Genomic DNA, 70,622 nt, shown 5'->3' on the forward strand with positions numbered 1-70,622 from the left:
GGGTCTTCAGTGTGGGTTTTCCACCTGAAGCAAATTGCAAAATCATGCTAGTGATATTGTTGTGTTACTGCTTTCAGCAATGTCATGTTGAGGCTTGTTGGGGAGCTGCAATGCTAGTGTGCAGCAGGTACTGAAAAGATACTGGACAGCTGTATACTCAAAAGCAACAATTGCCTTGCAGTCAAATCTTGCTGAGAGGCTTGCATTGTTATTGGTACAAGATTCTTACGGGGTGGATTCAAAGTCTGAATGGAGGGGGGACTGATGGCATACCCTGTTCTGCACATGATGTTTAGTGTAGCTGCAGGGACATGAAATAAAGCAGGATGGTTGAACTGTATAGTAGTAGTTCAACTAAATATAGTGTGAGTTATCTTTGTACATTTGCAATTGACCTCATTTGATTGAGCTTGTCTGAAACAGTCTTGAGACCTTTCCCAGCTGTTTCCCGTATGTTTTGCAGAGTGTTGTCGGTAATGCGCTACATAGTAAATTTAAAACAATTGTCTAACTATTCCCTCTCTGACTTTAGGCCATCCAGGTCTTAGTGTCCACAACTCAGGTGATTAGACTGCTTTTCAGGTTATGGGGTCACTAGTGAGCCTGTATACATCCTGTGGAAAATAACCAGTTGTGTAGCTGCTGCGGGATCTGAAACTGATAATCTCTTGGTGCGGAGCTGCTCTCAAGGATAATGCTAAGTACACGGATTTATTTGCCAAACATATCGTGCACCTGGTTTGTGTCATCACCTGTTACTGAAGTGGTACTGAATGAGTTCATTATAGGTGAGAAGTCAGTAGAAACCATTTACATGCTGCTGATTTCAGAGCTGAAGAGCTTGATGTGTATTTTTCTTTCTCACATCATCATTTTGTTGTAACGCCTATGTGTCTTCTTCCAGTGAAGAGTTTTGATGCTACTCAAGTATCTTATTATTTGCTCTCTTAATTCCAAATTGTTTTGATCTTGATATCTCCCTTCAAATGTTTGTTTAGCTTTTCCCCTTGAGTCAGTATTGGCTTGTGCACTCTCAGCTTGGATGAACCTCAGCATCTCTAGATGGGAAGGCATGTATTCCAATTCTAGACAATGCATTAGAATAAAATCTCTTTTCAGAAAACTAAGAAAGTTCTTTAAATTCTTGTTGGATAGAAAACTGAACGTGCTGTGAAGATGGCCACTGTATTCTTAGGGCAGAAAGCAAGGTTTGGGCCTTGGTGTTGCAGTCATTTTGCAGTGGTTGCCAGACACCTCCACAAGCACAGATCCAAACAAATGCTTGAAGCAACCTCAGCAGCTCAGACACTCTTGCACATTGCCATTCAGGACTCTTCATTCTGTATCTTCAGTGATACAGGCCTTGATTTGTACACTTTACAGTACTAGTATAAACAGTCAGGGTTTGACCCCAACTGACTCTCCCAATACTGTAAAGAAATCCAGCTCTGGGGTATGTTTCCTGCAATCCCAATGGCTGCACTTAATGACATCAGTGTTTTTTTTCTAAGCGAGATGTGTCCTGGAAGCTATCAGGGGCAGCACTTTCTTTGTCCTAAGGAGTAGTTAACTTTGTATAACCTGAGTCTCTTAGTTCAAGAAATTACCTGAGGTAAACTGTGTAACTTTTTCTCTTTTTTGGTCTCTTTCTTTGGTAGTACTGCAGAAGTTTTTTGATAGTATGGAAAGGCAGGAGAAATTATGACCCGAGGTTACATGCAGGAATGGGATCCACCTGAAAGAAAAGGAAGAGCTGGGAGGTCCTTAACAAACTGTGTTGAAGCTGGACCCTGAAGTGAACCCATTATTCAGGTGGGGCAAACCTAAAGGTAATCTTACTGCAACTTTGCTTTTCAGAATGTTTCTTCAAACATAGTTTTGAAGTTTCTTCAAACATAGCATTGTTGTCCACAGCAGTTCATTTTTATCTTGCATATCTTATGCAACGTATCTTAAGTCTTTCCAGTCTTGATATCCCAATTCCCCTTTATATCAAATGCCAGCCTCCCCTGAAAAAAGTGTTCCTTGTAATATTGGTTTTGCAGAAGCCTTAAGGTAGTTGGTCTCATCAATAGCTTGTCTATCATGAACATGACAACGATGGGGAAAACAGAACTTGGTTCTCAGTATTGTTGTTGTAGTGCTTTGGCTGTAAGATTATCCTTCCCTCCCTGCAGAGAAGCCAAAGATACCTCTTGCAGCTGAGCTTCGTTATGCTTCTGTTGGTAGAATTTCTCTCTTAAGTAAGGGACCACTGGAGACAAGTTTCCCTGTATCACTTCACCCTTAACAGGAGCATGTTTCTGGGTGGACTGTACTCATCCTCTGGACAAAGCTTTACTTGTGTTATTTCCTTAACATGTTGCAACTGGTCAAGATACCTTTGCTGCTCTTAGGAGTAGTACAGCACTGTGTTGCACTTCAAGTCACTGCAGTTGTGCTGGCTGAGACCATGATATGTTCTTTAAGGCTTCATGAAGCATTCTTTGTGCCTCACCCAGTTGATAGTGTTATCCTAGAGGGCTATTAGTGGCAGAGCTGATTTTGTTTCTTTAAATGAATGATGCCAATGGGAATGGCATGTTAGGCAGGGCAGCTGCAAGCTCGTCCTGAAACACAACCACCCTTGGAAACCCTATCCCTACCCCACTGACCCATGCAGGCTGACTTCATACTGTTGACTGACCATGCCGGTTGCGTCAATGCCTGAAATGTTACTGCTTCCTGGCAGCGGGGTGGATCCTGTCGGTGTGACTGATAACGTGTTACTCGAAGCAGGGGAAAAGCTGCATTTACACATCTTATCCGTGGCTGACAACACAGGCCTGTTACTCGTGGGGTGAAAGAATCCTCGATCAGTTAGGATGTCCCTGCAAAGCATGCTTCCAAATGCTATGCTCTGGAACTTTTAGGCAATATAATCTCCTCTTCACAACAGATAAAGCTGAGTCCCAGCCGCTCACTATCTTTAGCTCTGTCCCTTGCACTCACAAATGTGTTCTGGTGCTATACCTCAAGCCTCTAGGTCTGAAATGCTCTGCCCATGGAGAGGCTGTGTTGCAGAGCCCATTGCTGGAAAATAACATTCTATGGAACTGCCTCTCTTCTGCTGAAATTCTGGCACCGCTGCCTGTTGCAGCAGGAGAAGGAGACAACCTTTCTCCTTTTTTGTTCCGTGTGAGAGTCACTCTCTTGTAAGAGCACAGAGCAGTGCTGAGCCCTGCAGATGCCTGGAGTTCTCAGTGATAAAGCCCGTTGCTCTGCCTCTCCTTTCCCCTCACTGCACTGGACTTATCTGGGTGCCTGAGTTATGTTAAGTGGCGGGTGCGTGCCTGTTCTCCATTCCCCTTGCTGCTTTTGCTCCTTGGATTTCAATTCCAAACATGGTTATCCCTCTGGGGTCCCTCTCCTCGCTGCTGCCAAGTGATAGACATACCAAATCCAACCCTGCCCTCCCTGCCGCTCTCTCGCGGGCTCATTTTCACTGCCAGAGGGCTGGCGACAGGAGCATTGCAACCAGATCTCTAACTGGGCTCAGAGTTTTCCAGCTAATGGCCTCTGCTTTCTCTTTGCCTGAGTTTTTTCAGCTTCTGTTTCGCCAGATCTGCTCTTCTTTGGTGCGGCTAGGGAGAGGGCCAGCCTGATTTGTGAGCCACAAAGAGAAAAAGTGAGCTCTTTGGGGATTTTTCGGTAGTGAAAACATCTGGCAGAGCTTTAACATGTTGCTGTGAAGTGCACTGCTGAGGGACCGGCCGGCACTGAGGAGTAGGAGGAGGAACAGCCACCCAGCAGCTCTGCTTTCAGACCTCTGCACTCTTTGCATATGACAATTGCTTTTTAACTCCAGCCAGCCGGGGCAGGATGAGCACCAGCAGCCCCTCCTGGGACCAAGCTGTCCTCCAGCCTCCTGCCTGCCATGCCTGGAAGGAGCACATGGAGGGAGCGGCCTACCATCTGGCCAGCTGTATCGTCCTCCTAGGCTACATGGGTGGCAGCGGCATCTTTGGATCCCTCTACATTTTTGGCCTCCTGGCCCCGGGCTACTTCTGCTATGCTCTGTGGGGCTGGCTGAGCGCCTGTGGCCTTGACATCTTAGTCTGGAATGTGCTGCTCGTCCTCACCTGCGTGCTGCAGCTGGCTCACCTGGCTTACCGACTCCGCAGAGACACCGTCCCCGAAGAGTTTGAGCTTCTCTACAAGGCCATGTACCTGCCCTTGCAGGTGCCCCTGGAAGTCTACAGAGAAATTGTGAAGTGCTGTGAAGAGCAAGTGCAATCATTAGTCCGAGACCAGAATTACGCAGTGGAGGGCAAGACGCCCATCGACCGGCTCTCCTTGCTGCTGTCTGGCAGGTAAAACTCTCCCGGTTCCCAGCAGGCCCACAGCAAAGCACTGAGGCTGCTGTTGGTAGTTTTCTCCCTCCGTACTAACTGGGGTGGTGATTATTTCCTTCCTCTGAAAGGGCTTTGTGATATACATCTGCCTGCTGCTTTTGCTGATATTTTTTTTTCTTTTCAATTTGCCTTTGGGCTTTTTCTATATATAAAAATATTTCAGGTAATGATACACAGCCAGCAAAGCTGTGCTTATGATAACATGGGGGGGATCCTTGGGGGGATCCTTGCCTCTTTCTTTGTCTTTTTAAAGTGATTTTATTTCTAGTGGGAGTAGACCTGGAGCCATGAGAGCTGGAGGTGTGTCTGAACCTGTGTTCTCTGTGGGTTCCAGAAATGGCTCTGTGCTGTTGGTGACTGAGTATGCCAAGCAAGTCTTTGGTTCACCTGCTGCCCTGGCCAGCAGCATTAAGGGAGAGCTCCGTCCCCATTTCCTGAACCTTCAAGGCTCTGTTTTTCCACTTTGAGGGTCATTTTGTCAAATCCATCTCACCTCAGCAGGCCCCTTTCCTTTTTTGTGTTGTCATGCTGTTTCTTTGGACCATCAAGGAGGACCTGTAGATGGTTGTAGCTGTTTGCCTTCAAGCTATGTTAATTTGCTATTTACTTACTGTGGGGGTTGACTGTAGGGCGAACAGTGCTGATGAGGTACTGGCATTTGTTTACCCTAGAGCCTGTGGCACACTCCCATGATCATGTCTCTTTTCCAATTTTCACAATCTAAATACAGAAAATAGTAGTGATATTAACTGCTGCCAGGCACTCAGCATTAATGTCAAGAGAGAGTAAAAAAGGAAAGAGACCTGTAAGTGTCTCACAAGGATTTTCCTTTGGGAAGATGAATTCAGCATCACCTGGAACTTGTGGTCTACTGCAGTGGAGGTGAGACAATGCATGAAGAAGGGTTGTCCTTGCTTTTTCTTGTATGTTTGGACATTTCTGGAGGATGTGTTAAGAGCGGGGACTACCAACCTAGGCAACGTACTGGGAGGAAATTGGATACGTGTATTTCTACTGGATGCCCTTCTTACCAAATTCTAGGCTGCGCATCCTCCTTTGAAGCGTACCAGACCTGCAAATAACATTTCTGGGGAGAGCTGCCTTGCCTTGCACTGGGTCACCTGCTGCTGCTCTGTGAGCACGAAATGCTGCAATGTGCAGTATAGCCAGCACTGGTGGGATTGTTCTGCTCTCTTTTGCTGTGGGAAGTATGCATCTTGCTATGGGATGCTCTGTGGAGATGGGATTGGATTTGCATTTCTTGCTACCCACCCTGTTACCTTATGAGGCTGTGGCTGACCCTGCAGAGCACTGCTGCTCTTCTGATGCCCTCTCTGGAATGGAATAATAACAAGATAAGGTGGGCTAGAATCACAGGAAGTGCCTGGAACAGAAAGTTTTACAGTCCTTGACCTTCCCAGGCAGTGCATGCTTGGAAGGCAAGAGGCTGCAAGATTGAATGTGCAGCAAACTATGAGATTGCAGCACGATGCCAGCGTGATTTTTGGAGAGGACTGTGCAGCATGGAGGTGAGGATTGCCTGCCCTCATGCAACTCAAAGGAAAGTGGGAAGATGCAGGTAGAAAGAGGTATGGTCAGGCTGAGAAGTACTTGAACAGCAGCAGTCCTGTTGACTGAGAAGTCCTGGTTTAGGACTGGCATTGCACCTGTGAGGGCTGGGTATGCAGTAAAAATTAAACAGGTGGAGAGCAGGGCAGAGGCAGTGAATCTCATTTCCCACTGAGAAAAAGAGAGACAACCCCAAAGGCCAGAGCGTTTGCAGCAGTCTTTGGTAGGCTGTGGGACACACATGAGGCAGGGAAAAGGCCTCTCCTTGCAGGTGGGACTGGCTGTGTGGTCAATTTCATGGGATATCTGCTTTGCAATCTAAGCCTGTGCATCTTGCCTGTATCTGCAGGGTCCGTGTGAGCCAGGATGGGCAGTTCCTCCACTACATCTTTCCATACCAGTTCCTGGACTCTCCAGAATGGGAGTCACTACGGCCTTCCGAGGAAGGAACGTTCCAGGTAACCCTGAGTGTCACCCAGGCTCACTCCTGGTTTCCCACAGCCAGCCAGCAGCAATGCCAGGCACCGTTCAGCAGGCGGGGAGGCCTTGGGTTGCTGGATCGCTGCTGTCAGAATGCTCCCTTAAACCAACACTGAAATGTTTGCCCAGTGGGCTGCATTATTCTGTGGCAGGATGGCATCTAATTGGGGTGGAGAAGCAGAAAGGATGATTCACGCCTGAATATGGTCCTTTCTGAGCAGAGGAATCTCTTGCTGAGAGACCAGAGCGATTGTTATTCGCAGCAATTGAGAGGGTTTTGCTCTTGCTGTCAACACCACAGTATTTGTTGTTTGGCTTTCCTTCTGGAGGAGATTATGCAAGCCCGTATCTCTCCGCCTTTAACCTATGGGGTTGGCTGATAGCTATCAGGATGTCAATCCAGTGTGTGCCAGTTGGGGCATATGAGGAGGGGCTTTACTAATCTATGGGGAGGGTGGGACAGTCATGAGGGAATTATGCTCTTATGGGGACAGCCGTGTTCAGACTTGGTTAAGCCAAGGCAGCTCCCCATACCTGCTTTCCTCAGGTCTGAATTTGTCCAGGTTACCGTGAGGGGGAGGTCATGGTGACTGGTTCTGAGACCTCTGCCATCACTGATCATCACAATCGTACCAGAGAAGGAGCAGCAGGGCATGGCTGACCCTGTGAGGGTGGCATAGGATACAGCTTGTTAACAAAAACTGAGATGTCAGGCCAAGGTACTGAGGTGGATGAAGAGTAACGACAGCATGGCTGTGCCAGAGGTGGAGGTATTTTGTGTTCTGCACCAGGCTTCAATCCACTCCTGAGTTCTATTTGAGTAACAGTTGATAAGAGAGAGCAATACTGTTGTTCCCTGAGGGAAGAGGTTCATCTAAGGCAGGAAACATCTGCACAGGCATCTGCAGTGCTTTCTGAGCTAATTTCTGTGAAACCAAATGTTCCTAGAGCTCCTGGTCAGGGAGATCAGTTGCACCAGGGCACTGGGATAGGTAGTGTTGGTCTGGGTGGGGAAAGGCTGCAGCAGCATGCTAGAAATGCTTAAATCCTTGTCTGCTCACTAAGGAGAATGAAGAATTATCAGGCTGCATGAGACCGAAATTCATCAGGTCTGGTTTGATGGTACTGTTCCTGGTAGAACATTGTTCTTCATGCCTGTGGGAACATGCTATCTTGGACAAGTGTTAGACCCACTAGTTCCTCTTATCTGCGTCACTGATAAGACTATCTCATCTCAACCTTTTCCAGCACTACAGTCACTTGGGTAGAAAAATGCATATTTGACTCTAGACCTTTGCTGGAAGAGGACATGGAAGGCTTTTCTTGCCCACGTTTCCCCCTGTAGCTGTCTGGGTTGAGCAGTTCTAGGACCTCTGAGAAGTGGCAAGAGCCTGACTTACTCCACTTTTTCTCATGCCTTATGCTTTGGCCACATCTTCTTCCACACTGCTGCTGAGCTGCTGGCTTCCAGTGCCTGGAGGAGTTGGGTTTTGTGGCTGGCTCATTTTCCCAGAAGCTCTGATGATGCCAGAGGTTCATGAACAAATCCTGTCATGTTGCCCTGGTTAGGAGAAAATCTAACCAGGTTTTGTTGTTGCAGTTCAGCTAATCCCTTGTGAAAAGGAGAGGCAGTGCCAGAAATTGGTTAGGAAAATGAGATTCTTCTCACTGCAGTTTCTGTGTGACCCATACTCTCGCTAACCTTGTCCTGGGGAAGTTCTCAGCTATTAGGTCCTGTATTTCTTTCATAGGGCAGCTGCTTGCATGGCAGCAGTGTTAGGTATCAATCCCAAGGACACACACTTGCAGCCAAGCCATGTTCAGCTTCCCAATGGCCCTCTGCCACAGTGACTGGCCAAGGAGACCCCTGTGTATGGAGTGAAAGGGAGCCCCCAGGATATTTTGGTTCCAACGCTTGTTTGCATGCCTGTGTCTCCATTACATTCGGATGTTCTTCTCTGGCCCAAGGGTATTTCACCCTGCATATGTCTCTTACGTTTTATTATTATATTTATTGCAATATATGGTCATGTGTTGTATATTTTAAAATTATTGTTAGCCTGGTCTTATAGCTAGTGTAAAAAATGGCTATAATGACTCCCTTGTTGCCCCACAGGTCACACTGACAGCTGAAACTGACTGCAGCTACATCACCTGGCCAAGGCGGCGGCTGTACCTCCTCCTGAGGAAGGACCGCTACATTGCCCGCCTCTTCTCCTCCCACTTGGGCTATGACATCTCAGAGAAGCTCTACTCCCTCAATGAGAAGCTCTTCGCCAAGTTTGGTCTCCGCTTTGACATCCGCTTGCCCAGCCTCTACCATGTCCTGGGCCCGGCCTCCTCAGAGGGGGAGCTGGAGGAGGCCGAGGAGCTGCCGCACTCACCACAGCCTGAACATGGGCTGGACGGGGCCTTGGAACCCCCTCCACAGCCTCCACCACCACCACCACCTGCTTCACGCCCTCGGTCCTCCCGGGCTGAGAGCGACCTGCTGGGTGAGGACTCCACCAGTCTTGTCTTGGAAGATTTTGCTGAGTTACCGGGGTCATTTATGGACTATGTGAGCGAAGGGGAGTATATGAAGTGAGGGTGCTCCCTGCACGGGCATGCGTCACCCCACGTGGCACCCCTGCGTAAGTACCCACCAGTGGCAGCAAGTAATTCCCCAGCCTCTTGCCCTTGCTTGCCACAGAGGTAAGGAAAAGTGCAGGTGGCTCCCCTGATGTCCCCAGGGGCAGAGGTACAGCAGCCTAAAAGCAGAGCAGAAGATAGTGGCTGCTTGGCCTTACCAGTTCTCTCCTGGTGGCTTCCCACTACCAGCGCAGGATGCCTTGCTCTCCTGTTACGGAGGTTAGCATACAAGTAGGTATAAACCCACACTACACAGCCCTCTTTTTCCCCAAGGAAATCACCACAAATGTACCTTATGATTGTCAGGTGTACCTGCTTGGTCATTATGGTGCTGGGAAGGACTGTGATACTGCTGTGAGGTCTGCTGCACTTGGCAGCATTTTTTTGCCAGCTGATACAGAGAACTCAAGGAGATGTCCTTGACCTGCATGATTTTAAGCAGGAGGAGGTAAAAACTTAATTACAGGCAACAGGCACACAGTGGGGTGTAAGGACTGGTCACCAGCTCATAGGAAGCTCCTTCCTGCCTTGTCCTCTCCATCCCCCTGTGGAGGCAGAGGCACTATAATGACATCCAGGTTAGTGGGATGTATGGGTATCTGCAAGGACAGCATGGGATTAGCCTGCTTATGTGAGGTAGAGCTGTGACTGGAGATACTCTGGTATGGAACTGAGGAGGGTAAATACAGGTAAGGGAGCTGACAACCTCACTGAGGACAGCACAAGTAAAACCACCTCTAGGTCTTAATGTGGATGGATAGTGGGGAGCACTGTGCATTGTTCAAAGTCTCCAATGACCCTGAACCGCAGAAGGCCAAATGTAAAATGTTGTTTTTACATGCCCCAAGCTCTACTTTCTGGTAAGTGGGAATAAGATGCTCCTCTCCAAAATGCCAGCTCCTTGCTCTTGGGGAAGGAAATTGCTGGGCTTGGGGACATTGGGGCAGTACAGGCGAACAGAAATACCTGGTAGAGTGGCTCATACTTGAAATTCACATACAAGTGACTGAGAGATAAATTCTATGCTGAGCTACATTTAGCCAGCTGCTGCACACCAGCTGCAGTCTCCAAATGTGCATTCCTGCTGTCTTGAAATGCTGCTTTCTGGCAGCCAGTTGCTAGTCTCTAAGCATAGAGCTGGGATTTTTGTCCTAGAAGTGACCACTGCATAAGTCCAAGCTGAGTCTGCAAGAAAGTTAAAAAGAGTTTTGAAAGCAGTGGAGCTGGAAGATCTTCCTGTCCAATACCATTCTGCTTTGAATTAAGCCATGTGCCTGTTCCTGCATTTCCTCATCTACTGACTTGAAATCTGGGATATGATGGAGCTAGCCAGGAGAGGAACAAGTGTGTTTGGTTGTCCTTGAATTGGATTTAAATAAAACAAATCAGCAAGAGTTTTGCTTAGTTTAAAAAAAAAAAATGGTTCGCAGAAAAAAAAAATAATAAAATCCTTATTTATTTTCTAGCTTAGGAGTTCTCCTAATTTGACAGTTAGGCTGTAGGCTGCTGGAGGTACAAACTTGAAGCTTTTTCAGTCCTTACTTGGAGAAGCAGGAACATGAATCAGTTATGAGACAGTCATTCTCTTAACTGTCAGGCATTTCTGTTGCATAGATGCAATCAAAAATAAATGCAGTTAGTGCTGTAAATGGGCACTTTGTCTGTGCTTGTATGTTGTTTTCTCAGCGCTAGGATATCCATTCCCAGGTCACTGGCAGAATTCTTCTGGTAGATGAAGCTCAGTAAAATCAGAATTTCAAATGCAATTAAAAAAAATAAGAAAGGAAGTGATGGAGGCAAGGAATACCACAGCTTTTCTTCAATTGAACCTTTCAGCCAAATGTATTTGGCATAAGATGATACTGTGAACATGCATGCAAAAGGTGCTCGTTTACATCTGCATTAGGGAAAGTTCATGGGATGCAACACAAAGGTCCATATTCTGTCACAAAGTCCTCTTAAAACATTTGGAAGCTCTTGTCTTTCTGGATCTTGGGACAGAGGCAATGTCAGCATGGGTTGATATTTGGAGTAGAGACTTGTGATAGAAGACCGAATGTTCCAGAGGCCTGTATTTGCAGTGGAGGAAGGGGATGGTCTTCCTTTTGTCAATTGTCACACCAGCACATTGTTCCACCATGACCTGAGCACTTAACAGCAAAAGGTAGTGCTAGAGAGGAGCTGCTGTTCTCCCTCCTGACTGGGAACAAGCACTTTTGTAACTTCTGTCTTAGAAATGGTGAAAACAGTAAACAGGGATAGTCCCCACAGCATCCTTGCTTGAGTATGCAATAGCTGTGGTCTCAGAGCTTTCCTGGGGCTTTCCCATGTCCTGAGCTCTCATCTGTCTCCTGAGCAGCTTCCAGCCTGGGTAATTACCTTCTGGTTCTCTAAATTCTTCTTGCTGGAGTGCTTCTGCAAATCACCTTTCTTTTCATTGATATTGCCACCTTGCTATGCCACAATGCAGGACACAATTTCTGAATGACTACAGTGATTTTTGAATGTCCATAGATCTCCGTTGGAAAAGACCTGCAAGGTCATGAAGTCCAACAGTCAGTGTGATCTACTGAATCTCATCACTAAACCACATCTCTTAGTTCCACATCTGCGTATCTCTTAGATACCTTCAGGAGTGGAACTCCACTGCTCTGGACAGCCTCTTCCAATCCCTGGTCACCATCTCTGTGAAGAATTTCTTCCTGATGTCCAACCTAAACCTCCTCCTTGCACCTTGAGGCTGTTTCTGTGAGATGTGTTGTCCTATTGGACTTATCATCTAGTCCTTGAGAGAATTTCTAGTCTGCTTGCAAGCAAACAGACTGTGTTATCCTACTGAAGAACACATGCTTTTTCAGGAGAACAGCTGTTTCAGTAATTCGCCTGTTTAGAAGAGACAGGTTCAAGGGTTCTGTTCAAAATTTGCTTTAGCAGCATACTGCTGTATAGCCCAGTGTTCCCTAGCAAACAAAGCTTTAATCCCTGAATGAAAGTTGATACAACCAGAAGCCACCTGCCTTTTCCCCCTTCCATATTGCATTCGCTCTGGCTTGTTCTATAAATGCTTGCAAGATGCGTAGCTGCTGCTACTTAGTTTTGCATCTGTGAGCTGGCTTTCTCTTGGGTGGCCAAAATGGATGGGTGCTCGATGGGCTGTAGCCTGGTGTCTATGTTAGTAGGAATTTTTACACCTGCTTTGCGAGCAGAACTAAAGGAGCTGTGGGCTTTGTTCCAGTGGTATCACAGAAAGTGCTTGGAAAAGCTTTGGTTTTGCTGCCTCAGTGTGCTTGGATAACATTTTCTGATTTATTGTGTGTGGAAGAATTATATGGTTTTGCATGCTAATTTAACAGGAGAGGGGGAGGAGGAAAAGTAATGGCGAGCTCTGTGAGGTTTGTGTCTTGGAAAGGTTTGCAAAACAAGTAAGAATTATTCCTCTGACACTAACGATGCTTTCTTTCTTTGTCTCTTTCTCTCCCCCTTAATTTTCCTTCCTGCTCCACTGCTTTCTTTCCACAGCCTCTGAGAACCTCCGGAGCCACCTTCCTGCTCCCTGCAAAGGACGAGCTCCCCTGGCTCCCACGCAGACACCCGAGCTCTAGGGAACAGCAGGCTGTTTGGATCCCAAGCCCCACCTGGGGGGCGTGTGTACTCACACACCTTTCTGACCAGATGGACACTCTGTAGAACGCACCAAAATGTCTGCCTGCATGGACACGAACACTCAGGAGCACATTGAAGCACACGCGTGGGACTGCAGTGACCCTCCAGCACCTCCCACTCCACAATGTTTGCTTCAACCTGCTGGCCCCAGGGTGATTCCCTGGTTTGGTTTCTAGTCCTGCCTGTCCAGGGCATGTTGGCAGGCCTGGTACCATGGCACTGCAGTACGGCTGCAAGCAGCATGAGCTGCTCACGGGATCTGTGTTCCCTTTGATTTAACGATTCCAATTAAAGACAGAGGAGAAGTTGGTGGTGTTTGAGGATTTGGAGAGGGTGATAATGCTGCTTGAAGAATGTGAGGTGGTTTGAAAGCCATGGGGAAAAGTACAGTGAGAAATGGGGGTGCCTGGTGGCTTTGGTAATGGGCATGTATCTGAAGGCAGAATATGGAGAGTGGATCTATTACATCACAGTAGGCATCTGCTGTAGTAAGGGTCCTTCTAGGGACTTGGTTTCTCACTGCTGGCAAGCACTGCTTATCAAAGACAATACCAGTTTCTGGCAAAGGGTTTGAGTTGTGTCTTTTGGAATAAGGAAGAGGAGAAACTGGGACTCAGGTGAGAAGGAGAGTCTGAAATGGCATTTCTGTACTCAGTGGGGCTTGGTCTCGGGTTGTGCACACAGTGAAGGATATGAGTGAGAGCAAAAAGCCCCTGGGGAAAGCAGCCACTAGGAAGGAGAAGGTAGTGCAACACCTTAGGAGGAAGTGTGGAAATGGAAAAAACATCTTCCACATTCAACAGCAGCAGTAGTTGGCTGATGGGTTTTCCCCACCAGACAGATCTCCTCCAAGTGATGTCTGAGGCCTTGGGATCTGGCATTTGCTGAGCTGAGAGGACGTAACTCTGCATTGACAATGTGTGGTGGAGTGACAGCTCATGCCAAGTGACATTTCTGCTTTCTCAAGGCTGAAATGCCTTTAGTATGTTCCTATCTCTTGACTCTGGTGTTCCTGTTATGCTTCTGTGTCACCCGATGATGCCAGTTCGGAGAACCAGAGAGGGAGATCTGCAGAATGTGTGGATTTGGGGCAGCAGTAAGGGAAGACTTGTGTCCTCTTTAATTTGCAGATGCATCAAGGTGGTGGAAAATGGGTGGAACGGATGAGGGCTGCTTGTGAGTGTATGTTTTCCTCTTACTGTAGGCTTCTGCCAGTACTTTCCAGACATCTGCTACTTTTCAAGGCCTAAAAGGCTGCACTGAGTTCCTGGGACTAATTTATGTTAGGTAGTCCTGTACCTGCAGTGCTCTGTTCTATTATCTTTTGTTCTGGGTAGTTGTTTTAAAGCAGTACAAAATTGTATGGAAGAACACTGCTATGTTTCTGGTGACCATGAGCTTCAAAGAGAACAAACCAACAGCCAGAAGAGCTACAGTCTTGTCATGGGGTGAGAATCCACTTCGATTACATAGCATGAGCACTTACATGAAATCAAGACTCTCAGGCTGAAGGTGTCCTGTAGTGGTAGAAGTGAGTTCTGAACTGGGGAAAGCTGCCAAAGCAATAGGGATGTGATATAGTGGTGGATTTGGTAGCGTTAGATGATGGTTGAACTTGATGACTTTATAAATCCTTTCTGATCTAAATGATTCTATGATTCTGTAATGCTTTCTTATGCCAAGACTGAACCAAAACTAAACTCCTCATTCTGAAGATAAATAATACTTTGCACCTTTAGTACAAAGATCTCAGGACACTTTAATAAACCACAAATGAATCATCCTAATACTCCCTGTGTAAGGAGACTGAAATTATCTTCTTGTTTCATAGCAATTCAAATCATGAGATTAAATGACTTGTCTATTTCACTTTTCAGATCTGGGAACAGAATCTGTGAGATAAAAGTCCCAATACAGTCTTTTTACTGAGAGGTCTTGTAACTGCTTAGTCTTGTAATCGCTGATGTACTTCTTGCTTCTTTTCTTTGATACCTACTCCTGAATGCAGGAACTAAAATAACACCCATCCAGTTCTGTAATGAAAGTGTCATCCGTGAGAGAGAGCAGGAGCAGGTTAGGACTCCTTCCCAGCTTTGGGTATGCATGTGAGCTCCAAAAGCAGTACTAGGTGCAAGCAGCAGACAGCTGGAGAGAGAGTTCTGTGTTGTCATAAAGAGTGAGGATCCTGGGCAGACAGAACGTGGTCCTGCTGTGGGAAGAGCACAGGGAAGTCAGACTGTGTTTTAGCAGGCAGGGATTGCTGTTCTAACAAAGGGACAAGCAAGCTGCTGATGGATCTTGTGTTGCTTTGCAAAGGTACGGTGACCATGTGCTGAGCTGGGATGAATCGGCTGGACTTTGCTGCTCTGAGCAGTTGCGTGATGAGTGTAGTTGTGAACCTGTGCAACTTCACAGCTTCCCACCTGCATCACATCCAGCACTCAAGTGGTGCAGGTCAGCAAATTTCAAGGCCACGTGCAATGCTATCCCATTCATAAGTGGCAAAAAGCCACATATCTGCATATCCATCACTGCTTCGTAGTTCTTTGCTCTGCTAAGCATGCTAATGAGGAGTAGTCATTACCCTTAAATGCCTGAAATCTACAAAGGAATGACTATTTTCTCTGGGCCTATAATATATTTTGCTGCCTTGTGCTTGACTTCCCTTGTTGCCCTTCAGAACAGAGTCTGAACAGCTGGTTTCCCTGCTTTGGAGTACCCACTGGCTTGCTTCAGCCTGGAGCCAAGGTAAGTGTTGGCTCAGTAACAGTATGGAAAGAGTATAATGCATCTGTATGGACCCAGTTATTTTGTGCTGCCTACAAGAACTTAGGATCTGCAACAGTCCTGACAAGTCTATGGAGTAGATTGGCATCTCTTTCAGAATGAGAAGGTCTTGGTTGCTTTAGCTCTGGAGAAGGTAGTTATGGCTGAAGGTATGTATCCTGCAGTGTCTGGCTCCAAAAAGGGCCAGAATGGTTGTCTTCAGCCTCAGTGCTTTGTTACATTGTGTGAGGTGTGTGTGTACATATAGACACACACATCTGTATCTATGGTCTTCTGTTATCTTATCCTGAAAAATGTGCATTTCCATCATGTTTCAAATGGGGACCCATTGTAGGAATGGGGAAGATGAAGAGAACAAGGAGGACAAAACCAACAATTCCATTTAGTACGAGTTTTTGTCATGGTTTGTGACTTCACTGTCTTCAAGGTGAGGTGAGTGGCATTTTCCCTGTATGGTGCAACACTTTTATCCTGAGTGAAGAACTGAAGAAAACTCATGGAAAACTACCTTGGTTGTAGTCTCATGAATAGGAAATTATTTATATGGGGACACAGAAGGATGAGAAAGACCTCTTTATAAATTTATCAAAACTGAAAGAGAATGCATTGGTGTATACTACCAACTTCATTCCCAGCTCTGTGCATCCCTGGGAGATATTCCTGTGACTTACTTGTTACCAAGAGGCAGTGGAGCTGCACAGAACTTGCCAACAATGTGTGACTCATCCTTCCTCCAAAACCGATTCTTGGGCAGGTATTTGAGTGTCACACTGTTTGTCTGGCAGAGGGGAGCCTTGTGGGCCAACAGCCGTCTGCCCACCTCTTCCTGCTTAGGTCTGCAATGGAAGGAAAGAGACATGAGGGGTGGCATTCAACCACTGTCTAGATGCAGACTGAAACACTGGAGGAGCCTAGAGCACTCATCCAAACCCCTTGGGTAAAAAAAAATGCAGTACAAAGACTCATCTGTCAAAACATGGGGCAATTGAACGTATCTTTCTTAGCCCTCTGTTCACATTTCATCTCTGCAATCAGGAGTACTTCTGACTACATAAAAATTACTGTCATGTGTCAGATGCTTTACGTAACTGTGTAAATCATGGGGGAGTATGGACAGGTTCACAGAAAATAGAAGTGTTGGGAGCTAATAACAGCAACTCACCTTTAGCTCTGAATGTCCCTGAAATGTGTTTGCTAGAAATAGGGACATTACCTTCAGGAATCATTGCTGCATGCCTACACTGCTTATTTATGCTCTACTCAAGGTATTTACTTTAGGCCATGTTGAAGGTGAGATGCTTGGATAGATGAAACTTTGCCTGTCCTTAAGCTCTTCACCACATAATGTGAAAAAAGGAAAGCCAGAGCAGTGATTTCCAGAGCCAGGTGGCAGGCTGTATGCCCTGAAGTGATGTTGCCCAGCTGTTTTACTAGGTGGGCTGCCCCCTTCCATGGAGTCTGTCCTATAGGACATCTTATGCCTGACCTACTAGGCACCTATTCCCTTGTATTGGTTAATAATGTGTGTAGTGGAGTTGGTGAAATCCAAAAAGCATTTGTTGACTGTCTGCTCAGAAACATGACAAAGGGAAGAGATAACAAAGGGATCAGGAAGAGTCTACAATTCTGGTAACCAAAATAAGTTGAGCATCAGGCTGATGGCTGGACTCAATGTCCTCCCAGGCCAGAGCAGCCAATCCAAACCAGTGCATCCAGTTCTCTTCTTAGACTGCAGTGGTAGATGCTGGAGTTTTATGTGTATGGCTTGAAGCTGTCCAAAATGAGAAGCATCATTAAATTGTGGCTATAAAGGTGAAGGATGGATGATAGATGGAAAACAAATTGAGGAGACACTGTCCCTTTAGAGCATATTGTGCATGGACAGTATCCAGCCATGCCGTAGAACAGAGGAGCACAATTAATTAGACTGAAGAAATTCACTATTGGGACTGACATTTTGTCAAAGCCTATGCTGCCTTTGGGTGCATGTAGGACTCTGGCTAACTTCAGAACTATGTTTTCTTGGGTGTGGGGGTGAGGCCGTGTTGCACAACGTGGTACATAAGCAATATGAGTGCAGCAGGGAAATATGCCATGTAAAACTCTCCTTACTCTGTCAGCCCTGTGACAGCTGGCAGGCTTGAGGACTTATCTCTTGGGGACACAGTGAGCAGCATGTGTAGGCTAATGGCGTCTGGACTTCTACCTGTGCGACCTATTGCATGGAATCTGCTTTAGGTGGGGTTTGGATTTGATGATCTCCTGAGGTCCTTCCAACTCCTGTGATTCTTAAGTGGGCACTTAAGTGAAGCACAGCTGCTGTCTTTCAGGGCAAGGGTGTCCCTGGATAGCTGTAACTCTACTGTCTCACTAAAATGGGAGGGTACAGTAAAGCCTTGGGATTGCCTGGCTGTCTCACTTCCCAGGCAGATTTCTCTCCAGGGCTCATGTCTCCTGCTGCGCATGTGAGAAATGCTGTGTCTGACAGCTGCAAAAGGAAGTGCTGCATGTCTTCTTGAACAAATTGTGGGTCCTGACTTGACCTGGGTGTTGCTATTTCCTCCTTCCCACACCTTTGGAGAAGACAGATCTGGCTTCTGAATTTTCAGGGCTGCTTGGATCTGCTTTTGCTTCACTGTGGAGTTGGACAGATGTGAGTTCCATCAGGTTGGAGTATGAACTCTAAATTGCAGTGTTAGTCTGAAAACCATAATCAAGCCCCCCCCTCCCCCCTCCCGCGTAGGCCTCCCATTCTTCAGTTCTCACCTCTCTGTCCTAATGCACAGGATCAGATCAACAGAGTTAGGTTTGGCTTCATAAGGGCTATGTTGAAGCCAGTTCTGGATCCTTTCTGAACTTAGGAGAGCTGGCTGGGGTCTTTAGCAGACTGCTTTCCAGCTTTCTGACACTGCATATCTACGTGGTGGTTACCAGCCCCTGGCAGTGGACAGGAAGTTGTGAGAAGAAGTGAGGAAGACTTCCTTCTGGGGAACTTGTCTGTGGTGGAGAGATCCCCTTGAGGCAGAGGCTGGAAGCTCTGAGCCTGGTCTATTTGGTCTATTAATTCAGTTATGGTTTGGAAGAGAGTGGTGGTGGCAAGAGAGAACTGACTGTCTACAGATCATAAAATCTTCAAGGTTGGAAAAGGTCACTAAGATCATGTAGTTCAATCATCGACCCACCGCCACCATGCATACTAAATCATGTAGTCTTGGTCTCCTACCCAATGGATTTCTCCCCTACAATGGGGGCTATGGCACATGTTGGTGTTAATGCAGAGACAGAAGTGTACTTCTGAACATATATCTGACTGTGCAGGGATGTATTTGCTTTCTTTCTGCAACTGCTGTCCTATGAGCATCAACAGAAATGTTTGAGGCAAGTCCATCAGTCTAGAACCTCCAGTGAATTGGGTGTTGCTGTAGCCAGCTCTGTCTGGCGTGGTAGGATTAATAACTATCTGAGGGTGATTTAAATCAGCACCAGGCATATGGGTATGATGTAAAAAAGGAATCATTGTAACAGTACAAAGGGGATCCCAGAGTACACTTCTTGGTTTGTGTACTTGTGGACTTCATCAGAGTTACCAAGTAGTGGTAGCACATACCTGATTCTTGAAAGCATTTAAGGTAAACGTGTAGGAACTTAAGAAAGACTGTGGTTCATCACACAGTGGCTGCACTCAGGGAGATGTTCCATCCTTATGCCTTTCCTGGTCTGGGAAAAACATGCTTATACATGGAATTGGGAAAAAGCAAGCTGCATGCACTGTAACTCACATGGTGATCTTTGTCGTGTCCTTGGTGCTGTTGCTGAAGAAAGTGATTTCAATGCTGGTGATTACATTTCTTTTCTTCTGCAAGCGGAACTCAATGAGGCTGTGGTGAACTGAGCAAGAGGGAAAGTATGTGGGAGTGAGGGCAGGTGCTGTGTGTTAGACCTACCCTACCAAAAGGAGTAATTTCTAGCACTCACTGCCTGGCACCACCAGCACAGCTAAGATTAAGCAGGTGTAAGAAAGAACGTAGTCTGTGGGAAAGAACGTAGTCTTTGAGAGACACAGTGGGCAGATCTGCATACTCTGATGTGAACAGTCAGGCATTTTCTGTACCCTTCAATTCAGCCCTGAAGCCATGTGGCTGTGTTAATACGAGGCTGTGCCCACACTAGTAAATCCATTGGAAAGGGCTTTATGGGGGAGATGTGCAGGGTTATTGCTCTTCAGCTATGTGTCTGGGATCATCAGCTCCACAGCAGCTGATTCTGATGGGAATAGTAGGCTGTCACTACTAGGCCTTGCCAGATAGTCTGCCTTATTTGGTCATCCCCCTTCTGGCTCATTTTTTGGTCTTTGCTACTTACCACAGAATGGCACCGAAGAACTGGTCATTAAATAAGCGTTCACTTTCATAGGCAGCCTTCTCATGTTGACAACTGCCTGCTCTAGCAGGCCTGTGGGAGGAAACAAAGCCAGAGCAGTGAGAGCCATGAAGGACCCAGGACAGAAACAGAATTGGTTCCAATTTACCTTCACTCCCAACGTCATTGTCTTGGAGGACAGACCCTTTCTTTATACTAGAGCAAGCAAGCAAGCAAGAGGTTTGTGGTGTCTGTTTGACAGGTTAACAGGCCCCCAGAAAATCTCCTCTTACTATTGTAGCTAACCATCAGCAATGTACCTCTTAGTGGCTTTGTGCAGACGCAAGCCAACACAAGGTGCTAGGACAAAGGAGACCCAAGGAGCTTGGAGATGGTATTTCTGGTAAAAGTGAGAAGACACAAACCCACTAACCAGGTGACAGTGTGGCTTTGCAAGACAGGAAGGGAGTGGATGATCTGAGAGCCTCTCTGTGTATTCCTCTGGTACCGGTCACCAAAAGCTACTTGAGGACACTTCCTTTCCTCTTGCCACAGCTGTGATTCAAAAGGCTAAAAGTGGCAAAGATTATCTTCTCCCAGTCCAGGTCGTTTATCTTTAGGGCAGCCATAGCAGCAATTTATGAGAAGGAAGTGATGCAACAAAGGTAAGTAGTCTGCAGAAGACTGAGACTTTCAGGTTGGGCTAAAACTTCCAGCTGCTTCTCTAAACAAGACACTTTTTGAGCAAATTGCCCATTTGCTAGGTAAGAGATTCTGGAGAATGTCTTTTAGTATGACCCTGTGAAATGTTTAAAGATCAGAAATGTTCAAGACACTGATGCTCTACCTTGGACAATATACAAGCATTTGACCTCTCTACTGAAGCCTGAAAATGACACAGTTTCTCCGTGTCCCCACATAGCTCACATTCAGATCCTGCTTGGAAAAATTTCAATCACGTCCTGTGGGTTGTGCTGGCACTCATCAAGAATGTATTGCCCCCTGCTCCATGAAGGCCTCATGCTGATACTGTACCTATTCTGGGACAGGAGAATAGGAAGGGATCACCACAGTCCACGCATCGTCCATTCAAAAAATCCTGATGACTTGTGCAAGGGAATGCCACGATAGGACAGGAATGTTTCAAGGCACTGACATAGAGATGTACTGCCCTCATGTGATCACAGATCAGATACTTGTAGCCTGCAGGAATAAAGGCATGCAGAAAAAAGCAGCTATCAGCTTTTCAGCTGGTTTTGACCTTTCTGCAGCTTCCTATGGAACAAAAAGTCAAGAAATAGATTCTGCAGCCACTTCCACTCTGCAAAATAACGTTTTGTAGAACATCTCTGTGACTGCAAACCTAGATCTCACCGCAACAGAAATCATGCAGAAACCTGGGAGCCTGTCTTTCATACTGAGAGGGGCACATGGCTGCCCTGTCCCACTCATTGTGCCACTGACGAGGACCCAAACCCTCTGTAAAAAGGCAATAGCTTTGCTTCCCATCTGCACCATGACCCAGCTATGGGAAGTGAGGTTTCCTAGGCCACCCTACCCTCAGTGTAGCTGTCTCAACCAGAAGGTGTTTAATCCAGCCCTTGCTGCCAAGACATTTGACTTATATGTGGTCTTAATTCCAGCTGCTTTTTGTGCTGCTGAGGAGATGTGGGCCATGAATCTCCGCTGCCATGTGTCTTTGCAAATAAATGTTGTCATGCTTTGACGTCTGCTCTGACTGTGGCAGGAGCTGGTTGCCACACAGCATTTCCACTGATTGCTAAACGTCCACAAAATCTCTTTGCTTGGCCACAGAATGTTCTCACCTGCAGAGATGAACCGGGGGCATCCTGGCTGATCTTTGCCTCCATTGACAAAATAATCGATGTGTCCAACAGGGATCCGGATCCCAAAATCTGAAAGTGGATGAAATGCAACTTTAGTCCTATGCTCAGTAGTACCGTAGGCTGTACTCTGCATGGTGTTTGACAGGGCCCAATAACAGGTTGAATGTGAACAGTACCAGACATAGCTCCCCCATGACCCACACAGCAAGAACGTATTTCCTGTTCCTTCTCAGATGCCCTGGCTTTGTTGCATGGAGCAGAGGTTGCTCTGGGATCTGCCATAAAAATGACTGGCAGCTTTGTCTTAACCACTATCTCCATCATTCCTGTTCTTGATCCTGTATAAAGCAGAGCAAAACTGAACACAACTTTCATAGGGAATTATGAGGAATGAGCGAGAATTATGTTAGTAGAGATTTTTGTGGTCTCCAGGCAAAAGGTGTGACTGAGAGGCAAATGTTTATATTTTAGCACATTTTAATTAGCAGAACATAAGTGTTTTAGGAAAGTTAGTCCATTGCTGCAACAGCTGTGGGTTTGACTCCATTACTTTCTCACAGTGGCACCTTTCTGTTGTAATGTAAGCAAAAGCAAAGCATGGTTAGACACGTAAATTCCTTCCTTGCAAGTGGCAAAAAGCACACTGAGCTTGTTCTGCAGAAACTCACTCCTCTGTAGCAAGGTTAGGGAAGAAATATGTGCTGGAAGATTGCCCTGTGTTTACAACACTAAAGCTCCCACCTGTTGCTGTGATGTGCTCTGGGGTATGGATGCCTGCCAGTGTGTTCATCTCTGAAGCCTGTCTAATCGGGGAACATCCTCAGACTGGACCGGAACTTGTAGTCACGTGGCATAAATGGGACAATAACCTGCTTGGTTCTTAGCAATAACAATGGCAGGACAAACAGACATGGCGAGCTGAGGAGGAAAGAAGCCAGCTTACTGTCAGCATCGGTATGAATGGCTTCCACAAAGAGGGCATCCCCAGGGTCCAGGCGTTCTTCCAGGCTGGCTCTGGTGTATTTAGGGCCTGCAGGATCCAGGCCTGCAACGAAATCAAACAGCCCAACAACAAATGCCCTTCAGACCCTCCCTTTCTTATTTCTGGACCAGTAATTTTATTTAAATTGTTTATTTAATTGATGCCTGGCACAAGTGATTAATTATTCCCTCATTGCATCGATCATAGCTCAGAAAGCTTTCTGCTCCCACTAAGTTCCACTGCAGCTTCCTTACCTTGTCCTCCACTGCTCCTAGCCATCCATTCCCATGCAGCAGCTCCGTACCAAGCAGCCCATGAAGCCTCAAATTTCTAGGCTTTAAAGCCATGTCTGAGCTTCAAGTACCTCTAACAGAGTAGGGGCAGAGTATATTTTGGATTTTCAGTGACAGAGACTCAAACCTGTAACACCTTCCCTAATTGTACTGTCATCTGTAGTAGTGCTACAGCCTGAGCAATGTTACTGGAGATCTCAAGCTTAGTGATGAATTCAGCATTGTAGGTGTTAATCAACCTAAGCTTTACAAAGGTTCAATGCTATCAGACAGTCTTATAATAGAAATACTTCTGAGCCTTCTCCCAAGAAATAAAATCAAGTTCTCAAGCATCCACTGATATTTTTGCCTGTAACTTGCTCCTAGAGCAAATTCTGAGGAGACAGAGTAATACTGCAAATTTTCTTTGGCAGTACCAAGAACAGGTTAAAGATCATGTTTTTATTGTAGCTGATGTTTATTCTGTTCACTTTGCTTTGGAAAATAACCTCGCAAGACCTTTTTCACTCCCCAGGCACCAACAATGCTTTAAGAAGCAGCTCTGCTCCTTGTAACACTGCCTCAGAGCTGGCCAGTTTAATTGCCTTTTGGACTAAGTCCCATTAATTCTCTATGGAGAAGGTGTTATCAACAAAATACAAACCGACATATTTGCGTCTATGTGTGGAAGCAGGGAGGAGGAGAAGAGGAGAAAGAAGAAAAGTTAGCTCCTGTCCTACTAAAAATACTGTCCTATCTAAAAATAAAGGCTATTAAAGGGACAAGTGGTCAGAAGAATGTACTGCTTTTGTTTGTCATCCACATTCTTTTGCCTTGTCCCATGCTAAAAGCTGAGATGTTCCCTGCTCACTTCTACAGAGCAAGTTTAAGTTAAAGGCTTTAGGATAGAATAAAAAGCGTTAGTCAGTACACTTCAAAGTTCTTCCTGAGGAGGGAGAAACATTTAATACAAACAAGCCAGTTCTAGCACAGTTCCAAGGTTAGCCCATTTCCATCCTCTGTTTTCTCTGGTCTCCTCCATGAACAGAATTACAGAATCATTTAGGTTGGAAAAGGCCCTTAAGACCATTAGGGCCAATCATCAACACTACCAAGTCTGCCAATAAACCATGTCCCTGAGTCCTACGTCTACCCATCTCTCAGATACTTCCTGGGATGGGATTTCCACCACTTCCCAGCACCAACTGCATGTACAGAGACATACATCCTGCACTATTCACCTTAGCTGTACTACATGCAGCTAAATTCCTTCAGGATTCCTCTTTTTCTCCTCCAGAAACAAGTTTTTCTTCAGCAGTTTTAGATATGGGCTGTTCATTCCCATTCCATTTTCTTTCCTGCACAATGAGGAATCTGCAGGAATAAGCATGGTTTAAAGAGACTTCTAGTAGAGCTAAAAATAAATTGGATACATAGATCTGTTATTAGGTTTGAAGAACATAAAGGCAAAGGTCTCCAACTGTGTTGGGAAGGAGTCATCTCAAAATGAAGCTGATGAGAAAATGCTGGTACAGGATGATGGTTACCCAAAATCCCTCTGAACGTACACTTTCATTCACAGCTTTAACAGGGGCCCATTGTGAAACTCTGCTCCTGGTAAGAAATGCCTGTAGTACATGCAATGTGTGAAGCTATGACATGCGAGTGGGGAACCAACATTTCCTGTGGAATGTCTCTTCTTGAGGCCTTTTCTATGAGGCAGCTCAGCACGGGCTGAAGCAGACTGGGAACCATGTTCTGCCTACACCCTGTTCTTCCTTGGCTGCTGCTCAGTCTGTGTCTCTTCCTCCTTTCACTCCGACTAAGATAAATCTCCAGCTTTGGAATTTTCCCAAACTTGACAAACCCTCAACAATCTGATCTGACTTAGCAGACAGCCCTGCTTTGAGTGGGAGGCTGGACAGGACACCTTCCAAGGTCCCTTTTCACCCAAATTGTTGTGTGACTTTATTCCAACCCATACTTAAAAGCTGGAGGACCCTGCATGAATTTAAAAGCCCTGCATGCCATGATCAGCCTCTAACCATCTTTATCTGTAATTCCCCCACTGCAATCTCTTCCTCACACCTAAGACTTCAGCTGTATGTTTTCAAGTCAGCTCTGATTTGGTACAACTGAGTGACGTGTCATTTCACTAATAACAAGATCTCACGACTTGGAAAGCTCACTAGTTAGAAGAGAGTAGAGGCAAAATTCTTCTGTTACGCATTCTTTTGGTACTGTGGAGGGGATTGATGGCTGGAAAGTATTGTCAGGATCTTTAGAAGCTAGTAAGAATCCCTGAAGCTTGGATCGAGTGAGCCTTCATACAGTTATAAGACCACTATGGATGACTACCTGTCCCTGACACTGCATTCTCTTCGTTGAATAAGAAATCAGGACCTAAGTCTCAGTTTTACCATACCTGTTATCCGTCCCAGCTGACCATCATGGAAGTGCCCAACCAGGCCCCCAACATGTGCACCAAGGCTCACACCAATAATGTGAATGGATGTTGCAGAGACTCCCAGGGCCTGCAGATGATCATACAAATATGTATTTCTATAGAAGGAGGGTGAAATACCCAGCAGCTCCACAACTCTTCTCATGTAGGATTGCTTTTGAGGTATACAGTGGAGAACAAACTAGATGTGGGAATGATGGCTACTGTCCTTTCTGCTTTTCAGAGTCTTTCTTTTGGTCCACACATGCAAAACCAGCTCTAACCAGGTTGGTCAGATACTTCTGATCATGACTACATAGCCTTTTGCTCCTCCTTTCATGGTTTGCTTCAGATAGAACTTCCTCAGCTGAATAACTCATGTTCCCCCATACAATCTTTTCCTCAGTAAAACAGAGGAAATAATTTTGTTTCACTTTTATACCACTATTGTGCACATTGTACTCTCACTCATTATTTTAAGATTACATTTTCAGAGACAAAGGATTTATTCATAGGTTGAACTGCCAGGTAAAGCATAGTCACTTAGACATGACGTAAGGTGACTGTATCTGAAGGGATCCTGCTGGCTGCAGGCTGTTCAGCACGATGCAGTGGAATACAATGGGTGAGAATGAGACCATGGGAGTGAGATGAAAAATCCTACCTTAGAAATATGTGATGTTACATCCTACAGCAGCACTGAGGCTTATGAGAAACTAGAATTTGTCTTCTGTGGTGTAAGCAGGAGAGTTTGGACAAAAAAGTCCTAAAGTAGCTGGACTAGAGCTCAGCACTTACACAGGATGGATGCTGAGGACCAGAGTGGCCCAGTACTTTGTCCACTGTGACCAAATCACTAATGGGAGTGGCAGACCTCTCCCCTCCCAGCCCTATCCTCACCCTCCTGATGTCACAGTTGCTCCAGGAGTGTAAATACACACTCTGGAGCATACCCAAGATCTCCCACACTACAGCCAGGGTCTACGGTGCAAATGCTACACAGAGTTTATGCATGGCTGGTAAATGCAAAGATATACCATCCTCACTGCGTAAGGGTTGTTCAACAGCGCTATGCATGAGCTTACCAGGAGCTTGCTGATGAAGCTTGTGATGAAGAGGGCCACCTGCGTGACGTTTTCCACTGCCGAGTTATAGGCTCCTGTAGCCCCATGAACCCAGTCCACTGCAATCACATTTACCTGACTTATGTGCAATATTGCATGGACAAGCCCTTCAATCCAGGAAGGTTTTGTACCCAATGCTCTGCAGAGTAATCAGAAACAAATATGTTAGGTGTTTTCTAAAGAAGGGCATGTGACAAAATATTGTTCGCTGATGCTGTTTCATATGTCTCAGAGTAGACTGTCAGACAGCTGCTGAAAAGTTGTTCTGGTGCCAGATGCATATACCTGGCATGTCATTGCTGCAGTGTAGTAATAAACACTGTCCAGAATGGGTTGATTCAGAAAGGAACCAACCAAGAAGAACGTTTGTAGAGCTTGGGCTGAGACCTTGGTCTTGCTGTGGTGTTCCAGTTAGCCACAGAGCCCACCTGGAGTGAGTGAACTGACCAGGAACCTGGTCCTGTTCTGCTGCCAACCAGGAGGAAGTCCTGGGTCAAACCACACAGTCTATCACTGCTGCACTGAGCAAATGAGCCTGTGTACTACCCACTTCCCCTACTATAACCTGGGGTAGGAGTACACTATGTCATGTGAGGGGAACTGCTGATTTTCTGAAAAGACCCTGCAACTCCTTGTGTGGTTCCACAGAATCATAGAACAGCTTGGGTTGAAAAGGACTACAATACTCATCTAATTTCAACCCCCCTGCTATGTGCAGGGTTGCCAACCACCAGACCAGGCTGCCCAGAGCCACATCCAGCCTGGCCTTGAATGCCTCCAAAGGCATTCAAAAGTTTCATCCTGGTTTTCTAGGCACTTGTCATTCAAACTTTTGCACATCAAATCAAATAATATTAAATGGTCAGAGCTGGCTAAAAAATGGCAGTGTGAAAGAAGCAACCAATATGGTGACAGTTAAAAAAAAAAAAAAAAAAAAAAAAAAAAGCTGGTTTACATCCCTACATTTTCAACATTAGAAGTACTGGCAGGGATTCTAAATGACTGGCTAATCCAGGCTTCTGATGAACATCAAGGTTCTGCAAGGAAACAATTTTAAGAGAAGAGGATCTTGAAGACTTCTAAATAAAAAGATCGAAAGAAAAATGGAAGAGAAAGGAAAGGGAACAGGTAAAGAGAGAGAGAGAAAAAAAGAGTGAAATAAAGAATGAATAAAGGTATAGAAGAAAGAAAGTTGGAAAGGAAAGGGGGGGAAAAGGAATAGGGAAAATAATTTCCTAACTTGTTTTAGGTCCAAAAACATGAAACAAAAAATAGACAGTTAGTCGCACAGTAAAGCACACGCTCCTACTACTTAAGGTTGGGTCTCAGGAGGCTGCAACATGAAAATTGCAAAATTTTTTAAAAAGACTTTATGTTCCTTGGGAGAATGCCAAAAGGATTGGGAGGATAGATAGTGTTCTCCTTGATTCTTCCAGTTGGTGTTTGGGACCAAGATAGAAGGAGGAAAATGGATCAGTTGAATGAATGGCGGCATGGACAGTATTGTGCTAATAATTTTGGCTGCTATGATCTTGGACATACCTTCAACAGACTGGGCATGTTGATGTGAATAGGATGCAACTGACCAGCAGGGCCAAGAATATATTTGACAGCAAGCTGGCTGGGATTACCACCAGTGCTTTAAACTGGATTTGATGTGGGAGAGGGATGTACTTTTAAATGACAGAGAAGAGTCAGAGAACACTGTCATTTTAGGAAGCAGCAAAAAAACCCTCTGATTTGTCCCAGGTGACTTGGGGAAGGCTTCTCCAGGAAGGTAAAACAGCCCGTAATCCAGCTGAAGTGCCTCTACACCAATGTTTGCAGCATGTCTCTCATGTCCTTGAACCTCGAGGTGGGGGGTTGAAGCAGCAATATTCCTCCCGCTTTAACAGAAGAGCAAGTCTGAGGCTACCTCATGAGGTTGAATGTATACAAGTCTATGGGGTCAGATGACATGCATTCTAGGGTCCTGAAAGAACTGACTGATGTGGTTGCTAAGTGACTCTCCATCATACTTGGAAAATCATGGCTGTCAGGCAAAGTACTTGGTAACCAAAAAAAGGAAAACATCACTCATTTTTAAAAAACAAAGAAAGCAAGACCCAGAGAACTACAGGCCAATAAGCCTCACATCTGTGCCTGGGAAGTTCATGGAGCAGATCTTCCTGGAAGAGATGTAAAGGCATATGCAAGATGAGGAGGTGATCCAAGACAGCCAATATGGGCTTCACCAAAGGCAAATCACACCTGACCACTTATGAAGGAGTGACATTGGTGGACAAAGGAAGGGCAACGGATGATAACCAACCTGGACTTCTGCAAGTCCTTTGACATGGTCCCACACCACATCCTTACTTCTAAATAGGAGAGACACAGATTTGAAGGGTGAACTATTCAGAGGATAAAGAAGTGATTGAATGGTTGTTGCAAGAAGTTTGTCGTCAGTGGTTCTACACCCAGGTGCAGGCTGGTGATGAGTGGTGTCCATCACGGGTCAGTCTTGGGACTGGCGCTCTTCAGCATCTTTATCAGTGACAGACTTAAATTGTATCCTTAGCAAGTTTGTTGATGACACCAAGCTGAGTGGTGCAGTTGGTACAACAGAAGGAAAGGATGTCATTCAGACTGATGTAGACAGTCTTGAAAAGGAACCTAATGAGATTCAACAAGGCCTAATGCAGACTAGGAGAAGAAATCCTGGAGAGCAGCTATGCAGATAAGGACTTAGGAATTCAGATGGGTGAAAAGCTTGACATAAGTCAGCAGTTCTCACTGCTTGCTGTCCAGAAAGTCAACTGTATCCTGGGGTGCATTAAAAGAAGGGTGGCTTCATCTAGAATACTGCACTCAGGACAGGGGCCACCAGGAAGGATGTGGAGCTGTTGGAGCAGGTCCAGAGGAACTCCATGAAGATGACCAGAGTGCTCGAGCACCTCACCTACAAAGAAAGGTTGAGGAAGCTAGGCTTGTTTAGCTTGGAGAGGAGAAGGCTCTGGGGAGATTTCATTGCAGCTTTCCAGTACTTGAAGTTTACCAACAGGAGGAAGCAAAACTTTTTGCAGTCTGATAGTGGTAGGACAAGGGGAATGGTTTTAAACTAAAAGTGGAGATTTAACTCAGATGTTAAGAATAAATTATTTACTCAGAGGATGTTGAGGTACTAGAACAAGTTGCCCAGAGAAGCTGTAGATGCCCCATTCCTGGAGGTATTCAAGGCCAGATTAGATGAGGCTTTGAGCAGCCTGATCTAGTAGTCGGCAGCCATGTTCATGGCAAAGGGATTAGAACTAGATGATCTTCAGAAAGTCCCTTCCAAATCAAGACATTCTATGATTCTATGAAGGTTGCATTGTAAAGAGAGTTGTCAAAAGCATTTTTTCCCACCCCTGACTCTGTCCCACCTACACTCTCACAGGCAGTTCTTAGGTACAGTTTGGCACTGAGCACACCAGGCTCTGCTATTAGCAGGTTTTTCAAATGTAGTCACTGCTGGGGAGAGTTCAATTGTCAGATAGGCAGGGGATTTCCATGCCAGCCCCACACAGGGCCTGGGAATGCCCTGTCCGTTTAATTTATGAATATAAATTTAACCATAATACTCTTCTTTCTCTCACCTGAACCCATGGATTATTATCTTCGTTTCCAGGCTGCTATTGAAGCTGGAGTTCTTGATGCCATCATCAGCCAAAATTAGCTCCCCACAGCTAGGGCTGGAGGAGGTGAATAGAAGAAACTGGACATTAAGCTTACTGCCATGTAGGAAATTTGCCGTCTGGAAATCAGCACAGCGATGCCCTGAGGTTCTGTATACGTTCCCTGCAATGAGAGGGAGTAAGAATATTTGGCCTGTGTCTGTACAGTGGAAGAAAAAGCTCATTCTAATTCACTAGGAATCTGGTTCTATTAATAAAGAGTGAAAGGCTAAAACATACATTAAAATCAGCCCATTCTGAAAAACAACTATTTCCTGAAGAAGCTGTTCTGCCCTTTGATGGAATTGGAGTGTTGGGGAAGAAAACTGTGGATGTCTGTGGACTTCTGAGAATTGTTTAACTGAGATATGAATGAAAACAACAACAACAAAAAAAATCCATCAAGCCATCAAAAAAAAAAGAAAAAAAAAAAAACAAAAAATCCACAAACAACTAGTACAAAACTGCATAAATTTTGGCTATAAATCAGGGAAAGACCTACATAGCAGACCTACGTGGTGTGTATGGTTAGCTAGTAGAACAGGTAATCCAGAAAAGAACTCCATCTTTTGACATTCTAGAGAACTGGTTGCTATTTCAGAATGGTTATAGTAGGCAACATGTTGGATTGACAAAAGACAAAATTTATTGACATGTGATGAGCAGGAAGCCAAATATTTGATGAAACGATCCTTCCTGACTTAAAAAATGGTTACTCTGTGAACTGACATAGTTGCATCCTGATAAAATGACAACTCATATTCCTTTCCTTTCTAGACCAGAGGAAGTGAAACAGCCTTAAAACTACAAGTTCAGTTAAAACAAAAAACAAAACAACCAGCTCCCAACTGCTGTCTGTTCCCACAGAAGATATTGTACAGTAGTGAGAAGGAACACAGCCCAAGAGTAAACACACACACAAAAAAAACAACAAAATTTGGTATTCAGATCTCCCCTCGTGGGATGCAGCTGTCCCTACTGTTGTCTTTTCTGGTCTTTCTGTGAACCAGAGAAAAAAAAAATGGAAACACATTCTCTGGCAGCCATTCAGAAAAACTGCTGCTCATGAACTAGCTTTACTTAAAGGGCATGCTTAGTAAAAGCAGAGCATATCAGAAATGGCATCAGGGGAGGAGGCTTGTGAGAGCAAAAAAAAAAAATCCCAACTAAAGCAAGAAGTGGAGGTATGGCATTTATTTATTTTCCCTCAGCTACTGCAGATTACTTGCTCAGCCTTCAGATCAGGAGTTGCCAGTGCCAGAGGTCAAGTGGTCTCTTTTCCACTTCCCTGCACTTCAGCACAATTCTGGAATGCCCTTTTAAATCATGTTAGTGGAGTAAAATCACTGAGACAGATGGGTTAATGAAAGACTTTTCCTGTGCTGGCCATTCTCCTGATGTCTAATTGGATTACAGCAAAGACCTGTAGAAACACAGGTATGCTGGGGAGAATTTAAGTCAGATCCTTCTGTGTAAAGCCTTCAATCCCTTGCCATGCATTCATGCCTTTGCTTACCTGCTTGTGCTGAGCTAAGCAGCAAGATGCCAGCGAGGACAAAGAGGGGTTTTCGCTTTGGATCCTCAACCATCTTCCTGTTAGTCCACTACAAGTACATGGAATAACAACGGTGGTGGATTGCTCATTCGGCTTGGCTTGGTCAATGATCAACTAGGCTCTGCTCTTTTGGGAAAACGAGTAGGGGCAATCTCCTCTGCTCTTGTTTGATCATTACTAAAAGTCTGTGTCAGCAGAGGTTTCACTGGTATTTTGGTTCAAATAGATGTTGACACCCCTTTCCTTCCTACTTCCTTTTCCTGAAGGCAAAAGGAGTAGTTGCAAGGTTTCATAAGATGTTTGTGCCAGGAAGGCTCCTAGCAGAACATTGCATCTAAATATTTTCCTATTGCATCACTGTCTTTCTTTTTGGTGCATGTTGGCCTTCCTTGCAGAAGAACAGGCAGCCTCGCCTGTGACTGTTTTGCAAGAAGCAAAAGAGAAAGCTCATTCGCTCCCCAGGTGGAATTTACTCTACAGCTGCTTTGCTTGAAGAACAAAATGAACAAATTGATTCAGTCTGACTGGAAAGACGACCAAAAACCTTTCCAAAAGCACCAGGCATTACCTTCATTCACAATTAACTGGCAATAGCAGTCATTTCCTTACCCCAGCTTGCTCTGGCCAAAGGTAATGGAGAAGAGCAGCTGTTTTAGGCAGAACTTTTTTTTTTTTTTCCAAGACACTCAAAGGAAATTCCCCCCAGTTTTTGTGGGGAAGTTTGGTAGCATTAACCGCTTGGCCCCAAGGGTTGCTGAAACCTTGGCCCAACTGCATCTTCCAAGAGACACACAGCAGACATGGCCTGACCCTGAAACACTTGGCTCTGTGGTCATGCAGGCTTATTGTCTGAGGAACAGATTCTCAATGTTTCTTCAAATACATTACTAAATTGGTGTCAACTGGTTGTCTACCTGACCAATTTTCCAATATTTAGCATTGCAATACAAAGAACCAAGCTTCCAGCCTAGCTCAGGTGAATTCTGACACTGCGCAACACAAACTAACTTAAGACTGCAACAGAGCCCAGCCCACTCCCTTGTCATTACAGCCACAAATTGCACCGATCTGAATCATTTCTTAGTGCAGAAAAAAGGAAAGAAGCTTCTATAATCCTACCAATAAGCTGTGCCATTTCATGCAAGCCTCTTTTTTGCACCACTATGTGAATGTACAGATTTGTTAAACACTCTATCATGCCATAAAAAAATACATCTGAAAAGAATAAATCTTCGTCATATTGAAGATTCTGTTGCCTTAGCACCTTCTTCCCCTGCAATCTCAGTATTTTGCTATTCTATGAACTTCTTCTGCCAGCATACCACTGTGGTCCCTCATGCAAACGCAGAAAAACCACCTCACTGCTCTGTGCTTAAAATATTTAACCAGTAAAACTATTTTAGTGTAAAGGTTTTTGGTTTTTTTTTTTTTTTTTTTTTTTAATTTGTGAACTTAATTACAGTAACTACAGTTATATCCATTCTGAACAGTACTGTTGGCACCATTATTTTACTCCCCACAGGGAGAGCCTATAATAACAGTAGGGGCTTCTACACTGTTGAAAAAGCTTTTAGCCCACACTAAATTGAAGCTTGATGTGATACACTTAAGTCAGTCAACAAACGTTATTTTATGCACAAAATTCTTATTATTAAGGATCTGAAAACTGCACTGTTTGCACATTCCAGTGAACACCAAAAGTGGAAAATATCACCACCTCACTTACAAAGCAACAGCTGGCAGAAATGTATCAGCATTTTGATGTGCCCAGATGTCAGGAGGAAATCTGACTGCAGGAAGACTCACTCAATTGTGAAAGCAATTAAGTGGCAATGGAAACAATGCAGCCTGAGTAGCATTGTGTGGCCTTGGGGAAAACAGGTTGTCATACCAGTTAAGTGGTGACTAAGTCCACTCCTTGTCTTCTCTGCTTTCAAGGAAAGGAATGAAACGCCAGCATGGCTTTGCTTATGGTGAGTTAAGGGTGGTTCTACCCCACTATTGGAATACTTGACATCACAGCTCCTTTTCTATCCTTTGCCCCTCGCAAAGAAAGCACAGCTTTGAGTGTAGGCAGCACCTGCATACTGCTCCCAGGAGAAACCAAGGGTTTAGTTCCCAGCTCAGCAAGAAGTGATTCAAATCCTGGAGAGTGTCCTGGCTATGAGAAGAAAACATTAAAGACTGGCTTAGCAAGCAAGGGGGGGGAAAGCGTGGGTGACTCAGATTGGATCCTCAGAAAAGAGGGAAAACGATCCTTCCGTCCTTGGAGTCTTGAGCAAAACTTAAGGGATCTTCCACCTAGAATTGCTACATCAGCATGGACAAGAAGATACATCGCTACCCATCCCTACAGGATCTCAAAACCCTACAGAGGAGCCAAGGTGGGTGTCTAAGCCACTGGGCTCAAGTTTCCCTTTCCCTTCCTCTGCCCCATAAAGCCCTAATCATTCTCTACTAATAGGAGCAGTTTCAGTAGGAAGTCAGCCCTACTTTCAGTGCCTGTGGGTGACCTTCTGAGCTTCCTTCCATCCTAAAATAACCTAAGTGAAAGTATTCTGTCAAAGAATCACAGAATGTCTTAGTTTGGGAAGGATTGTAAAGCCTATCCAATTACAACCTCCCTTGCCACAGGCAGAGTGGCCACCCACCAGATTAGATTGCCCAGGATCCCATCCAACCTGGCCTTGAATGCCTCCAGGGATGGGGCATCCACTACCCTCTGAGTAAATGATTTCTTCCTAATGTATAACCTAACTTACCCCTCTTTTAGTTTAAAACCACTCGCCTTGTCCTTTCACTATTAGACAATGTAAAAAGTCAGTTTCCCTCTTGTTTATAAGCTTCCCTAAAGTACAGGAAGGCCACAGGGAGGTTTCCTCAGAGCCTTCTCCAAGCTAAACAAGCTTAGTTCCCTCAGCTCTCCTTTGAAGAAGAGGTGCTCCAGACCCTGCTTCAAATTTCTTCCTGCTTTCTCGGAAGATCACATAACCCACAGGAAGGCTACAGTGGGCAGGGTAGGAAACAGCACCTTTCAAAACAGTTTCATCCTAAGCCCTTGGCTGCTGGGAGGATGTTTTACTTGCCAAGCAGGCTAGTTATAGCTGCAGGGAGCTGGTGAACAGTGTACTGCAGAAAGGTATGATGCTTCTGGAGTACTCACTATGACTTACCCAGAGAGGTAGTGGATGCCCTGCCCCTAGTGGCATTCAAGGCTGTATAATCAATGAATATTAAGATGCTATAATTACAAAATAAACAAGAGAGCTTGGCAAAGCAGATAACGATAGCAAAAAGAGAAGAGATAGAAAGCATACCCCCATCCTGGGCTCACTTAGAAAACTCCAGCAGAGCAGATCCCCCAAAGAGATCCTTCCCCTCTGGTAGCCAGCTCTTAAATAGGTCTAGCAGGGGTGCAGCCAGGCTCCACCCCTTCCGGCAGCACAGGAGAATTGCCTTCACCTGTGCTCCTCTGGCTGCCTCACTGCTCGCCTCAGGTGATCAATCAGAGGTTCAGGCCGTGACTCAGCAGATCCCATACAAAGGCCAAGATGGATGGCACCCTGGGCAGCCTGGTCTAGTATTAAATATGGAGGTTGGTAGCCCTGCCTGTGGCTGGGGGGTTGGAGATCCATAATCTTTGAAGTCCCTTCCAACCTGAGCCATTCTATGATTTTATGACTTAGAGCTTTTGCAGTGTAGGGAGCTGCTAGTGGGCTTGAGAACAGGGGCAAAGATAGAGGAACAGAAGAGTGAGCCATGGGCTCCTGTCACTAAGCAAAAAGAACTTCTGGGATTGAAAGAACAAGAGCAAATGGTGTTAAACTGAAAGAGGGGAGATTTAGGTTAGATGTTAGCAGGAAATTTTTTACTCAGTGGGTGGTCAGGCAATGGCAGAGACTGCCTGGAGGAGCTGTGGGTGCCACATTCCTGGAGGTGTTCAAGGTCAGGCCTGTGCAGCCTGAGCTGGTGGGGGGCAACTCTGCCCACTGGATGGGCTTTGAGGTCCCTTCCAACCTAAATCATTCTGTGATTCTATAATAGGTCTGACACCATCTGGGGCCAGTTCTATGCTATGCAGGTAAGCAAGTGGGTACAACCTAGCCATGGTGTTACTCTTATTTTGTGAAGACCAAGGCAGCATAGCTCAGTGCACCATGCAATGTCACTGTAGCCCATGCTACAGCTGCAGTGATGAGGCAAGGGAGCTTGCAGCAGCTCTTGGATGGAGAGGAAATTCCTGGAGGATGAATATGCCTCAAGGCTGCTGGAGGTTCAGGTGGAGCTGGCCTGCCCTTAGCATGAGCACAAACATGGTAACAGCAAGAAACTGATATCCCCCTCCCCCAACAGCAGATCACAGCATGGCTACTGGAGCAACAGCTTTTTCATGCTGATGGTCACTTAGGTTTCCTAAACTTTTGCAGTTATTTTCACTTTCTTCCCCAAAACTACACTGTGATATTGAAGGTGGGCAGAGCCCAGGACCCCGCAGGCGGACCTGCACCCCTTGCCGTGGTGAGGGTGGAGCGGGGTAGGGTGCAGGCAGTGGGTAAGATTCCATACCCTCTGTTTGTTTGCATGCTCACATTACTACTATTATATGTGTTGTGGCCTGTGTGCAAATGTTTCTACTGCTGCGTGTGGATTTTATCAAGGTTAAGTAACTTGTCATATCCATATAAGAAAATTCTAAGTCTTAAGTCACACTGGTCTCAAAGAATTGTAGGGTTGGAAGGGACCTCCAGAGATCTCCTAGTCCAACCTCCTGCTAAAGCAGGTTCCCTACAGCAGGTAGCACAGAACAGCATCCAAGTGGGTCTTGAATATTTCCAGAGAAGTAGGCTCCTCAACCTCTATGGGCAGCCTGTTCCATTGCTCTGTCACCGTCACAGTAAAGAAGTTCTTCTTCCGCCCAAGTGCACACAGTACGTCAATAATACCTTGACTTGTCATGCAAGTTTCTAGTCTTGCAAACTATGTTTGCCACCCCTCTTCCACTATCTGCCCTCATCTTCTGAATCCCAGCCTTCCCACCCTCCCTTTCCAGCGCCCAGGTTTAAAATTCTGCTCCTGTGCCCCCGTCTCTAGCACCTGGAAAAGGATGTGAGAGAGGAGCACGCAGCATAATCCATCCTGAAGACTTGCATCTTCATTCTCCTGTGGGAAACTTTGACACGTGGAAGCTGCCAGAGCCTTGCTGCAGCTGGATTCTTCAGCATCCCTGCTCAATATGTAGGAGTTGCTGCTACTCCCAGTGCTCTGCCAGATCAGGCATTTGTCTGATAAAAACACAGACTTGCATATACAATGCTTAAAGAGTAAAGATCACGTTGAGGCAGTGTAGGACTTCAAAGGAGAGTGGTCTTAGTAGGTCTAAAATCAGTCATTGGAAATTCAAGCCAAAACTGAGAATGTACACAAGGTGGAAAAAAGTGGCAGTGGTGACTGTGCCAGATCCTGCAGGCTGTTGTAGAAACTTGAGAAAGATCTCTGGACCTGCGTAAGGTGAATAAATTTCTCACTAACTGCACCAGCAAGAGGATTGCTGTGCTACTTGTGCTGCAGACATCAGCCAAGCTTCCGCCAGCTTTAGCAGGATAGGGACTTCATTCCAAGAATAAATGAGATAAGGAAAAGAAACCAGGTGAATGAACTCGAGGAGCAGGAAGCATTCCGTGTCTGTAGAGAGGCTCTTCTGGAAGGAGGAGAGTTGGTGCTCTTGTGTCCTGAGCATCAACTCATTTTCAAGCAGCATTTCTGTTTTGCTGGGTTCCTTTTAATGCTTTGCTTTTTCAGTTGGACTTTTTACAAAAATTGAGGTAAGCAAAAACAGCCTGTAAGAGCAGAAGGTACTTTATACACTGTTGATCATGGGCTCACAGGAATGTGTTTCTTGGCAACGCTGTGGGTTGTGGTTTTTTCGTTTTGTTTTGTTGTTTTCCTGAATTCTCCTAGAAGTGTTTTAACCCTGAGGGTAGTTTTCACAAGGCTAAGTGAACCTCTCTAACAGTTCACCATCTCCAGAAGTGGAGATTCCAAATAGACTGTTGTGTGTTGTCCTGGGCATTTTCTGGATTTAACTCACTGTACTAGTGACAGTGTAATTTGTCAGCAGACATCAAAAAAGAGTGCTGCTGGCTTCATTCTGGGAGCTTGCCAGAGGAGCACAACTGTAAGACTGTGAAAGGAAGCTGAAATTATGGGTCTGTGTTACTACTCCAGAGATAGAAATGATGGGGGTGAGCTTGAGTTCCTGTTGTTTGCGAAGCAGAAGTGAAAACTATGTAATCCAAGGAGAAGTGCCCTGAGGTGAAGTTAGCTAATAATACTTGTGTGTGTTTAGGCTGTTGTATCAGGTTTTCCTCTTGATGTATTGGTGAGCAGCAAGTATGGGAGAGGTGTGAGTGCAGGTGCTGACCACTGTACCACACTAATTAAGGATGACAGGCTGACTATAATGCTGGTAATGCTGTGCTGACAGTCTACGCATACTCTCATCCTGGGGTACATGCAGAGGGGAACTCACTAGAGATGGAAATTTTCTTGTAGATATGTTTGTTTACTATGAAGTGAATAGAAACATAGAAATAAGCTAAAAAATGTTTTGGCAAAAAGAAAACACCCAAGTGTAGTTGTCAGAAAAATAAGAGTCCACATATTTACCCTCACAGAGAGGAATATCTTTTCCAAGCTGGAAATTTATTCCAGTGGATTCTTCTTGTTAGAAATTTATTTTAGGTGCATCTCCTCAGAGTTTCTTTAGTATCAAGAGGCAAACTTTTAAGGGCTAAGAAAACTTGTTTCAGCTTTACAATCTGTAATTGAGTGTACTTGGCTTAGAGCTTCCATTTCAGATCTATGAAGAAACAGACCTGAGCTGCAGAATTTTGGATTGGATTCTGTCCTTTATTCAAACACAGGACTTCAAATGCATTGCCAGAGATGGGTGGGGATCTGAAAGTTGTGAGGTTCCCATGCACTCCCTGTCAGAATCTGAAAAGCAAGAGCAAGGAAAACAAATGGGTTGAGATGAAGACAATGCAAGCAGGGGGCTGCAGGAAGGGAACTGGGATTGTTAGTCTGGAAAAGAAGGGGCTCAGAGGAGGGCAAGGGAGGTGATCCTGCCCCTCTACTCTGCGCTGGTGAGGCCTCACCTGGAGTACTGTGTCCAGATGTGGAATCCTCAGTACAAGAGAGATGTGGACCTGTTGGAATGTGTCCTGAGGAGTGCCACAAAAATGATCTGAAGTGTAGGACACCTCTCCTATGAGGACAGGCTGTTTGCTAGGGCTGTTCAGCCTGGAGAAGAGAACGCTTCAAGGTTTCCTGATAGCAGCCTCTCAGTATATAATGAGGGCTATAAGAAAGAAGGGTAGACTCACAGAGTCTGTGGTGATAGGATGAGGGGAAATGGTTTCAAACTAAAAGAGGGAAGTTTTAGGTTGGACGTAAGGAAGAAGTTTTTTGTAATAAGGGTGGTGAGGCACTGGAATAGGTTGCCCAGAGAGGTGGTGGATGTCCCATTCCTGGAGACACTGAAGGTCAGGTTGGATGGGGCTCTGAGCAGCCTGATCTAGCTGTAGATGTTCCTGTTTATTGCAGGGGAATAGGACTATATGTCTTTTAAGGGTCCCTTGCACTTCAAAATTGGAACAAACGACTGTATGATTCTTTCACAGACACTATTGTCTCTTGTGGGCAGCTGCAATTTTCTCCTTTCTCTAATCCCTTCCAGTTGTTTCAGGAAAGAAATCTCTTAGCAGCATCTTTTGATTCACTTTTATTCAATTTTAAGTCTTCTCGTAACAATCAAGAGGAGGGAAGGTGACACTCAGTGGAGGAATTTCTCACTACTTTCCATTAGCTACCAGTTTGCTGCCTATCAGTGATTTCTTTACATGATGTCTTTTTGCAGGAAGTGGAGTTTTTCAGGGTTGTGTGCTTTTCTGTCTAGGTCTTACGCTTCTGCTGTCCATTCTAATCCCGCTTTTCTTTGTTCCTTCAATCCATTTGTCTTTCCCAAGAGTGAATGAGCTTTAAGACGTATGCGTTTTGGTGCCAGGAGCGCTCTTATGTGTTCTTATGAACCACGCTAGATCATCAGCCCCCTAAACAACCAAGCAGATTGGAGAGTGCTGGGGAAGACTAACACAAATCCTTTGTCGTGGAGGTCACTGGAGCAAGTAATACTGTTTCAGTGGGGAATGGCCAAAGTATTTGCCACCACCCAGGAGTTCTGTGCCCTTCTGGAGTGTTCTGGAGTTAACAGTGGTTGCATGTATACCATAATCAGTCTGGTTTCTTACATGAAGTACTGGGATGAATACAAGGCTGGAGCAGGATGCTTTTCGGGTTGTAAACAACTGTGCTACCTTTGAAGAAATCTATATTTTTATTTCTTAAATTAATGTTTTCACAGTTTTGGTGGCTGAAAGTCATAACGTCTGTGGTGATGGGCTTGGAAAAGACGACACAGGTAGGGAGACAGGTCATTCAGAACAGGACTTCAGGGTATTTTTTGTTATGTTTGTTTTTCCCTTGGGCAGGTCAAAATATAAAGAGCTTTTTTAGCAGAATTCAGAATAAATAATTTAATTTTTCTTTTGATGTTTTTGTATGTTTGTTAGAACTGTGTTTCTGACCAGTAGTTCAGAAGTCTCTGAAGTTCGCAGAGTACCGGTGAGTTAGAAGAAGATAAGAAAGATTTTATAAGCAAACAGAAAAACCCTCCTTCTTTTGCTGCTGCACTTAAATGTGGTTCACATTTCAGTTAGAGATTCTTTCAGGTTGCAAGGAGAAAATCACAGCATTAGTGTGACATGTAGGAAGTAAAAAAAGGAGATGTGGATTTTCTTCTCAGTTGTCTCTGGCTTCTCATGGCAAATCTGTGGAGCTCTAATAATGCAAAATGTGCTTTAGCAACTTAAGTCAGTGCTGGTGGGAAGCTGAAATTTTTTGTAAAGCTTTCACTAAACTGGCTTAACATACAAGTCATCTGAAGAATATGCTGTATATATTATATAAACAATGAAACCATCACTTTAAGGTAGAGTTGTATATTTTGCAAACTGTTGTGCTATCTCCACATGCATTTCTTAAAAGAATTTCTATTTGCCTGCAGCTGCGGAAATATGAGGGGAGAATTAATTTTGCATCTGGCCTTTCACAATATAAAACATATTAATGTGTTCTCGGTCAAGAGATTTCCATTCCACTGTCAGCTTAAACAGACTTGTTGCCTTAGGAACAGTAAATGTTGGTGGATGAATCACTAGACGAGGAGTTGAAACTACCTGGATCCTTGTTAAACAAGATCCTTTGTTAAACAAAACTGGGCAAATGCTTCCTCTGGACTTCAGCTTCCCTCTTAATACAGTGAGAATGAAACTGTATGCAAATCACTTCACTTTGGAATATAATTGAAATATTCTTTATAATCTTTATAATAAGATTATAATCCAATAATCTTTGGAAAGGCAAACTAGTTATATAGGATGGATCCTCTTTCATAGTATATATGCAAGTTACCCTTTTGTCTGGTGTTACCTCCTGTTTGCATGCAGTAGAATACAAGGATATTTCTTTAATACGTCGTCATGGGATCTTTACTTTTACTAGAAAGAAATCCTCAAGCAGACCTTAAGTAATGAAGTGCTTTGGTTTCAAAGCTTGAGTGTGCTGCTGAATAATAAACCTGAGCCTCAAAATGCCAATCTAGAGATAGGATGCTTGTGAAACGTCAGTCTGGGAGATCTAGCAAGCTTCTTACAGAGGCACCAGTGTTGGTCTTGTATCTTCTGCTTGATTTATATTCTAGGATTTTGAATATATTTATTAGGAAGCTAACAAAGCCCCAGTCCTGTTTTATTATACAGTCTGTATAAATTTCACTTGTACTTTTTTCTAGAAATTCCTTTTCCTCTAGAGGGATATGAAATGTGAACATTTTCATTCAAGTCAGTAAAAAACACGTTGTTTCCCAGTCTGTTGCAGTAATTATTCACACACCAACATTCCACTGTTTTCCACTAATAACTGATAAGTGCCTTGTTTGGAGAAGCAAGAGGTCCTCCCTTACCCGATAAAGGGAAATGTCACTCATGATGACAATGAGGAGAAGGAAACTAGGAGACCCTTGGATTTTGCTGGTTATTGATGCAGGAAGAAAGTGTGTAGAATAGTGTTCCTCATTTGGACAAACACGAGTTGTTTAGGTAATGATGAATACACCAGCTTTCAAGCCACTGTCAAGAGTGACTGTTTCACACTTTTTGCTGGAGTGATGTGAATCATACTTATGTAAGTCACACTTGGAAATATCCTCACCAGAACTGATGGGCTTGAGGGAATTGTGTTCTAGGAGCACTGTTGGGTTTGTTGTTGTTGTTTTGGGTTGGTTTTTTTGTTTTGTTTTTTAAGTTGTATGTATATGTGTGTGTGTATGTATATATATATGTACATATATATATATAGGTCAGGTACAGTGTTGCTCATTTTTAACAGTAGGTGGTGACTGCAGGTACAGACAGAGTGAAATGATGACTTTCTCCGAGCATGAGCAAAAGCCATCCTGATGGTCAAGAAAACAAGCAGACAAATCAGGAGATCAGCTTGGCTAAGTGAACTACTGACAAACCTTTTTTTTGGCTGAAACAACTAAGTCTATGAACTATGAGAGGAATGCAGCGAGTACTACATGCCTTGATTTGAGCAAGGCTTTTTATGCAGTCTCCCACAGCTGAAGTTGGGATGTCCAAGTCTGAATAAGTGTCTGTGTATATGGATAGAAAATGTGTTAGAATGTCAGGCCTGCTGTTAGCAGCTGATGTTTTTTTGTTGTTGTTGTTTTCTTTTTTCTCCAATGGATGCCAAAGGCAAGTGGACTACTGCAGAACTCTGTTCCGGAGCCTGCACTTTTCAATATTCGTTTATTGTCTTGGACAAGGAAGTAGAAAATATAAAAGTTTATAAAAGACTGCTAAATACAGAGTGCAGTTGGTCTGTGTAAGGGTAGGACTGCTGTTCAGAAGGAGCTGGAGGAGTGGTCCAGAGTGAACTTCATAAAGTTCTGCAGGGCAACAAGGCGTCTTGTGCTAGGATGAGTGGTCTAAGACCCTGCAGTTGTGTAGGCTGAGGACTGCCTGGCAAGAGAGTAGCTCTGCTAAAAGGTACCTGTTTTCATGAACAGTGTGCTGAAGCATGAATCTATACTGCTCCCTGGCAGCAAAGAAGACTAATAACATCCTATGCTGTTCAGAGGAGAACTTGAGCCAGGAGGTTAAAGGAAGTGGTCATTTTCCATTACTTGCCACTTGGTAGATGATATGTGCTATCCCCCAGAGCTGGAGAAGTGCTGATAAATGTGAACAAATTGAGCAGAGTGCCACCAGCATGATCGATGGCTAGAGCAAAATTCATTTTGTGAAGCAGACCATAAGGAGAGTGTGGGAGGTGAGTGCTTGTTCCACGGTGGGGTTGTTTGTAGGGAAAAGTGTTAGCTGTTGATGTTGGCAGGATGGTAAGCTGTAGCTGTGACCTCGCTCTAAAGTGCTGGCCTCTACTTGGAAGCTGAGTGGCTGTGGGCTTGTAACTGTAGCTGTCTTCTGTTCTCTCTTTAGGCACTGTTCAAAAGGAGTTCAGCAGCTTTGTGGCCAAGCGTGAAGATGACAGTGTTGAAAATGAAGGAAGCAAGTGCCTGCATAGTGGAGTGGTGTTTGTCTGCTTGGCTTTTGCTTAAAGCTTACTGATGTGAAGCTATGGATGGTGCCATTGGCTCTGCAAGCCCTCTGCTTGGCCTATGTGGAAAGAAGCTTGAGAACATTGTGGCTCCAGGTGTGGAGGAGAGGGGATGTGTGTTCTGTGATGCCTCCTGTGGTCAGTGGGGTTGTAGGTTGGGGCTGTTATTGATGTGATGTGGGTGTGATGATTGCTATGAAATCAGATGTTTGTGATGGAAGTGCTTAGCAGACTGACCAGCCTCTCTTTGAAACTCTAAAACTGAAATTTGCTAGCATTTGTTAGCATTCATTGATAACACAGCTCTTTCTCATGCTCATACTTCTGTGTCATGCCTTAACAAATGATAATGGGTTATAGTGGTGATAAGTCTGTGTCAGTAGGCAGAACTGTTATTCTGCCTGTTAAATTGTAAACACTATTGAACATCATATAAAAATAGAGAGCTACTGCATAACACTGGTAGCTCTTTATTGCTTAGGTATGCAGACAGCTTTTCTTTTTTTCACAAAGAATGCCAAATTTACTTAACTCATGTATTTTTTTTATTTATTTTTTTTTTTGTGGTTGAACTTGTTTTTAAACCTACAGGGATGCTGAAGGTTTAAAAGAAGAGAAGGAAAGCTCTTCTGAATAAACAGGGTAGTGAGCCTGAGGACCTACACATAGAATGAGAAAGCTGGTAATTCTTTGTATGGGAGAAGTTGATCAGTGCTTCATCTTGTTAGTGAAATTCCAGGCCACGCTGATGCAATGTTTCTTAACAGTTATGCCATACTTCTTGAACTAATGAAGTCCTTTAATCAGGTATCAGTTCTGTGTGCTGTGTTTACAGTGGGGACATAACAGGCCTCCATTTACACATCTCCAAAGCAGTTTTGGTCTCTCAATCTGTTCCTAGTGGTAGATGTGCAGACCATCTGTGTAAGGTTACACATATATTTCCTGGAATACAACAACATGGAGAATATAAAAACTCTTATTAATCCTGTCCCAGATCTGAGAGCAGAAGCATATAAAGCTATGCATTAATGAAGTGCACAGGCAAAGCCTCACAGTCTTTCATCTGTCCAGACCAGCATACTGCGTCTATAGAATTTTTCTCTAGTAGAGAAAGCCTGTAGAAAGCTAACTGATTTCACTCTTGTTACTATTCAGTTTCACGCCATGTTTCCCAAGAAATACTAAACGTTGTATGTTTGGCTCTGGGATCATTGACCTTTTGTTTGTAATGATAAATCTTACTAGTGTGGCAGCAGGCAAAGGACAAGAAAACATCAAGCATTCATCAAGAACAATTGTTGCACTCCTAATGCGATTTCTACCTGTTAGTATTCCACAAAATCCTGTTTAGCCCTTATGTGTGGAAAACTCCAAAGTGACTAACTGTGAAATGGCTTCCAGGAAGAATCTCAAAGTCTTGGTCTTTGTGGCAGCCATGCAGGAGAGGTAGGAATTATTTCCCAATGTGGCAAATGGGATGTCTGCTTGTAGAAGTGCAATCAGCTGGCTGCAATAATTGCAAATTTAATCTGTAAGTAAATATGTTATAAATCTTCCCAATTGTTAGCTTGTCTGTGAAGCTTACACTGGATAAGATGATACAAAGGACCGTTTCTGAACTTTGAATCCATTCAATGATGGCAATTAACTTACCTGCGTTTGCGAGGCTCACTGTGATTTACTGTAGCACGGGCATGCTCTGGTTCTACAGAGCTTTGTATTTGATATTGATGGGTGAAAATTGTTCCAAGTAGATACAAATCACGGGATGGTTTGAGCCAGTCGGGCAATTTACTGTCACTAAAAGTGGAGGTCTTACTTTTTGTGCATGCTCTGATGTTCATCATACTCTTCCATGTAGCAGGAAACTGATCCAGCAGGAAAAAAAATCTTGTTTTCTGCTGGAATAACAGGTTAAGTGTGGTTGTAAATGACTTTGATAAGCACTGTGCTAGTTCTGTGAAGGAGATGAGATGCTGAGCAGCAGTAAGTACATTATTTATCAACTATGTAAATGTAATTCTTTACTAATGAATTAGGTACATTATAAAACACGCACAAAAATAGAAGTTGAAAAGGGATTGGATTAGGAATGGTCTTGAACTTGCTACATTTTAACCTCCTGTGCTGTAACTTTCCTTTGTCTTCAGCTTCCTTGATTGTTAAATAAGAACTCTGTTTAGTCCTCCAAAGAGAAAACTAAAAGCACCTGCCATTACTGTGTGGAAAGAATAGCAGCAGCATCACTTGCATTGTGTGGTGCAAAAAAATTATAAACCTGAATCTTTGCCTAAAAGTAGCGTCTTAAGGGCATAGCTGTCTGATCCAAAGTCATGGAATAACAGCCTTCCTGGTTACTGGCTACTTAGCAAATGGCTGACAGTAGCTGACAAATGTTCTTATTCTGCTCCAGTTCAGTGCAACGTGTATCATTTTAAACAGATTACTGTGGTAATTGGCTAGTGCCTATGAGATGCCATGGGTCTAATAGCTTCTTAGAAATGGTTTGTTTATGTTGATGTGACAATATCTTAATTCACCTTCGCACAGTATTAGTGTTTAAAGCCTGCAATATTCTTGTATAACTAGTACAGTTTCTAGAATACATAATAGTTTATGTATGAATTTTTTCATTTTGCTCCAGAATCTTAGATCATAAATAATTGCCTTGTGAACCAAATTGTGACGGTTTGAGCCAGTGGAAGAGACTTCAATAGTGGAAGAGCAGCTATCTGTTCTCTTGGAAGCATTCCAGAAGCACTAAAATTGTCCATAAAGTGATGTTTTGAAGACTAGTCCAGCTGTTTCCAGTGCCTATCTTTCATTCCTCAGAGTGGACGGCCTCCTTTTTGAATGTTGCTGCATGGAGGTAAATAAGTTAAATCACGGACAAAAATCTCTTCTGTATTGTTTTGTACCTGTTTTCAACGAACAACCTTTCAGACATAAACAAAGTCATATTCATAAATTCAGATAAACAAAATCTAATCAGCTTTCTGTGTAACTTTTGGATCAATGCATGTACGGTCAGGAGAGAGATGATTCGTTCTTCAGCAGTTTCAAATAAATGGAAGTTTGAATTTGCTGTTTTTTGGGATCTCCAACAGGAACTCAATGCTCCAGACAAGCATTTTCAAAGATAGCTATCTGCTGCAGTCAGAAGAAGACTGGCAAACTGTGATCATGACTGGAAAGAGAACTTGAAAACTGAGCTCATAAATACACTGAAGCTAAAAAAGAATCAAGGCGAAAAGAATACCGTGTATTAACATTTTCAAAACATCAAGCTGTGGAGTGTGAGTTCTGCTTGTTGTTTGTTGAAGCTGGAACGTCATTTCAGTTCATTTTGAAAGTTGTGTACGACAAGATTGATAAAGGTTTGATAGTGACAAGAGATCAGAAATTTTTCCTTTGTCTTCCCTGTTGGTCCGATCCTTGTTTGCAAGGCAGGGTTCAAATTCTCCTCTGTGTAATAGATTAGGAATGTCCATGCCCTCAGTATTACTCAGGCTTCAAACTGAAATTGGATAGGAATGGAAGGGATTGTGGCATACTGCCAATTCTTGTTATACTACTTTGGCCTTACGAAATATTTCAGCCAAATAGTTGATTATTTAAACATCTGAACCATTCTCATGCAAATAATGTCTGTTCTTGGTATCTGTGGTTATTTTAATGAATCAGTTCTGATTGGTACATTGTTAAGACATGTTTACGAATAAGGTGGTGAGAAGATTAGTAATAGAGAAAAACTTGTAGCACTATTAGAAATGATAGGAAAATATGAGGTTTGATGGAACACGAGGTTAGGTAGTCCAAACTTAAACCAAGGTCAACACTGAAATGGGCCCCTGCTTTACCTACTTTGGTTTTAAAAACCCTCAAAGATGGAGACTGGACAGCCTCTCTGGCAATCTCTTTTGTTGTCTGACTGCTTTAATGTTGAAAATCTGTCCAGTCTGAATCATTGCTGTTTCAACTTCATGTCTGTTATCTCTTGTGTTCTCACCAGGTACCACTATAAAGAACGTGTCTCCATCTTCTTGATGATCATCCTGTAGGTATGGGAAGGCTGCTGTTAGTTACCACCCCCAAAGAATGTTCTTTTCCAGATGTGAACAAACACAGTGCCCGGAGTATCTCCTTACAGTGCCATTGCTCTAACTCTCTGACCATCTTTGTGGTTCTTTGCTGAAACTGCTCCAGTTGACTGATGTATCTGTCCTCTTGAAAGGGTACAAAAGGAGTGGTTTTATAAATGAGGGCTAATTTAATTCTGAGTAGAGGAGGATAATTGTGGAATCATAGAATACCGTGACTTGGAAGGGACCCAAGTCTTTGACTCCAGCTCCTGCCTCTACACAACTTAGGGGTTAAACCGTGTATCTTAAGAACATTGTTCAAATGTTTTTTGAATACTGACAGACCCCTTTAAGGCTACCCTAGATGGTGCTACTGAGTCTGCTGGTTTGCCATGGCTGCACCCTGGCCAGAAGGCTGTTGCCAGGAAGAATGTGAAGACCCAGACCCAGAGGTCCCACAGCAACATGCTAGTGCACAGGTCTGTGTCTGCAGTGAGTGCTAGAGCCTGGCCCTTGCAGCACAGGGCAAGAGAGATAGCATCTGTGTAGATGCAACCAGCTGATGGATTTACGTAGCCTAGTAGCTGACCTGAAGGAGGTGGTGGAGAGGCTGAGGAGCACTAGGGAGTGTGAAAGGGAGATAGATTGGTAATGCCAGTCCCTGCCAGCCCTGACATCTAGGCATCCATCTGAGGCTCCACATGAAGCGCATCACCCCTTACTGCCTTGCAAACAGGTAACAGGAGGAGATCATCAGGCAGACAGTGTTCCTGCTACAGTGAGCTCTTGTGTTCTCCTCCTCCTAACAAAAATGATGGTGAAGTGGGGGCAGGGGACAATGGCAAAAGGTTCATGCTCAGCGATGCAGGCACACCTGCCCAGCAATTCCTCCACCTCCCCAGCTGCCCCTGCAGAACAGATACAGTGCTCTTCAGGGACAGCTGGACAGTGGTGGGGATGATGATTCTTCCTGCTTAGAGGTGTCATCAAGACTAGGCTACCCTTAACATTAAAACCTTCTCTGTAAAGAAAAAAAGATGAGTCGTTGTTGTTGGTGACTCACTGCTGAAGGGAGCAGAAGGCCCAATATACAGACCAGATCCACTACACAGGCAGGTCTGCTGCCTCCGGGGGTTCAGAAGATAGAAGGGAGAAACTTCCTTTGTTATTATGGCCCTCAGATTATTATCCCCTATTGTTGTTTCAGGTAGGCTGTGATGAAATAGGAAGGACTATTAAGAAGCACTTCAGAGTCTTGGGGCAGCTGGTCAGAGGTTCAGGAGCACAAGTGCTCTCCTCTATTCCTCCAGTTATAGGGAATGATGAGGGACTGAACATGATGGACCAACAGATGAATTCTTGGCTCTGAGCCTGGTGTGCCCAGCAGGGATTTGGGTTTTTTGGCCTTGGCTCAATTTACATGAGACCAGGCCTGCTAGCAATCAATGGGAATAGCTTATCCCTCTGGTGGAAAGGGGTTTTATGATGGGAGTTGGCAAGGTTCATTGATAGAGCTTTAAACTAGGTATGAAGAGGGATGGGAGTGAAACAAAGGTCACTGGAAAGGAGCCTGTATATTATATGCCAGTGCTTGTGGGAGGAAGATGTGCTAGTAAGATCTTACAGTCCTGTGTCTTGGTGAGGGAGAACAACACACCTTTTTGTAGGAAGAATACAAGGGTTAGTGTAGGCTGGTTGCTACAGAAACATGTAAGTATGGTCAAGAATGTATTAGGGTTTCTCCCACTCAAATGGTGGCTCATCTTCACTGCATTTAGAGTAATGCATGCAGCATGGGTAGCAAACAGAAGGAGCTGGAGGCCATTGTGCTGCCAGGAAACTATGATATAGTAGTTACCAACATAGAAATATGGTGGGATGACTTGTATAGCTGGAGAGCTGCGATTGATGGCTACCAACTCTTCAAAAGAGATAAGCAAGGCAGGAAAGGTGGTGGTGTGGCCCTCTATGTTAAGAAAAAATGTGAATGTCTGGAAACTAATGATGGTGACGATAGGGTTGAGAGCCTATGGGTCAGAATCAAAGGGGAGGCCAGTAAGACTGACATTATTTTGGGAGTCTGCTACAGGCCACCCAACCAGGATGAAAAGGTGGATAGGATACTTCATAGACAATTGGGTGAAGAAGTCTCGAGGTCTACCCCTTGTTCTCATGGGGGACTTAAACTTCCCAGACATTTGCTGGACATATAATACAGGAGAAAGGGAACAGCCCTAGGTGTTCCTGGAGTTTGTGAGAGATAACTTCCTGACACAGATGGTGAAGGAGCCAATAAGGGGAAGCAAAATCCTGGACCTGCTATTTGTTAACAGAGAAGATCTTGTTGAAGGGGGATGTAAAGGTTGGAGGCTGTCAGGGGCAAAGTGATCATGAAATGATAGAACCACAGAGGGGAATCAGCAGAAACTGCCACCTTGGATTTCTAGAGTGCAGACTTTGGTCTGTTTAGGACCATGGTTGAGAGAGTTCCTTGGGAGGTAGTTTTGGAGGGCCTGGGAGCCCAGGAAGGCTAGGAATACTTCAAGGAAGTTATTTTAAATGTACAGGAGCTGACCATCACCATATCACAGAAGACAAGCTGATGGTGAAGGAGACCAGTTTGGCTGAACAGAGATCTTTGGCTGGAACTTGGGAACAAAAGGAAAAATTAAGGTCTTTGAAAGAGGGCGCAAACAACTTATGAGGATTAGAAATACATACTGAAGCTGTGCAGAAAGGCCGAAGCCCAGGTAGAACTGAACTTCGCCACTAAAATGAAAGGCAACAATAAATATTTCTAATGTTGCTGCGGAGACCAGACTCAGGGCAGGTAAGACTGCACTGGGCTAGGGATCTAAATCAAAAAGGGCTGACAAAAAGGGGGCTTTTTTAGGGCTTTTCTGAAGCCAGCAAAAGCACTGCAATCGGTGGTGGACCCCTTGGCCTGTCCCTGTCGGTTTGGAGGGGGGACCTGAGGGACAGGGAGGACTGGGAGAGGGTCCCTGCTTGATATCATGGGCAAACCCCTCCTGCCTACCTTGCATCCCCAGGTCTCCCTAAGCAATAGGTTTGCAGCACTGGACACCGAAGGGGAGGTGACTGAGAAGGTGTGGGAAGGCTCCCCTAAGAGGTTACCAAGGGCGAGGCAGTCTACTCCAAGTGTTGAGACTGCCTCTGCCAGGAAAGAAAAAAGGGTGGTTGTGGTAGGCAACTCTCTTATCAGAGGAACAGAGGGCCCCATTTGCAGACTGGCCCTGAGCCGTAGGGAAATGTGCTGCCTTCCTGGGGCCCGTGTCAGGGTCATAACTAGAAAACTCCCAAGGCTGGTTCACTCCCATTGCTCCTAGTTCAGGTGGGCAGTGATGAAATTGCTTGGAGAAGCTTGCTAACTATGGAAGGAGATTTCAGGGTGTTAGAGTGCATAGTTCAAGGAGCAGAAGTGCAAGTGATGTTTTGTTCTATACCTTCTGGGGTGGTGAAGGACATGGAGCAGGCTACGAAAACACAGGTAATGAATAATTGGCTCAGAGGCTGGTGTCAAGGCAGGAACTTTGGGATTTTTGACCATGAGGCAGTCTACTCAGCCCCTGGCCTGTCCATGGATGAAACTTGCCTATCTCAAAGGGGGAAATGAATCCTAGTGCAAGAGTTAGCAGGGCTTACTGAAAGAGCTTTAAACTACATATGATAGGGAAAGGGGACAAACCAGAGCTCACCAGAGGTAAGCCTAGAGGAACAGTGCTGGAGCTGGTAGTGAGGCAGATGTCTCAGCAGAAGTGCATCTACACCAATGAAAGCAGCATGGGCAACAAGCAGGAGGAGCTGGAGGTGCCAGGGGAGGTTTAGGTTGGATATCAGGAAGAATTTTGCAGAAAGAGTTGTTAAGTACTGGATGAGGCTCCCCAGGGAGGTGGTTGAGTCTCTATCCCTGAATGTGTTTAAAAACTTTTCGGATGTGGTACTCAAGGATATGATTTAGCAGAGGGTTGTTAGAGTTAGGGTAGTATGGTTAGGTTGCGGTTGGACTTGGTGATCTTTAAGGTCTTTTCCAATCTGAGCAGTTTTATGATTCTATGAAATTGTGTTCAACCAACCTCATAGCCTTCTATGATGGAGTCACTGACTAGGTGAGAAGAGTAGATGTCATTACCTTGACTTCAGCAAGGCTTTTGATATTGTCTCCCACGACATTCTGATAATGAAGCTGAGGAAATGTGTTAGATGGGTGGACGATGAGGTGGGTTGAGAACTGGCTGACTGGCCGAGATCAGGGAGTGGTGATCAGCAGTGCAAAGTCTTGGGACTGTTGGAGACCTGTGACTCACCGCTAGTTCCCCAAGAATCAGTGCTGGACCTGGTCTTGTTCATTATGATTGACAATCTTGATGAGGGGATAATGTCCACCTCAGCAAGTACGCCAACGATACAAAGCTGGGAGGAGTGGCTGACGTGCCAGAAGGACCTGGACAGACTGGAGAGCTGGGCAGTAAGAAATCAGATGAGGTTTAACAGAAGCAAGTGTAGAGTCTTGCACCTGGGAAGGAATAACTGCATCAGTACAGGTTGGGGGATTGACCTGCTGGAGACGAGATTTGTGGAGAAGGACATGGGAGACCTGGTGGGTGACAGGTTGGCTATGAACCAGCAGTGTGCCCTGGTGGCCAAGAAGGCCAATGGTGCATTAAAAGGAGGGTGGCCAGCAGGTCAAGGAAGGTGATCCTCCCCTTCTACTCTGCCCTGGTCAGGCCTCACCTGGAGTAATGTATCCAGTTCTGGGCTCCCCAGTACAAAAAAAGACAGGGATCTCCTTGAAAGAGTCCAGCAGAGGGCCACAAAGATGACAAAAGGACTGGAGCATCTCCCCTATGAGGAAAGGCTGTGTAACCTGTATCTGTTCAGCCTGGGAAGAAGACTGAGGGGGTATCTTATTAATGTTTAAAAATATCTTAAGCGTGGGAGACAGAGACATAGCCAGCCTCTTTTCAGTGGTCTGTGAGGACAGAACAAGGGGAAATAGTCATAAACTGAAGGATAGGAAGTTCCACACCAGTATGCAAAAGAACTTCTTCACAGTAATAGGAACACAAGTTGCCCAGTGAGGTAGTGGAGTCTCCTGTGGAGATATTCAGGACCTGTCTGGACACCTACCCGTGCAGCCTGCTGTAGGGAGCCTGCTTTGCAAGGGGTTTGGACTCAATGATCTCTGGAGGTCCCTTTCAACCCCTACAATTCTGTGACTCTGTGACCTTTACCTACAATGTCAATGTTCTTAATTTGACCATTGCAGCCTGTCCCTGCCTGTTTGCTTTGTGCTAGATCTGTGTCAGGAGTAGCCTGCTTAGCCAAACTGATTTCCCGATTTGCCTGCCTGTTTTCCTGATCATCAGGATGGCCTGTGCTCATGCCTAGAGAAAGTGCCTGCCAGCTGCCTCAATAAGCTGAAATTTTCTCTAACAAAGTGTAGGGCTGATACTCTGGTGCTTGTCTTCCTCACTCCGCTAAGGATCTGAAGCTCCACTTTTCTTGATCACTACAGCCAAAACAGGTATTCATGACTCCATCCTCATCCTGTTCTTCTCTGCAGGTGAGCAGCAGATAGAGCAGTGCAACATCACCTCTTGCTGGTCCAGCCTAGGTGGAGGCCCCTGGCACTGCCAGGAAATCATCTTCACTGCCTGAATCCTGCTGTGTTGCCTTTCCAGCAGATGTCAGAGACACTGATGTTCCTCCTCCGTATATGCCTGTTATTCAGAGTCTTTCTTGAGCTGTTTATGGAAGCCTTTACCCACTTCCTTATGCTGATCCATAGACTTTAGCCTGCTCATCATCCCTGCTGGTCTGTTCTGTGATCCCCACACACACAAGCTGTCGACCAGCCAGTCTGTAGCTGGCCCTGAGCAGAGTTCCATGCATCCAAGTCATTCTTCCACAGACAGTACAGCCCCTCTCCTTGTCCTCCATGCCACTGTTTCTTGCAGGGTTTCTGCCACCCACCGTGGTGCTTCAGTCATGCATGTTGTCTGACCGTGTCCCAGTTATGCCAGTTATGGTTCTGTAAACTTGCACACAAGTTCTAGTTTTTCCTGCTTGCTTTCCACGCTGCACTCAGTTGTCCATGTACTCACAGCAGTGCAGGAATATTTAACTGATCTTTTGTTAGCACTAGACCAACTTAACTGCTGTCTGTAAATATGTTTATAATTTATTGAAAGAGTCTTATAAAGATACAAAATATTGTATTTTTGTGATGCATGCATGCACTCACACTTTATCTTAAAAGTCAATTACTAATCCCCAAAATAAATAAAATGCTTTATTTCCTAAGTCACAGCTCCTGAATCAAGTGTCCTCCATTGCATCTTAAACAGGTTTACCAGGATGATGCTGTCTGCTTAATTACTTTTTAACAAGTTTCCATTCAAAGATGTCCTTTGTCATGTATACTGTGTTATGGGTAAAACATACGGCTTGTTTCCTGCTTGTCTGTCTTTTCTATTGTTATTAACATGAGAAATAATGGTCCAAAAATTATTTGAAGGAATTGGTTGAAATTGCTCTCCAAAAAAATAAACCAGGTGATGAAATGTATTTCATTTAGTTTGTGCAATTTAATACCAAGCACCATACAGAAGTGTCACAAAAGGTGTGGTTTTGAAAATTCCTTTCAAAGCGAAGAAGAATTCCTTTCAAAGCCTATTAGTGAACAGTTTCTGTTCACTAAGTGCAGTTATTGGAGAAGACTTTGGCACAAATTGTGAAACATCAGAGCTTTATCATAAATAAATCAACTTCTTTTGCAAACTGACGTAAGACCAGGAGCTCCACACCCTGCCTGCTTTCCCCTACTTACTTGTCAGGGTGCCTGCTGTGCACATGAGAAACTTCAACCAACACTGAAAAGTCTGGACTTCACAGTTTTCAAAACTGTATTCAAGCTCAACTGTTGTTGTTTCTTCTTGCTTTTTTGATCGGTGGATGTATTTTTTTTTTAAGAGGAATCTGTGGCCGGACATTTGGAAGAGCAAATGGGCCCAATTTCCTGATTTGTTGCCGGTTCAGTGACATTTACAGCACCTATGTCCCTACTCTCTTTTAAAGTATCTGCAATAACTAATGAAGAGTGAACATTTTCTCTGTGAAATGTTATGTCCAAACTTACCTTGCAATGAATGCAACAATAGGCAGCTTTTAATAACAAAGAGCAGAAGCTTGCTGGAGATGCAAACATCTACTTCTGGCTGGCGTATGACATGATTCCAAGAAATGCTGACTGTATGCCAGGAAGTGAGCGTGGCCTCTGGCGCCCTCAAATCCCCATTCATTGCCAGTACTGAGACATGATACTAGTAACAGAAATTGTTGGTAAGTAAAAGCTGCTGATAAATGCTTGTGCTCGTAAGGCACATCCCAACTGATGACTTTTTCAGTATTTGCTTCAAACCAGTAGAAATGGTGCCTGCAGGAGAAGTTATTCCTCTTTCAGGAATTTCAGGAATTCCATAATGAATGAGATCAGAGTTTGAGTGATGGTGTAGAAGCAATATTGTGAATTTGGGGTATGAAACCACAGCAGACAAGGCAGCTCTGCATTGTGCTGATGCTCACAAGCAAGCTTTCAGTTGTTTGCAAACACCCTGTACTGGATCTACAAGGACTGGTTGAAAAGTGACACCATCCTTGTCTAATCATTGGCTGTACGAACACTAGATGCACTCTTTGATTATAGTGAAAGCAACTATGTGAGTGAAAAGGCTTCATCAGTGCCTGACAGCCAGTTTTACATGAGTGTCTGCAAGCAGAGCTGAGGACTGTGGCTTCCAGGAGCAGGACTGCAGCAAAAATTGGGGTTAGCAGGGGTAGAAATGCACATAGTTGTCTCTTGATCAGACTTGTATCTCTACCTTAAAACAGGCTGTTAACACCCACTAGGCTGCAAGGAGATGATGCATACTGTCTGTGGCACACTGCTTATGGAACAAAAGTTTGCAATGCTCTTCAGCAGCAGATTAATTTACTAACATCCAAAACAGCGACAGGAAGGTAAGCTTGCGTGCTCCTACTGTCTCTATGTGCAGTTTGTACTGCTAAGTATAAGGACATGAGACTCTTGCTCACATTAACAAAATTCTGAGGATCCATGCCTTAGGTTTTAACTCAAGGAGTCTTTCCTTCTTCAAAGGATGTGTGTAAAGGTGGCCTTGGGTACCATGTGGGCTACTGTGATTTAAATGGAGCCATGGGAAATATCTATGTACCCCAATTATGTTAACTCCGTTTGTTTAGTCAAGTTTTATATGACCCAAGTAATTCAGCTTTTGCCTTATTTCTGTGGGAAGTCTGAGGAAGAACCTGTGAGTCTCAACACTTGTCTATTTTTTTTTTCTAGAAAATAGAGAAATAAACTGTCTCTCTACTTAGAAAATCCATTCCTTGTCTTAAAAATCTCAAATTTATTTCCCTTTAGAATGTTTTTCCCTCTTCTTTCATATCTGGTGTAGCTTGAATGCCATTCCCCTCCAGTGGGGAATTCAGTGTTCTTTAAGTATGCATTTTTTAGTTTCCTTTTGTCCTTGTTTATCTTTTGGCAGAGAGAAGAGAATGGAGAGTTGGACCAGGAGGATGGACAAGGGAGGGACTGAGTGGTGAATGTTAAGTGGAGGTAAGTACAATTAGGAGTCAGAAATGGTGTGTACACTACTGCAAAACAGAGTGTTTTTTAGAGCTTCAAGGGTAAATTCAGTCCAGAATCATCTCCTGACATTCTTGCCTTTTGCTGCAACAGGATGTGTCCTGCAGCCCTGGCCACAGAGGACCTATGACTTTCCACAGGTAGAATCCCTGCTAGTTCTGATTGAAAATTATATATTTGGAAATTTCACTTGAGTTGGAATTCTTAATTTTAAGAGAATGTTAAACTAAATAGCTAATATAACTAAACTAATCAAGGCAAATCATTGGTGATGAAATGGGAAACAGCATGAAGGTTGAAAATGGGTAGAGAATCTCTACATGCCAGGGCGCAGAGCTGTTTGCATCCTGGCAGTGTTGCTGTGGCAGGGACAGGACTTATGCTGGGACATGACTTGGCAGTATGGGAGGCTGTTCCCAGGTTTCCTCAATACCCACCCGTTTGCTGAGCAGAGAGGGGAAGTTTCTAAGGAGGGGCATTGTTCTGAGAAGGGGGGATTCTGTGTTCTGCTATGCCATGCCATGCTATACTATGTTATACTGTAGGAAAAAGGTTCCTACCCACTTACTCAGACAAGTGATGTGGGATTGGCTTACCCTGTGGGATGGGATATTTGTCTGCTGATGTATTCAAGTCTCCCCTCCTCCCCCTCCCCATGCCCCCTTTTTTTTTTTTCTAGAGGAATTAGAAATTGGCTGATTCACAATGTCTTCAATATCTTTAGATTGTTAGAAGAAAGGCCTGGACCCTTGGGGAAAATGATCTCAACGATATCATCATGATTTAGGTTAATGCACAGCCCAGGAGGCAGGATGGCCAAAGCCTGGGCCTGAAAGCAGGCTGTAAGGAATGGTCTGTGGGACTTGGAGGCTGATGGCCTTAGTGGCTGAAGGCCAGCCTGTAGGGGTGGGAATCCTTTTCCTTGTAAAAATATGCACATGACCCAGGGGTGCTGGAGATCACATTTCCCATTACATGTGAACTGCTAGGGACACGTGTTTATGCGTCAGGCTCTAGGAACCCTCCTACCCATTTTCACCACTTTTCCCTTCACCTCTTTTACCTGTGCTGCTGAGGTTCCATGTAGTGTTTTCTGATCACTGTTTTTGCACAGCTGCTGTCACATCTGCTCCAAAGCTTGCCAGCATCCACAGAAAGAGCTCTTGCTGGCTTCCCGTGGGTGTGGAGCTGCTTGGTGCCTGTGACCAGCCTAGCAGTAAAAGGTCACAGGGAATAATACCTAATTTGGTACAGTTGTCATGTGATGCCTGAATGTGTCAGTGCATGGAATACAGCCAGAATATTTGCTGTTCTCTGGCTCCATCGTGGCTCTGCAGCAGAGATTTGTGGAATAGCACCAGTTAAATCTGAAACTCCTCTAGATACTCTGCAGAGTATCAGTCAGAACTGATTTAATAATGCTTTCTGTAGTCACTGTGGAGTCACAGTGGTAACAGGTGGATGATGAATTGAAACGTTATAATCATTAACCAACACTCAGTATTAATAATTCTCAATTATTTATTTTTAATTTTCAGTTTCTGGAGCCAAATAAATGATGGCAGAAGTTTGCTATTATGGCAGCATAAAACAGTGAAAAATTAGAGAGCACTGAATTCAAGATTTTCTGCACTGTCTTCGCTTATTTTCCCTATACTCTACTGCATTCTGATAATAGACTGGTAATTTCAACACCCAGCATTAGCAAATGGATTCTATTCATCATCCCAATGATCCAGCGCATCATAATCCAATCATCATCCAATGACCCAGCACATCACAAGTACAGTAGGACAGAGGTTTTGACGCCTGTTTGCCCAGTTTGCATAACAGTGACATTATTGGCATTTTTTGAGCACATTTCTGTCAAATGTCAAATGTCAGATTTCTGTGTCAAAGCTTTCAGTGGTTTGGATTTTGTGATCTTAGTGCACATCATTTGACAGGTTCAGGTGCTGGCTGGGGCAACATCAGCTGCAGTCAGAGCTTCCATGCAGAACTGCAAAGCTGTTGCAGTTGTACCAAGGTACAAAGTATATTGCCAAAGCAGTGCAGTCATCGACTACCTTGGCATTGGCTTGGAAGTCATTAAAACTGTAGAAATTAAAGATAAATGAGTTACAATGTGGGGCTGGAGATCCCATAGAAATAAATACCGGACTGATTCACAATCCTGAGACATCTTCTTAAGGTGAACCTGGATGCCAGCTCTCGGCAGAACCACAGCAGAGCTGGACAAGCATCTCTTCTCCAGAAATAGTATCCACACATGATTGCAAGTTCCCCCATGTTAATATTTCCAAGTGCAGTGTGCGAGAGGCCAGCAGGCACCGCTCGAGTATCAGCAGTCGCTCGCAGCTGTGTGGGAAGGGCTGCTCACAGCTCTGCCTTCCGCACGGGTGCTGTGGCTGCAGCTCAAGGCTCCGGTCTGGCCTTTTCAGAGCATGGCCCGAGGGCTACGAGCTGAGCTGTCAGTGTATTTCTCTGCTTCCTTGCATAAAGTTTGCACAAGGTTTGTTTGCTCAAGGTTTTTCTTGGTTACTGCAGACCGTTCTTGGATTTCTGCTTTTCGGTATACCTAGAAGTAGCAATGACTTTCGAGGCAGTGCGAAGCAGACCAGCCGTAATTAAATCTCCCAGCCACAAAAATAGTCTAAACAGGTACAGCTGGAATGGAGACAGAGGTGGGGGCAGAATGGACAGTTCGTTATTGCCTTATAGCAGGGCAGGGCTGCGCAGCAGTAACAGGAGGGAAAGGCAGGAAGAGGGCAGAGAAGGACTGCAAGAGGGACAGCTCTGAAAGCAAAGCGAGTGACCTTTCTGCTCACTGAAGTGAGACCGTTTCCTCCGTGTGCTGACATTTGCTCCAGCCCTGTTCTCCTGCTGCTTCCTTCACCTCTGCTTTGCTTCATAATTGTCCTTTGTGTTGCTGGCTTTCCCCACCCACTTCCATCTCCTTTCCTTCAGCGTTGCCTCTCTCAGAATCCATCTGCATAAGCCCAGCCAATACAGGAGGAATAAAAAGGAGATCTGTGGCTGTGCTTGCTACCTACCTGGTCCTTCCCATTCCTGTAGGCTGGGTCTGCCTTACTCCACATCTCACACCACTTAGGGCTTCTCTTTCAGAAGGAGAAGGTATGGGGATCCCTGTTTTGTTCCTTGTCTTCTGTCCATGTAGGCCTCTGGGGTTACTCGGAGTTTGACCCCTGTAGGTTCTCATACCCTGACTCTGTTCTTGAACTTCACCTCTTTGCTTACTGATATGTTGTAAATTGTGCTGCCGTGTTTATGCTGTTGCTACTCACAAACAGCACTCTGGGACTTTGACTGTTTCCCCTTCCTTCTCCCTGCCTGTACTTTCTTGTATTTCATTTGTTCATTATGTAGGCTGGACAGACTGGTGACTTCCAGACTCCTGAAGATCCACATTAGTGGTGTGAAAAAAAAAACAACACAAGTGGAAAAATGTTTAATTTTTTTCCCTTGGACTGAAATCTTTCAGGATCCTTAAGCTCTTACAAAGACATGGAGAGCATGATCTGCTTTTCCTCTGGCACTCACCTTTGGCTCGGAGGGGGAGACAGTTTGTTTGATAAAATGAGGAACCAGGAGGTAGGATTCTTGCTTTCCGCTGTCAGAAATCCGCCACTCGCTGGCTGTCTTACTTGGAGCCTGTCACACCAGGTTTATGTCAAAGTTTACCTAACTGTTAAAGAATAGCTGTTGCTACATTTTCTCAGGCTATTGCCTGCAGGGGGTGATTATGGAAAAGGTAACATTTCCCCTAATCGCTGAGCTGGAGTCGATTTAATTTGCAATTTGTTATGAAATAGTGGGTATTGTTTTACCTTTCTTCATCCCAGGGCTGGAGGAACAGCACAGTGAGTTCCAGAGATAATGGCAAGCCAAATAATTAGAAGCCTGGCTCCTAGGGATGGTTTGAGGATTAATGGCTGTTTGTAGAGAGCTTGGAGTTCCCCAGCTGCAGTGTATGTTTAGGTCTGGGACACAGCGGGCTGCAGGTGCTGGGCAGTGGGAGTGCAGCCCCAGCACTGTGGCTGGCCGGGTGCAGAGCAAGGCTTGTGCTAGAACACAGCACTGGGGAGTGCTGTGTGGGACAGGGAGGTGCTCTCCTCTCAGGCTTGTTGCTTTTAAGCTGCACTGAAGGGAGACACACATCCACAAGCACTTCTCTGGCTATCTTTCCAGTCTGTGTACCAATCTGCAGTACCTTGGCAGTGCTCAGGTGTCAGGAATAAATGAAGAAAACAGCTTGAGTGGCCCCCTGATGCCAATCAGAGCCTGCTTGTTCTGTTCCCCTTGGAAGCCCATGGGTGACCTCTGCAGTTTGCATTAAGCCACATCTCAAGTGTGCTGGAGCTAACATGCTACAGAAGGCTGTGGCTCGTCGGTGCTGGGACCATTCACTGTCACTATCAAAAGTGGGAAAACTTTTCTGTCAGGTGCCTGTGCAGTGTCTGAGACCCAGCCTGGCTTTTACAGCCCTAGAAGGAAGTGCTGAGCGCGCTGCTTTCTAATCTTGCCTTGGGAGGTTTTCAGAGGAGAGGCTGTGCTGTGGGAATCCGTGTACGATACAGATGGATCCAGCCAGCTTGCACTTGTTCGAGTCCACGAGGAGCAGTCGAGGGCCAGGCACTCGGGGAAAGTTCCCTCTGTCCCATGGGAGAAGCACGTGGGGTTGGAAAGATCCTTGAGCGTGCAGGGGGGAGGAATTTCTCCTTGGGCCTCAGATGTCCCCCAGGGTGGTGCGGGGAGGAGCCTGATACTCCCAACATTGTCCTAGGCAGCAGCTGGCGGTGCTGTGTGACAAGGTTCTGTGGCACTGAGGTGCAGTGATCGAGTGTGCTAGCAGGGGCAATGACCCCGGGGGAATGGAACAGGTCAAGTTGTGGCTGCAGTCTGTCTTCTGTACAGAGGCAGAGAGCCCGTCCCAAGCTCCTTACCGCTCACGCCATCCTCTGGAGGATGGAGAACTGCTTATTTCCTTCCCCCTGTAGTGCCAGAAGAGCAATCCGAACCTCTGAGCTACGGAACATCCTCCTTTCCCTTCTCCTCCTCTAAGAGGCCTGTTTTAACCTTTTGTCCCATACAGCAGCAATGTACATATGGCCCTTCACCTGCTAGGGCAGTGCTCCTTGTGCCCTATGTGCTGAATGCCACTGGTAGAACATTCCACCTTCCCTTCGGGTTCTGAGAGGCGATTGAGCCGTTCTGTAAGTTCGTATTGTGCCAACTCAACACTCCCTGCAGTATGTCCAACACTGTCCTGCTAAGAAGATTTTTAAAGTCACTTCTGGTATTCAGGGGCCTCGCTAATGTCATTATCGTCCATCAAGTCAGCAGAAGTTTACTGGGGGACAAATGTGTCATCTGATCTTTGGCAAAATGCTTCTCTTTGAAATCTTGACTCTCAGTTACGGGTAATGCCGGTAAAAGTGCTATGTCCAATCCCCACCAAGGAGAGCAGTGTGCTGAAGAGGAATTAAAAGGCCATGGGAATTCTCAGCATAATTTTATTATCATGACCTTTAAGGAGACAGTGGGGGGATGGGTGAAGAACACAAAGAAGACACTGAATACAGACCACACAGACAGACAGCGCTTAAGGGGGGAAAGCAAACCCAAAGCAAGTAAGGAAAGGAGACAGGAGAAAAGAGAGATGGGGCAGAGACTGAATGAGACTGGCAAGTAATGGCAGAACCACCTCCTTCCAGTTTATCCAGGGAGTGGCAGGAGTAGATTTGGAGCTCTCCATCCATGAAAAATACCCCTCTGTGCATCGTTCTCCATTTTCCTGAAATCTCTGCTGTTCTTCCTCCAGGCAACCATTAATCTAATATTAAGCCCCTTAACCTCTCTAATTGTTCCCTTTCAGTGTCAGCTGGTTTCCTATTAACCTTTCAATCTCTCCGTAATGCAGTTACTTCTGATTCCAGCCAGCCCTGGCTCTAAAGCTTTACCTCCGGCAGTGAATTTTCCAAGCTTTCACTTTTTTTTCTCTTGCTTTTCTGTAATGATTATAACTGCTGTTAAGGAGCCAGTTTGAACCAGCCTCTAAATGCACAGGGCTGAACCACTTGGAGTCTATAAATAGCCCTTCGCTAACCTTGGGCCTTGTTGCATTAAGTTGATTGGCCTCTCTCTCTCCGTTTCATTGCATCTTCCTCTCTCTCCCCTCTCCATTATTGATACTGGTTCTTTTGTTGCTATCTGAGACACCTTCTTGTTGGTAACGGGGTTGGTCAGTCCTAAGTTTTTCTCTCCTGAACAAAATAGTTTTGTTGCTGGGGAAGTGTCCCTAGAATTTTTTAATAAGGAAAGCAGAGCAACACAGGCTGAAGCAGCAGGTCTGAAAACAACCATGTCGTACAATAGGAAATTGCCTAGCTGAGCACCAGTCATAGTTCGCTCCCTATGGGCTGGATTTCTCCTGTGACACACAATGTGATTACACTCAAATACAGTCTCCTGTACAAATCCCATTGTGCAGTACTGAAGCCAAGATGTCTGTCTGCCCACAGACAAATAAGGAATTGCTGGCTTAAAGTTGAAACAGAGATCTCAGAATGCTAAGTAAACTGCCTGCTTCTCAGAAAGATCCCCTGGAGGCTTTGACATCATTAATCAATATACAGCTCCTGCTTGTCCCTGTAACAGGGCAAAATATGATTTGCTTCGATGCCCATTAGATACAGCTCTGTGGTAGGTTTGTGATGTCTCTTCTAACCCCACCTGCTTCTTCAGTGCTGATGCTGAGCTTTCATGAACCCTGGTAGATCTCCTCAGTGCCTGCAAACAGCTTTTTTTTTTTTTTTTTTGTAAAGTGCAATGACTACTTGCAGTGAAGTCTGATATGGAGTAGTTGCATGAGATGACCTGGTGTCTCTGGAGTCAGTGTAAGTCACAGTTCTGCAATGAGGCAGGGATTGCATTGCATTCAAAAACTGCTTGTGTGCAGTGATGCAGTGACATCTGCCAGTGCTTCTCAAGTTCTGGGGGCACTAGCGCAGTACCATAATAGGTTTGGTTGGTGGCTCCAGCAACAGCCACAGCTTCTATGGATGGACAAGTACCACACCAACACAGAAAAGCCCAAATCAAGGGATATTGTCATGCCTCTGTTTTGCTATGTGTCCAGAGGCAAAGTATTTATCTGCAGAGCTGCATTTTCTCTGATGAAAGAAGAGAGAGGCACGGAAAACTTTTGTGGTTTGTGCATTGGTTGATATTCACAGTCTTTTGCTTCAGCTCAGGAGGATTTGTGTGTCTGAAAGCTCTTCTGTTTTCCCTAGCTGTATCATTTGTCTAATACCAGCTGTTACCTTTCCCTGTGAGTCCTGCTTCAAGGTCAACAGCGGCTTACCAAAATAATAGGAGCTATTCTCTTCCACTCTCCATGCAGCTCTGTGCGTCCCTGCTTGCCCACTCACTGCTATTTCTTGCAGCAAGCCTTTGTCTTATTTTCTGGCAATGTTCTTGATCTATGCTAGGGCAGTAAAGAAAAGCAAAGAGAAAGTGAGAGCTGGAAAATCTGTGGTTAAAGAAGGTTCACATGGAGGTATCAGACAAAGGGCCTTCTTTTTCAACAGCTGAGTCCGATAAGAAGCACAGCTTGTAGAAGTTCTGCATGTATGGAAAGCACAGCTCTAAGGCAGGTGGCAGCCAGTGCTCACATCTGTTTAATAATGCACGTTCTATGGGGTGGCTGAGCACTCATTTTCCATCATCACAACCTTATGGCCTTCATGTTTTTTTAAAGTCTCAGGCCTAGCCTTTGCTCTAGTGTCATGTGGTTGCACAGGAGCCACTGAGTCCTAGCCGTGCTTGCAAAGGGCTGGGCTCGGGCTCAGGCTGGGCCTGCCACTGGGTACCATCCTAGGGTGGGTGCTGTCTTGGGACGCTGCCCTTGGCTCCAAAGTTGCCCCTCAGTGGGTCAAGTGGGCTACTGTGCCATCCCTGGACCCATGACCTTGTGTTGAAGATGTGGGTCACTGGTGGAGAGCATGTGTTCAGAGCAGGTGGAAAATGTAATCCAAAGCAAGGGTGTCCCTGCTTTTTCAGACTGTGTAAGCAGACAAGTGACATTGGATCATCACAGACACTCCCCAAGTGCCCATTTTACCTGGCTTCTCTGCTATGTCCGATCTGCTCCCTTGCCCCTGGAAAACTTCCTGACTACTTACCCCAGTGATCCATCATATGACCCCGCTCTGGCAATGTGATACAGCTTTAGCTGCACTAATCAGCTTAGCTTGCTCCCTGCTTGTCGTCTTACTTCAAGAAAAACTTTATGCAGTGCCTGGGTAGGGTTGCTCATTTCAGAGGATTTAAATTCAAGGTGGAAAATAGCAACACAGACTTTTTCTTTGTTATTTTGAAGACAGAATTCAGTTTACCACTGCGGCTTCTAAGTCATCATTCCTCTAGAAGTAGCTGAGCTATTCATAACACACGAAGGTTTCAGTTGCATAGTAAGATCTCTGTCTCTGTTAACAAGAAAAAAAAAGCCCCCCTGAAAAAAGCAAAAAAAAAAAAAAAAACACAACAAAACAAACCAACAGTAATGAGTGCTTTGGCTGAAGCATTTGAGAGGTGCTCAGTCATCCAAATGAACTTAGAGACTGCATCACTTCCCTCCTTTCTCTTTCCAGCTCAAAGCAAATTGGGCTCTAGAGAAAAGAATATTGTTTGTTGTAGGGGACTGGAAACTTTCACCTTGAGCCTCAAGGGGGTTTTCAGATGAGACAGCAGGAAAGAGGAGGGCTTATGGTAAACACATTTTGGAAATACTTTTTTTTTTTTTTTTTTCCCCTCTCCACAGAGCGACATCTCCATGCTGAAGTGCTAGGAAAAATCAGAATTTGGTTGAGAAGTAACAGCCCAGACTCCATCTCATTAGCTAGTCAGTCAGTGATGCATGTGGGAGAAAGTATGCTGATACCTAAGTCTCCATTAGGTGAGGGCAAATCAACTGTACTATAGGGTGAAAGAATAACTAAATATGCTGCTGCATAAGAGGAGGATCTGGCAAAAACTGAGCACCTTCCAAAACCTGAGATCCACAACCACTGGCAGATTGTCATGAGAATCTCAGCACAGCAGGAGATGGTGAACACCCAGCACGCTTGTAGGTCAGGGAGCCTCTCCAGACCTGCCTCAGGGCTTTCCCAGCTCAGCTGCTGCAGCAGCCTCTGCTGCCAGGCTTCTGAAGCACCATCCAGATGCAAAAGGAGGATCTAAAAAGTCCCTGTTTGTCACTTCTCCTGTCCTTTTCCCTCTCTAACACGCCTGTCCCTGAGAGAGTTAATAATCCTGCTTTCTCAGGAGGTGAAAAGATACTTCCGTGTAGCATCCCAGGGGAGATATAGAACTGCCAGGAGTAGCAGAAGACTTTGAACATCCTCAAGGTTTTGTACTTGTGTTGTCCTCTTAGCACCCATGACTTGAATATAGTCTGGAACTGATTAACTTCACTTCGATCCTCTGGAAGGGAATGTTCTTTCAGCAGTTAAATATTCTCTCAGCATTGCACATGGACCAGACATTACAGAGGCTAGGGCTGCATTTACATTTTTTCCTCATGAACTGAAAGAGAAAGGAATATCCTCCAGTATTTCAGTGCTGCCATTTCCATCCTTCACGGTAGTGCAGTGCCAAATTCAAGCTAGCTATTCTGCTAGCTTCAGCAGCATCCCCCCAAGCCCTATGGCCATGAGATTTGCAGCTCACACAGCAGGGAGCCCATGCCACACACATAACAAATACTTTGGTTCCAAAGTACATCCTCAGAGAACAGCATGAATCACATTTCTGAGAAACACAGTATCTCTAGCACTTACAAATGCCTTTGCGTGGTATTGCATTAGGAGAGGTAGAGCTCCCCTACTCCAGCCTTCTACCTGTGGGATGACTTTGGGGATAAAAGTGATTTAGGGAGCACTACATTATAATGTGGTAATAATTAGTGGATAAACTGGGAAAATCTGAAGAATCAGTACGGGCTTTTAGAAGTATCCCTAACTTCCTTCCAGCTCCTATCTGCAGTACACGCTCGTGTGTGTGTGCCTTTCGTGTGCTGATACAGCCAACAGGGAAATATCACCTCCTTCCACTGCTGCCTAGCATCAAACTGGGAGTTGAGGCGTTATGCTGCATTCAGGGCAAGGAGAGCAGAGAGGGCTCTCTGCCTCCTTCCATGTGAGGCTGAAGAACTCACTGAGGAAACAGTTCAGCTTATGAAGTACCCTAAGAAACCTTTCCATAGGAACTGTGCTCATGGCTGTTCCGTCCAGGCTATGGCAGGTCAGGGAGAGCTGCTTGCCGCTCCGGGACTAGATCTTCCCCAGGACACGAGCAAGCTATTACTGCTGTGTCTGTGCCAGGGAGGAAGAGAGGGAGGCCAGGAGGTATTTTGGCTCTGTACAGCGCTGAGCAAACACAGCAGCATTCGCCTGATAGTGACCACCTGCCTGGGAATAGGTGCAATCTGTGGCCATGGCGATGATGTCCCTGCTGCTCCTCCTGGCACAGGGAGTCTCTTGTTTCCTCTGGCTCAGGAAGGGGCTCTTTTTTTTTTTTTTTTTTTTCTTTCTATGTGGTGCTCATCTGTTGGCTTACTATTTCAGGCACGGGTGACAGCAATCAAAAAAACATTCCACTGCACTCAGTTAATCCATAGGAAAATCCCATGCTGGTACGCAAAATGTGGAGACTATGTTTGTGCATTTTTCCCCAAGGGCCTTCGGCAATGGAAATTTTCTCAAGCTCCATTCATTAACAAAATAGATGAGCAGTTATGTAAGATCATGTGAGGGAAGTGGTTGGGCTTTGGTCAATGAAAGAGTTAGTCACACATCAATGAGCTTGATGAGCCTGAGAAGAAATATGGAGACGCTTTTCTTATTCAAGGACTGAAAAAGGAGAATTTTAGCCTCAAATCTTCATTTTATCCTAAGCTTGGCCTCCACCTTTACATTCTAGGCATTGCAAGAGCACTGTTGTACTTAAGCAAAAACAGTGTTGAAATCTGTTGAGATCTCCCTTTTCCCCTTCCCAGGTCTCTCATCTGTGCTCTGACTTAATCAACCACCTGGGGTTGGGATTTTGGGGTGCAATTGAGGTGCTGTTTCCCTCCAGCCCAGCCAGTCTGCCTCGGGAATGCTCTGAGCATAGGTAAATTGAACACTGTAGTAATATTTGGTGGTCACAGAGCAATAAAAATCTGCACCAAGTCTCTCAGAAACCATTAGGACATTTGACTGGGAGATGATTTTCAAGGATCTCATCTCAAACTCAATCTTCTACAAAGTTTGCTCCTGATTCGGACTGTTGTCTCTCCTACTTTGAATCAGAGATGATAACATCATACTGAGCTTCTCTGGGAGTGATCATATGGAAAGCAGGAAATATAGGGAACCGGTGTACTCAATCAGATGTGTTCTGGAACAATATGGTCCCACTCCTCACTGGTTCTCATGCTCTCTGAGCACTGGGAGCCTTGCCAAGTGTCCACCAGGACTCTGAGCTGAGATTACCCTGGCCCTTGGCTCTTCCTAGCTTCTGCTTTGAAGCTTGCAGATCTGACTTTTAGACAATAACATTTTACAGAAGACAATCAAATGAGCTTATTTTTTTTTTCTTTATTTGCACTAATCCCTGCACGCTGAATAACCAGTTGCTTGTGTTCTTTCACCTTGCAGTCAGCCTCCTGAAGGTCATTGCACTATCTGAGCCACAGAGCCTGGCTGGCAGCCTCCCCAAGACGTGGAGTGGCAGTTGCCTAGCATGTCCTATTGGGAGCACTCATGACCTAAGGAGTGTGAAGGAGGCTTCGAAAGGAAACTGACGTGGGGCAGGTAGGGAGGATATGGGCAACAGGGTATAGCTGAAGCACTGCTAGATGCATGAGGACTGGGAATAAGTGAGAGCTGTGTGAATTGTATAAACCCAAGTCCTTCTCACATCCACTGCTCTGCCTTGAGAGCTGAGCTTGTGAAACCTTGGAAACCTGCTGCGTAAAGGTGCTCACAGACACATGGTGCTGCTGATGGCTCTGGGCAGGGCATCCCAACCCCATAGGAGCATTCATGGTGCATGCTTGATCCTCAGTCAAAGCACAGTTGTCTCGCCAAGTGGATGCCTTCCAGAAGGAGCCGCATTCCTGACCATGGAGAGCTGAAAGGACTGCAAATGGGATATGCCTTAAAATAGACAGAGATATAGGAACAGAGCTCATTTCCCAGGCAGCGAGGACATGTGCTGACATCTCAGGCTCTTGTTCAGAGGGAGGAGCTGCTAAAACTGCAGCTGACAGCCTTGGCTGCAAGTGTCACTGGTTGCCTTTGGGCAGTTTTTACTACCTTAAAGGATGTTTGTTGAGATTGGTTTTTCTGCCAGTAAGATTTGTCTCTGCCTCTCTATAAGTCAAACAGAGTGGGAAACAGACTCCTCTTCTACAAAACTTCAAAAAACATCTGAATATTGTCATGCTCACAGAAAGGATCCCCTGAGTGGTACATCATGCTGACATGTTACTTGGAAGCAGCACTTCCCTTGGAAATTATTTGGAAGTGATAAACTTCCATTAAAACTTGGAAAAAAAAAAGTTTGGCAGAAGGTTCCCAGCAAATTCTACTGACACCTGTATCTTTGAGCTGCAAAGCTCACAGTTTTGTGACTGAGTGGTGTTGGGCAGCAAGGCAGAGCTTTGTGACTGATTGCAGCCAGAGGACTCAATGGGATGAATCTTTTTGGCTGCCTTTGCTACATACTTTGGCTTTGCTCTTTTAAATAGTTGTTACACGGTCCCCGTGAAACACTATAGCACAGTGTCTGTTGTTTCTGCAAAACAGTGTGTGCAGTGTATGCAAAATGCTGTTGGGGCAGTGCTCAGCAGGAAGGAAGAAACATCCACAGCAATTCAGGTGTCGCTGATGGAGAAACCCAAGCTCTGGCAAGTTGGAGCACAATAGAAGCGAGCAGAAGAATGAGAAATCAGCTTTCCCATACTGCCCATCTTGTGCTGAGCCCACCAGCCAGCACAATCTTACCACCTTGCAGCACTGGCCACAATGTGTGGCACCAGGCGACCGCGTGAGTTAATTATTAAATAAAAAGGCGTCATTGGTCCCCTTGTCACTGCGGTCCCTCCCATAATTACGCTGTGTGGTGGAAAAATGATCGTGTGCAACAAGAACAAAGAAACCTTTTCAGGATGAGCAGCTTTTCCTTTGCTGGAGAGCTGCTCCCACTTTGCCTCCCTGGAGCTGGAAGAGTAATCCACTCGCTCTCCATAAAGGTGGAGTTCAGGAAGGAAAGATGAAAGGGATCCAGAGACAATCACGGCACTGATTTCTGTGAATAATCTCCCCAGCTGTTAGCCCAAGCCATTTCCTTATCAGGGAGTACTGTAATAGCAGTGTTTCAGAATCTGGAAGGGAACATTTTGAAGTTAGCTTTGGCATTTCAAGGCTATCACTATTTTAACCAAGCTTCCCTGGACTTGTAGATAAAATATTAACTCTGGACTGGGTGCAGAGGCAACAGCAGGCTGTAAAGCAGTGGCACATGGGAGGAGACAGGCTCTGGGCTAGAGATGGTGACATAGCATCGAGGCCTTAAAAACCACCATGTGGCTAGTTTCTCCCAACAAACACACGTACTGCCTCACCACTGCCTCTGGCTCCACATCTCAAAAAAACCAAAGGATTGCAGATGAGTTCCGCAGATGCCTGGCACCCCAGGAGCAGACTCCTTTGCTGAAATAGCCTGTCACCTTCACTCTGGAAGGGAACAGTGGAGAGCCACTCTAGCTTCTCTGCTGTGAAGCCTCTCCAAAGCCCTTTCCATCTCACTAGTCCAGCTTCCAAGGCTAGCTGTCTCAGCCTAATGCCTGTGAAGGAACCTCTTTAAGCAGACAGCCTCTCTTGCCTCCCTAGCATCACAGTTTCACAACTCGGTGGTCTGTGGGCAGACCCACAGCATCCCCACCACTCAGTATTCCCACCACTTCACAGGCAATGGACATGAAGAGTTTTCCAGGACAGCTTTGTGTGAAATGGTCACTGCCCAGCAGAAGCAGGGCGTCTTCCAGTACGCGTCATATCACTCAGGCTCAGCTGTGCCAATAGGTCTTGGTTTACAAATGGATTGTATTTACTTAGAAATGCAAGAGAGTCCGGTTTGTAGATAGAGTCAAATTACAAAGAAAATAAACAAATGTCATACAGAATTAAGATTAACATCATCTCTTTAGATACTTCAGCATCCTGTTTAGCTGACTGGCTTG

General features: G+C 45.0%; 2 protein-coding genes across 4 annotated transcripts; one reads left to right on the forward strand and one right to left on the reverse strand.

Annotated features, from left to right (window-relative positions):
- Window positions 1-3,458: 3,458 nt before the first annotated feature.
- POPDC2 (popeye domain containing 2) lies at window positions 3,459-12,903 on the forward strand. Of its 2 annotated transcripts, none has more exons than XM_042809575.1 (4): window positions 3,459-4,352; window positions 6,313-6,421; window positions 8,560-8,938; window positions 12,594-12,903. In XM_042809575.1, exons 1-4 carry the CDS (start codon window positions 3,862-3,864, stop codon window positions 12,674-12,676), a joined length of 1,062 nt encoding a protein of 353 aa, XP_042665509.1. In that variant the 5' UTR covers window positions 3,459-3,861; the 3' UTR covers window positions 12,677-12,903. The 2 variants fall into 2 exon arrangements, with proteins under 2 accessions (XP_042665509.1, XP_042665508.1); XM_042809574.1 differs by having other exon boundaries at window positions 8,560-9,076; window positions 12,594-12,678.
- Window positions 12,904-14,476: 1,573 nt separating this feature from the next.
- PLA1A (phospholipase A1 member A) lies at window positions 14,477-31,988 on the reverse strand. Of its 2 annotated transcripts, none has more exons than XM_042809573.1 (11): window positions 31,763-31,988; window positions 30,169-30,370; window positions 26,513-26,690; window positions 25,410-25,518; window positions 22,674-22,775; window positions 21,710-21,799; window positions 20,919-21,086; window positions 19,887-19,976; window positions 19,304-19,412; window positions 16,196-16,360; window positions 14,477-14,943 (listed from the first exon to the last, which is right to left on the reverse strand). In XM_042809573.1, the coding sequence occupies exons 1-11, from the start codon at window positions 31,833-31,835 to the stop codon at window positions 14,862-14,864; spliced, it is 1,368 nt and encodes a 455-aa protein (XP_042665507.1). In that variant the 5' UTR covers window positions 31,836-31,988; the 3' UTR covers window positions 14,477-14,861. The 2 variants fall into 2 exon arrangements, with proteins under 2 accessions (XP_042665507.1, XP_042665506.1); XM_042809572.1 differs by having other exon boundaries at window positions 14,477-14,946; window positions 31,763-31,987.
- Between the last annotated feature and the right edge of the window lie 38,634 nt (window positions 31,989-70,622).

The sequence above is a fragment of the Centrocercus urophasianus genome, unplaced genomic scaffold, assembly GCF_019232065.1.
Source record: "Centrocercus urophasianus isolate 14NV4802_14NV808 unplaced genomic scaffold, USGS_Curo_1.0 seq_12, whole genome shotgun sequence".
Lineage (NCBI taxonomy): Eukaryota > Metazoa > Chordata > Aves > Galliformes > Phasianidae > Centrocercus > Centrocercus urophasianus.

Coding starts and splice junctions, on each gene's coding strand:
- POPDC2 (XM_042809574.1), top strand. CDS start 3,862: ATGAGCACCAGCAGCCCCTCCTGGGACCAAGCTGTCCTCCAGCCTCCT. Junction 4,353..6,312: donor TCCTTGCTGCTGTCTGGCAG/GTAAAACTCTCC, acceptor CTGTATCTGCAG/GGTCCGTGTGAGCCAGGATG. Junction 6,422..8,559: donor CCGAGGAAGGAACGTTCCAG/GTAACCCTGAGT, acceptor GTTGCCCCACAG/GTCACACTGACAGCTGAAAC.
- PLA1A (XM_042809572.1), bottom strand. CDS start 31,835: ATGGTTGAGGATCCAAAGCGAAAACCCCTCTTTGTCCTCGCTGGCATC. Junction 30,371..31,762: donor GCTTAGCTCAGCACAAGCAG/GTAAGCAAAGGC, acceptor CTCTCATTGCAG/GGAACGTATACAGAACCTCA. Junction 19,977..20,918: donor ATTCTCCTGTCCCAGAATAG/GTACAGTATCAG, acceptor TTCCTCCCACAG/GCCTGCTAGAGCAGGCAGTT.